Genomic DNA, 72,089 nt, shown 5'->3' with positions numbered 1-72,089 from the left:
ATGAGGAGTTAGGAAGGCACAGGCCAGCTCTAAGTAGGAAGAGGTCAAGAGCTGTAGCTGGACTAAGTGGTAGATCAGTAACAAGTCGTACTAGCGAGTCAGTAGCTAATACAGAAAAGAGGCCACTGTGTCCGAACTATGGTAAGCGCCATACAGGGATATGTTATGGAGACTGAAATGTTTGTTACCAGTGCAGACAGGCGAGGCACTTCAAGAAAGATTGTCCCCAGCTAGTTCGTGAAGCACAAGGTGAACAGAGAGTAGTTTCCCAGGTTGTAGACCAACTTAGAGCGACCAAAGCCGGAGATGAGGGATTCGGTGCAGCTAAGCAGAAAAGGGTAGCAGGACGATCCCAATGGCAACAGGGTAGAGTATAATCTGTGACCCACTACGAAGCGGAAGAGTCTCTAGATGTCGTAACTGGTATGATAACTTTATGTAACTGGTCCGCTTATGTGTTATTTGATCCTTGTGCTATGCACTTATTCATATCTAGCATGTTTGTATTGCATATAGATAGAGTGCTTGAGCGTATGAATGGGTATTTGTTTATTTCTACACCTGTAGGAGATACTCTAATTGTACATGAGTATTATAGGAATTGTGAAATAGTTATTAGGAATCACAACTTATAGTTTGACCTGATTCCACTAGAGTTGTTAGAATTTGATGTTATCTTAGGCATGGATTTCCTGAGTAAACATTATGTCACTGTGGATTGTTTTAAGAAAGAGATAGTATTTAGAAAGCCAGGTGAACAAGAGATAACACTTGTAGGAGGTAAAAGAATACTTCTAGGAAGTTTAATATCGGCAGTGAAGGCTAGGAAGCAACTGAGTAAGGGATATGAAGCTTATTTAGCCTATGTGGCTGTTTCATAAAATAGGAAGCTAAAACCTGAACATGTACCTGTGGTACAGGAATTCTTAGATGTTTTCCCTGAAGAGTTACCAGGTTTACCACCTGATAGGGAAGTTGAGTTTACTATTGATTTAGTTCCAGGCACAGCACTTATTTCCCAGGCCCAGTGTGTCGCCTTAGGGAACACCGGTCTTGTTTGTCAAGAAGAAAGACGGTACTCTCAGATTATGTATAGACTATAGACAATTGAATCAGGTGACAATTAAAAATAAGTTCCCATTGCCTTTAGTAAAGGTATTATGGAGGAATCATAGCATTGAGGAATCTACATGGGAAGCTAAGGAGCAAATGAAAAATAAGTATCCGCAGTTGTTTAATTGACGGACTTGTAGCAGAATTTCGATGACGAAATTTTCTTAAGGGGGAGGTAAAATGTAAACCCTGAACCTAATTTCCCTACTTGTGTATGTTCACTACTGAGACCAGTATGGTGAGTAGGTTAATGTGAGAATTAATGTTTAATTGTAGGGAAAATGGTGAAAAGTTAGAAGAAATGTTTAAGTTTGGAAGCATGACTCTTGGGTGAAGCTAGAAATTGGCTAAGTGTTGTTAGTATGTAGCTCATGTGTTGGCTTAGGTGTTAGGCGTTGGAGGTGAGCCATGCGTTGGCCTTACTTATTTGTTGAGGTTAGTTGGCTCTTAAGGAAGCCAAGTGTGGCCGAGTGAAGAAAAGCCATGTGTTGGTTGTGCACGCCAAGAGGAGCCGTGTTAAGAGCAAGCAACCCTATGCATTGGCTATTGGGGATGATGCCCTAAAGTATTGTGTCCTGTAGTTTGTAAACAATTTGTACGAACGCTTGTGATGTATAATATATGATATTTACTTCACTTCTTGACTTTGCACATTTGAATGTTTTATTTGTTTTGCCACAAACCAATAAACATAAAATCCCTAGTTGTCATTATGTAACTTAAGCATGTATATGGTGACATACAAGTGGATCATGTCTTAAGTGATAACCGAAATGGTCTGTAGTAGATGGATATAGGAGAGAAACCTTATCCTGGTAACACTACGAATGCGGCTTGCTTTGTGGAATAGTTACAAGTGTCGTGACTTGTCACAGATAGTCTAATCCTAATCATTCGTGTAGGAGACATGTGAGCAGGGGCGTCCTATACAAAGAGTTTATATAAGACTTAACCACGAAGTGTTAATGTCTTGTTATATAACATCATTCATGACAGAGACTTCACTTCACTAGGATGACCATAAGTAAAGCATGACCTCAATCGTGATTGAGTTGGGAACTCATACCATTGAGGGCGGTACTATGATTTGCATGGGTGTGAGCCAGGTTGCTGACTCAAACCTACCACTTTAGGGATTAGTCTGATTTGGGAGCTGGGAACTCAGCTACACAAGATGGAATTCACTCCTTCCCCGAAGTAGGGGTAAGTAGATAGATAGCTCCCTTAAGGGCTGATCCTAGGGCTTGAACGATATGGCACAACACACCTTCTCATGGCCCGAGAGGTGTTCACACATAGTTGGACTATGTTGTATTGTTCATTAAAGGGATCAGTGGTACTTAAGGAGTGAGATGTAACTACAGGGGCAAAATGGTAAATTAGCCCAACTATACTTACTAGCATCTGTGAAGGGTTATCGTACTCATGATTGGTTATATCAGGTGGACACAGAAATATATCCATGGTAAGAAGAGTTCAACTATCGGTCTTTAATGGAATGCCTGGTAGTTAACGGATGGTAGATCTCTTGGCTAAAGAGTTTAGCCAGCTATTCACGTACTATTGAAGCTTCGAGCCATAGGTCCATAAGGTCCCCTTGGTAGCTTGGGTACAAGTTGAGAATCAGTTTTTGGGTCAATTTGAAATGTTCAAATTGACAAGAGAGAGTTCGATTATATATGATATAATTGAACTGGTTAATTATTTATGATATGATTGACTAAATGTATGAGATACATTAACTTGGAGGAAATTGGATATAAATATGATTTATATCAAGTAGAGAAGAAAACACTATGGTTGATATATGATATCAAACTATAGGTTATGAATATAATATGATTATATTTATTATTTTATTAATTGGACAGTTATCAGATAAGTGTCTGACGTTTTCTCCGCAACCATAAGATAGTGGGAAGTTCAATTCAGTTTTCGTAACTGAAGAATAAAATGAAAATGGTTTTCATTTTGCAAGATACACGCATAATTGCTCACGCAGTGTTTAGCAAACGATCGCTTAGTATTTCGGAGCCTATATAATAGTGCCAACTTACTAAACGACCGCATTCACCCGCCCGTACTTTCCTAAACGATCGCTTAGCGCCTGTGCTTAACTAAACAATCGTATAGACGATCGCCTATCTTTTCCTACACGATCATGTACCTGGCCTAAACGATCAAGCACATGACTATACGATAGTCTTTTACTTCTCCCACTTGTTTGATCTTTTGTACACGATAGCCTTTCCTCCCCACCTCTACCAAATCCGAATAAAGCCTACCCTTTGGATTCTCGCTCCAAGAATACTGAGGGCTCCGAGTGGTGGTGTCATCCCCGTTTCCTGTTGTTCGTGCGAAGCCGTTCATGTAGACAATCGGGGTGTTGCTGGATGATTGCTTGCTAGTCTAGCACGAGCGAGAGGTCATTCGTAGAGAGAGCGAGATTTGCTGAGAAGAAAGTCTTCAACCGGTATGTTCTCTTGGTCTCTTGTTTATTTATCTTTTAAGCATGCCAGTAATTTAGCGTTGTTAATACATATTTGTATATGTGAATGTATATGTGAAAATCCTGTCACAATGAATTGGAAAGATCTACTTTCGCTCATAGGTGCTCTTGTATAAGAGTTCCTTCAAATTGTATTAGAGACAGGTTTCTGATATTCCAAATTCATTGCTACTAAGAATTGCATTTATATTCTAGGTGGGTAAAACATGTCTACTCTTTGTTTTAATTGTTAAATCGTTTATGGATGTGTTGATTAATGGAGTTTTCTGGGATGAAACCTCAGTTTGTTAAATTCTTTTACATTTCCAGTTAATTGTAAGGCCCTTGCGTTTTTGGGCATAATTAATTGCTATCGAGTCTGTAATTTCGAAGTTAGTTTGAGTTTTGAGTTGTTCATGAAGAAGTTCAGAGCAAGGGTTGCTATTCTTCGAGGAAGAAGACGACCAAACGTTGGTCGGGTCGTGTAGACGATGGGGTAGACGATCATTAAGTATCGGATATTCAGGTTTCGTTTAACGCCCGTGCACTAGACGATCGTATAGCTCAGCAAGTCTCATCGCTTAGTTACTGACTATATGATCGCGAAGTAAATAGTGTGGTAAATTGTTTACCTTTCGCGTGTTAAGCGATCGTCTAGATGATTAGGCTTCACAGCCTCGTTGTTGTCTAAGTGGTCCTTTAGAATTCGCGCTATCATCTAGTGTGCGCTACACGATCGTTTACCTAAAGGCGTTTACTAAACGATGGAGCTTCGCCCAAGGTTCAAGACCCGGTTTGTCTATAAATCGGTTTGCTCGATGGAAAAATGTAATAGCTAGAATTTTTCATTCCGGTTTTGAGCTGGTTCATCCCGGTCCATTAATCTGTGGTTTGATACATGTGATGTATGGTTTATTTTTTATGTCATTTGGTATGTACATATAGAAAAATCTCACCTTAGGTTATGCACTGGTCATGCATCATCTCTTTATTATAAATGTTATGATTTAGAGAAGCATGCTTTAAATTACGTAAGAGCATGCTCATACATCATATAATATAAGAGTTATATGCATGCATGCATAAAAGGCATTGATATAAATCATCTTTATATTATAATTGTTATAGTATAAGGGTATATGGAAAGCATGTTTACTTGGTTGTTGCTTGTATATAAAAGTTATGTATAATAATGATCGAACATTGCATGAAGCATGAAACATAGGTTACTTTATAAGCGTTATAAATACCTTGTTGTGTGGCAATGTGTTTTAGTCGTTTATTTTTAAAGGTTAAAGAGAAATTAGAACTAAAAGCAATAAGAAAGACATGCATGCTCACTTGGGTTTAATTCATGGTTTTAAAATGTTTAAAACTTAGATAACATAGACCTAAGATCACGGTTCTAATATGATTAGCAACCTTAGGCTTTAATCTTTTAATCAGTTTAATAGGATTAGATTGACTAATAAAAGGTTAAAGTGTAGCAAATCTATCTATAAGGGACCTTTTGTCTAAGGCGAGTTATGTCTAGGTTGGAGTATTTAAGTTGACGGAAACGTAACACCCCTACTTGGGAACCTACTTAGAAAGGTGAATTAGATAGATTTAATGCATGCATGCAAGTTAATAACAGTCCATTAAATTGTTTAAAGGTATTGTCTTGTTCCTCAAGACTTGTCACGGAGTGTTTAGCAAACGATCGCTTAATATTTTCGAAACCTATACGATAGTGCCAACTTACTAAACGACCGCATTCACTCGCGCACACTTTCCTAAATGATCGTTTACCGCATACTAAACGATCGTAGCACCTGAGCTTAATAAACGATCGCCTATATTTTCTTGCACGATCGTGTACCTCGCCTAAACGATCAAGCACCCAACTATACGATAGTCTTTTACTTCTCCCACTTACTTGATCTTTTGTACACGATAGCCTTTCCTCCTCACCTCTACCAAATCCGAACAAAGTCCACCTTTTGGATTCTCACTCTGAGAATATTGAGGGCTCCGAATGGTGGTGTCTTTCTCGTTTCCTATTGTTCATGCGAAGCCGTTCATGTAGACGATCAGGGTGTTGCTGGACGATTGCTTGCTGGTCTAGCGAGAGCGAGATGTCGTTCGTGGAGAGAGCAGGTTTGTTGAGAAGAAAGTCTTCAACTGGTATGTTCTCTCGGTCTCTTGTTTATTTATCCTTTAAGCATGCCAGTAATTTAGCGTTGTTAATGTATATCTGTGTGTATGAATGTATATGTAGAAATTTTGTCACAATGAATTGGAAAGATTCGCTTCTGCTCATAAGTACTTTTGTATAAAAGTTCCTTCATGGACAAGGCATGCGACAACCAAGACTTGAGAGGTTAGTATGCATGCGACAGGATTGGGTGTGTGCAAGCATGGGCGCTGGGCGTTGAAGCGTTGTGCGCGGATGATCGCATAGTTGTTTGCAGGGTTGCTGATAACTTGTAGAAATACAAGTTATTTATGCTGCCTTATTCAGATATTACGGCTAAAAGAGAAGGAATGTGTGTCGATTGTATGAAAAATAGCTCAGAAATACAATAAATATAAATTAACGCAATTACATCCACTAACATCATTAATATGGTAGAAGAGGATATTTCTACTCTATTTCGCAGGAAATCAAGTCACCGCTTGCGATCAAGGCTCAACGAGAAACTGAACAACACATCTCTGTCACATTGCACCCGTCAATCAACAATGGAGAGACGATTAATGCAATGACGGTTCAATGCGACAGTCGATCCCGAGCTGAATTTTAACCGCATGCGTTAATAAAAATAACACCGAATGCAAGCAACCGATCGAAAGATGCAGCTGAGCAACGCAAATGCGAAGGATTGTGACACATGTACAATTAACCATTATGCAGATTTGATGGTCTGATTGCATAACAGAAGGAATATTTATTCTTCCATCTTTGGAATTTCCATAACAAGAAGTGGGGTCCACAAGCCAAGAGTCAAAGCTTTTCACCTATAAATACCCCCATAGAATTCAGAGAAGATATACTGGATACGAGGGCTAATTGATGCTAGATTATTGAGAGAAAGGCTGAGCTGAGTACTAATCGGAAGAAATCCAGGAAGAAAAGACACAAGGCCGAGAGGTGAGTCTCAGTGCGATACTGCCAAATCCCCATCGTGAAGCTCTATGTTTAGATCCCTGGTACCAGTTGAGCAAGCCTGAGAGGCAAAGCTCATCCTTCCGCACGATCCATCCACACCGGCAAGCAAATCTCCATCCAGATCGGCGCCAAGACGTTGGCGCTTATTTGTATTTGTTTCTAACTCTATTTCATCAATTGTATTTCATTCTCTTAATCTCTTCATTCAAAAATCATGTATCAGACGCTAAATAGTTTTATTGAATGTCTCGATCATTTCCATTTCCACTTCTCTGTCTATTTTCGTTCCTTCATTAATCGTTTTCTCCATGAAGTTTTCTTAATCTCTTGGTAATTAATATGAATTAAACGAGTAACTTAATCTGTGATAAAGAGATAAATGCGTTTAGCTAAGGCATGCTAGACGGCATCTTCACCTGTGAGAGCAGAAGTGAAGATGTCATTCTGATCTGTCGAGAGAAGGTTAGAAGAATACATTAACTAAAGCGAGTAGTACTTCCAGAGATGGAAGCAACCTTGCATTCATTACATTCGTCCCTGTTTCACCACAGAAATGTGGGAACGTGGCCGATCACCAAAAGGTGTACGCCAAGGGAAAAGCGGAACAGTACTTATATCTTTAACGCAATTAAGGAACTTGCGCTATTTGTATTAATTATCTTTTCTCTTTCTGCTTCGCACATAAGACTTGTCACCGCATTACATGATCTTTGTATAATCTTCACAGCCAGTCTTGACCTCAGTATCTTGTATCATGAAACCTGTATCTTGTATCATCTTAGCTTAGATTTACTTTATCGCAATTTATTTTATTACCGCATCTTTACCACTTTACTTTACTTTATCGCAAGTTTAATTACTTGTACACAAAACTCTTTAATAAATTGAAAAACCCCTGGTCGCATATAGCACAAACATAACGCAATAACCTCAAACAGTCCCTGTGTTCGACCTCTGATCACACCGAGAAACTTGCGGTGAAATTATACTTGGTTTCAACACAAGGAAACTTGTGACAACGCACAACATACTACAAAAACATTCATTAATAACGCATATCTAGAAGTAGTATCACATATCATCGCATAAAATCTATGTTATCAAGTATATGGCATGAACTTACATCATACAAAAATTCGCGTTACAGTTGCACAATGCACTAGACGATAAGCGTAAGTGCTAGACGATGGGCGTGAGTGCTAGATGATGAGTGACAACGAAAGCTATGCGATGGGCGCAAAACTAGACGATTGAGGCTTTGCGTGCGTGCAAAACAGTCTAGCCGTTGAGCACAAGGCGCTGGCTAATTAGTGTACGTTGGAGCTATGCGCTCGAGTAAGGCTAGTTGTGCATTGGTCAAGCTTGGCATGCGATGAGTAGAGCTTGCGTTGGTAAGGCTTTGCAAAGCTGAAAGGGCTGGAGTTGTGATGATTGAAGCCAAGAGGAGGCTAAGGAACAAAGCACATGCGTTGGAATAGTTTTGTGTGAGAACTATGGTGTGCGTTGAACCTAGTTGAAAGCATCCGTTGATAGTAGGTGAAGTAATCAGTTCAACTACCGATTAAAGTCACCAGTTTTCCTAATCTCTGGAATTAAGTAGAGGATCTCATACTGAGAGTTCCTTGAGCATGTTCGGATCACTCCGATCTCACAATGACCGAAATATAACATTATACATTCAACACATACAGTTTTATAATCAAAACTTAATTAACGACATGCTATGAACAACAAAAACATAAGGGAAAGAGTTCCATACCAATTGAAGACTATCTTCAAACTTCAGAACCCCAATGCAGCGGAACCCTCCAACAGATCTACCAACGCCCAGCGGGAACGTCGACTGCAATAGCACAATCAACGCGAACACGAACACCACAACAAGGACGAGACCACCACTAATGAGCCCCCAGGTATTTTCGGAGTGAAAACCCAAAGGACCACCCTTAATGGCAGGAGTTCCCAACTCTCTCAGGATTGAGGTCATGTTACCTATGGTCATCCTAGTGAAGTGAAGTCTCTGTCATGAACGGTGTTATATTAACGAGACGTTAACACTTCGTGGTCAGGTCTTATACAAACTCGTTGTATAGGACGCCCCCACTCGCATGTCCCCAACACGAATGATCAGGATCAGATCATCTGTGATAAGTCACAACACTTGTGACCATTCCACAAAGTGGGTCGCATCCGTAGCGTTACCAGGATAAGGTTTCCCCCCCTTTATCCATATACTACAAACCATTTTGGTTATCACTCAAGACATGATCCACTTGTATGTCATCACATACATGCTTGAGTCACATACAGATAACCAATTGGTTTGTGGTAAAGTAAATAAACAATTAACCAAGCAAAATGTAAGATGTAAAGTAAATATCATATATTAACAACACAAGTGTTCGTACATACTGTTACAAAAACTACATTAACCCAACAATCTCCCACTTGTCCTAAAGCAGAGTGGGTGTGTACAATAAAACTAGTACAAAACAATAAACTAGGGCATAAAAGCCCAGTACAAGAAAATCTCCTACTTGCCTATTCCAGCCGCGGGCAATCCTGTAGACCCATGCTCCATAGGTGACCCTCAAAACACTGTAGCCGTGAGAGCCTTTCGTAAATGGGTCAGCACCATTGTGCTCCGAAGCGATCTATGTGACGATTCACGTCCCTTCGATGCACTATCTCGCGAATTAGATGATACTTCCGCTCTCTTGTGTTTGCCGCACCTGTGACCAACTTGCTTCTTAGAGTTTGTCACTACCCACTATTATCACAAATAGAGGGTAATGGGCCTAGACATATCTAGAACAACTTCCAGGTCTATCAAGAACTTCCTAAGCGAAACGGACTCCTTAGCAACTTTGCGAGCCGCTACGTACTCCGCCTCTATAGTGGAGTCAGCGATGCACCCTGCTTAGTGCTTAGCCACACTATAGCTTCTCCGTTAAGAGTAAAGACTGACCCTGATGTAGACTTGCGAGAGTCCTTATCAGTCTGAAAGTCAGAATTCGTGTATCTTGTAAGGATCAAATCCCTCAAACCATACACGAGCATGTAGTCCCTCGTTCTCCGAAGATACTTGAGGATGTTCTTCACTGCAGTCCAGTGACCCTGGCCGGGGTTAGACTGATACCTCTGACTATGCCCACAGCGTAGCAGATGTCTAGACGAGTACAAAGCATCTAGTACATCAAACTTTCAATGGCAGACGCATATGTGACCCGTCTCATCTATTCAGCCTCTTGAGGCGTCTTAGGACACATGTCCTTAGACAAAGTGACTCCATGCCTGAACAACAATAGGCCCCGCTTGGAGTCCTGCATCAAGTACTTGAGCAACATCTTGTCAATGTACGATGCCTGAGATAGTGCTAGCACTTTGTTCTTACGATCCCGAAAGATCTGTATGCCTAGAATAAACTGAGCCTCTTCTAAATCTTTCATTTGGAATTGGGTCACTAGCCAGTTTTTAACTGCAGCCAGTAGACCTACATCATTCCCAATAATAGGATATCATCTACATACAACACTAAGAACGCTACTGAAGCATTGATGATCTTCTTGTAGACACAAGGTTCATCAACGTTTTGGTCAGAGCCATACGACTTGATCGCAGTAACAAACCATATGTTCCAAGATCGAGACGCCCGTTTCAATCCATAAATGGACCAATTTAATTTGTAAACCTTTTGCTCTTGACCTTGGGCTATGAATCCCTCGGGCTGCACTATATAAATGGTCTCCTCAAGATTGCCATTCAGAAAGGCCATCTTGACATCCATTTTTCAGATCTCATAATTATAATAAGCTGCAATGGACAGGAAGATGCGGATCGACTTTAACAGGGCAATAGACGAGAAAGTCATCTCATAGTCGACTCCCTCTACCTGGGTATAATCCTTTGCCACAAGTCGAGCCTTAAAGGTTTGTACCTTAACATTAGCACCCCGTTTGCGCTTGTAGATCCATTTACAACCTATAGGGCGAACCCCATCAGTCTGATCTACAAGATCCCATACTGAGTTGAAGTACATCGACTCCATCTCGAGATCCATGGTCTTGACCCATTCATCCCGATCAACATCCTCCATTGCCTTCTTAACATCACCATCTGCTACCATAGCAAGGATTTCCGTGAAACTCAGATAGCAAACGGGTGGGTTCACAACCCTCCCACTACGTCGAGGTTTCCTCAACTCTTGAGGTGGAACCGACCTACTAGATGAACTCTCATCAACAACTCTTGTAAATGTAGTAGGCTCTTCAACAACTCTTGTTGAAGTTTCAATAGTTTCATTGGAAAGCTCACGCAACTCAACTTTGCTTTGTGGACTGTGCTCTCTTATATGATCCTCTTCCAGGAAAGTAGCATTTATTGAAATAAACACCCTATTTTCCGTCGGATCATAAAAATAACCCCCTCGTGTACCTTTGAGGTAGCCTACAAAGAGGCATAACCTCGACCGTGGTTCCAACTTCTTGGAATTAGCCTCAAGCACATGTGCAGAGCAATCCCAAATGCGGAAGTGACGTAAACTAGCTTTACGCCCGTTCCACAACTCCAGAGGTGTTCTGACAACACTCTTGGAGGGAACACAGTTGAGTATGTATACCGCCACTGCAAAACCCCAAAACGAGTCTGGTAAGGAAGCGTAACTCATCTCGAGCGAACCATTCTAAAAAGGTTCTATTTCTCCTCTTTCTACACCATTCTGCTGAGGTGTACCCGGCACTGAGAGTTGGGAAACGATTTCATGTTCTATCAAATAGTCTTGGAATACCGAGTCCAAAAACTCTCCACCTCGATCCGATCGAAGTGTTTTAATCCATCTATCTAATGCGTTTTCAACTTTAACCTTGAACTTTTGAACTTTTCAAAGGATTCAGACTTCCGTTGCATAAGATAAACATACTCGTACCTTGAGTAATCATCAGTAAAACTGATAAAATACTCATAGCCACCTCGGGCTCGCATATTCATAGGACCACAAAGGTCAGAATGTACTAACTCAAGAAGCTCCTTGGCTCTATAACCTTTTCCAGTAAAAGGTCGTTTAGTCATCTTACCCTAAAGGCAAGATTCACACACTGGCAAAGTTTCTTCTAACTCATTTAGAAGTCCATTCTTCACCAATCTCTCAATCCTATTGAGATTGATGTGTCCTAAATGTAAATGCCAAAGTTGGGCATTTTCTTTTGGAGAAATTCGTCGACGTTTTGATTAAGTTACGATAGTTCTGAATATTTCAATATTACGGAGGGAATTAATGGCTAATGGCCTTGGCACATATAAATCCGATTCCATATTTGATGTGCAAATAAAAACACCATCTTTATGAATAAACGCTTTATTCACATCAAAAGAGACAGTATATTTACATTGCAATAAACACTTTATAGAAATAAGGTTCCTTTTTAGTTCAGGAACAATATATACATCATTTAAAATAAGAAACCTAATCTGTAAAGCTAACTGGAGTCCTCCTACTGCCACAGCTGAGACGAGTGCCTGGTGCCTACTCGTATTGTCATCTCACCAACCTCCAGGTGTCGCCAAGATCTAATCCCCTGAAAAGAAGAACAAACATGGTTAGTGGCGCCTGAATCAATTATCCAGGCAGAATCATCATTCTCCACTAAACAAGTTTCAAGCACAAGTAAATCACATTTATCTTTATCGACCTTGGCCCTAGCCTTGGCTGCTTTCTTCTCTTTCAAATATCGAGGATAGTTCCTCTTTCAGTGTCTATCTTGGTTGCAATGGAAATACTTTCCTTTAGCAACTTGTGGACGCCTCCTTGGGGCGACAGGTGGTGGGTTAGCAGGTGCCTTCCCTTTACCCTCACCATCCTTCTTCTTCTTCTCCTTTGTAGAGTTAGAAGAAGAAGGTGCAAACTTCATTCCTGAGGTTAAACCTCTATGGAACGTCCTAGAGGATGAAGCAACATTTGCCTCACCCTTCTGCCTCTCCTTACTTTTCAGTAAAGATTGGTATGTCTGCAACTCGTTGAGGAGAGTTGTAAGGTTGTATTTCACTTTGTTAAGAATCACATTGCCAACAAAATGCATGAAGCTCTCCGACAAAGAATGCAGGATTATGCTAACCTGGCTACCTTCATCGATGGTAGACCCATTCAACTCTGCCACATTAAAGTGCACATCATGTTTAGCACATGTTCACGAACAGAGGTGCCTTCTTGCATTTTGGAGTTGAATATATATTTAAAAGCCACATACATAAGCTATTCAAACGGTTGTTCAAACATCCCCCGCAGGGACTCCATGATCTCACACGCTGAGACCATAGACTCATGTTTCTTGGCCAAGACTTCAGAAAGACTTGCCAAGATGTAGGCTCAGGCCTTCTCATTCGCCCTTGTCCATCGCTCGTATGCCTCCCGAACATTTCGAGCGGCAATTGAAGCTAGAATAGAAGGACAAGCCTCCGTGAGAAAGAACATGAGATCCTTGATGATTAGGATCATCGTGATCATGTGTTTCCATGTTGCGAAATTATCGCCAGTAAGTTTTTCGACGCTTAACAACGATAACGTGGTTGTTGCCATTTGAAAATGTTGCTGAAAATATGAAAAAAAAAACTTTATTAGATTTTACTAAACCACTTTTAAACCAATCAGTTTTGCAAAACCGTTGCAAGTACCCTAAGTTATAGACTTCTATTTTGCAATGATGCCCCAGTGAGGCAGGACAATCGCCACCGGTGGGTTGATCAGTTGCCCCTTCACTGGGATAAGACATTCTCAACCATTAGGCAGAACAACCTCTTGGAACTGAACCTAACAGCCACCATTTTTTGGTCCAGAATCGTTAACTTTTAACTATTCCACATGTGTAATCCCTTGCTTTCGGTGCCAGAGTCCTGCCCTAATGCACTTACCGTAGGGAAAAGACAGATTAGGACAAGAGACTAAGTTACCTTATCCTCTTACAGAAGATCAAATAAAGAAACGCGCAAAACTGCCATCCTTTAGGGGGACATTCCCAGGGTGCCTTAAGGCGATGCACAGTAACTTTATTCAACCTAACGAGAAAGACCGGGGGATATGCTGTCGCACTTTCCGCTCCCACTTACAATGAACACTCTCTCCATCCACCTTGATATTGACCTACCCAAACAACCATCCGTTGGGGGGATACGCCAAAGGTGTCACGAGGCCGAGGATAGATCTCACAGTGTGGACTATTTAGGAGAAACATGAAAGATTTAAGTGAAACATCTTATGCCCAAGTACCTCCCACTGAATGTTCTACCTAGGGGTTCATTAACCTAAACAATCCGGCTACTGATTTTAGTCTAAGTCGTCTTTTTAAACTCTGCTCATAAACAAAATTTGTCTATGAAATATGAACAAGTTCAAGTAGTCACATTTAAACACTTTAATGGACTGTCCTTAACTTTCATGCATGCATTAAATCTATCTAATTCACCTTTCCAGGTAGGTTCCTAGGTAGGGGTGTTACATTTCCTTCAACTTAAATACCCCAGCCTAGACAAAACCTGCCTTAGACAAAAGGTCCCTTATAGATAGATTTGCTACACTTTAACCTTTTATTAGCCAATTTAATCCTATTAAACTGATTAAAAGATTAAAGCCTTAGGGTTGCTAATCATATTAGAACCGTGATCTTAGGTCTATGGATCCAAGTTTTAAACATTCAAAAACATGAATTAAACCTAAATGAGCATGCATCTTCTTTCTTATTTTTTAGTTCTAATTTTCTCTTTAACTTTTAAAAAAGAAACAACTAAAACCATTGCGCACAATGAGGCGTTATATAACATTTATTAAATAACCTATTGTGTCATGCTTCATGCAATATCCAGTCTTACTATTATATATAATTTTATATAACGGTTAATAACCAAGCAAACATGTTATCATTCACCCTTATACACAAACATTATAATATAAAGATGATGCATGTCAATCTTTTATGTATGCATAAATATAACTATTATATTATTATTGATGCATGAGCATGCTCTACATAATTAAAATCATGCTTCTTCTAAAATTATAACAAATTACACAATAAAGAGAATGATGCATGACCATTGCATAACCTAAGGTGGGATTTACTATAGGTGCATAACCATAAATGAACATATAAAAAAAACATTACATTTGATATAATAAATAAAGGATTGAATGGACCGGGATGAGCCTTTTACAAGAACTGAATGAAAAACCCTATCTATTACATTTTTCAGTTGAGCAAACTGGGTTCACAGGAACCGGGTCTTGAACGCCAGGAGGTCTTTCATCATGTAGCAAACTCTACAGGTAGAACGATCGTTTCAACGCGCACTAGATGATAGAACATAAGTAAATGATCACATAGACGACGACTAGGCTACGAAGGCCTGACGTCTATTACGATCGTGTAGCGCGACGATAGGTAAACGATTTACCTTGGAGTTACTAAGCGATCGTTTAGAGTTACTAAGCGGATGAAACTTGCTGACCTAAACCGATCGTCTAGCGCACGCGCTTTTAACGATACGCGAGTGTCTCAATCATCTACACGATGCCGTGTGCAACATGTAAACGATTTTACCTTGCGATACTAAAACGATCGTTTTAGTCAGTTACTAAAATCAATGAAGCTTTCTGACCTAAAACGATCATTGCTAGCACACCCCAGCGGATTAAGCGATCCGCGAATATCTCATCATCTACACGACGTTGCGATACTCAGCGATCGCATACTTGATCGTCAACGACCAATGTGACCCAACTCTTGATTGCATTTCCCCATCTTTAACCGATGCATTCATCACGATAGCGTATCCTTCATCTTTTATTGATGCAATGGACAGCGATCTGTAATGCGGCAAGAAAATGCACGTTATTAATTGCTAAGTTATTAAAACATGAGGGTTTACTATTGATAAAAATATGTTAGATTGCGTCCAAAAGCATTTAAGCTTTAAACATTGTGGTCGCATGCAATTTCCATCACATAAGAAACAGTTGATTTTTGTATTTTTATCAGAATATTCGTTAACGCAGGCAAAAAAGAGCAATCCACAAGAAATCAAACAGACGAACGCAACATTAACCGCAAGCTTTGCGGTGATTTGTTGTTCGTAAACATCTGCTAAAAAGGATTGCCGCATAGAGCCGGTGCAACTTGGTGGGCGCCTTGGTAAAAGCATAATTAATCACGATGGACAGAAGCTGATGACGGTCGAATCTGAATAAGTTGACAGCCCGCTAACTGATAAACAGTACATTCAGTTTTTTTATGACAAAATAATTCAGCACATCAATCAGGGAATTAAAGCCTCCCATCTGTGCAATCATAAGAGAGGAGCCACCTTTACCTCGAAACTCTATAAAATACCAAGGCGTTCTTCAGAAAAAGGGTTAAACCAGTTCACCTATTTACCGATTTAAGAGCTTTGAGCCTTTGTCCATAGTTTTCTTTTATTTTTAAGGCGGAGCAAAGAAAGAGTAGAGATGTCGGAAGATCGCTCAGGGCAACTCGAGAGAGAACCGGAGGCGTAGAAGCAGAGAGCGGGTCGGACCCTCGCGAGAGCGAGATTATCTTTTGAACACGAGTAGAAAAGACGGTGTAAAAGCCTGGGAAGCAAGAGATTGCTACCAGGCTCTTTATTTTATTCTTGCATTGTTATTTTGTACTTCATCTTTATATTTACACAATGGAAGTTCTTATTCTACATCTGTTCAGTCTCTTAGCACGCATGAATAGCTAAACTTGTCGAATGAGTTGAGAAGAACTAAGCTAACATGACCTAGGATGTTCATTGCTTGCGATTATCTTGTGTTATGCTGTGCCAAACATCCCTTTAGAGCTACTCAAGAGAGAGTCTAAAGAAAGAACCTAAGACTTGAGAGAGCTAGCTTAGAATCTAGACTCGAGAGAGCAAGATTAGAACTGCATAAACAAGAGATAGGGACTTAGAGATAAGCTCTGTTTGCCAACCTGCATCGCCTGCATCCTAGATATAGGTATAATATTATGTGGTTGCCTTATTTGTGTGTATGTCATTTTTTCATCGCATAAATAAGAATAGAGGCTTATGTGTAGGTCCTATAGACTTATCGCATATATCGCATGCGTTCTAGCATTAGAAGCTCTAGCTTCGCATCGAGAGATGGTTTACTATTGTATGTGTGTTGCATGATCGCAAAGCATGAACCATACTCATCGTATCTTTCGTTTTATCAACTCTTTTCGAACTCCGTCGCATTTATTTATTTCATTACCGCAACAAACAACACCAACTTCTATTTGAGTTAACGGTTATCGCAAAGTTTTCCTAAAAATTACCACCGTAACCTGTTTTCCCAAGTCCCTGAGTTCGACCCTAGACTTACCAGGAAACTCAGTGGGGTTTACACTTGGATTCCACTGAGAAAACTTGAGTGCTCAAAGAAATTTACATCATCGCATTTCATCCATAATTCCACATCATAAAATAATGCATCACGATCGCGTAGAACTTCTTCTGCACGATACGATCAATCCTAGATCGCCTCCTTCCTCGAAAAGTCGCAACGCTTGCCCAGAACTAATGACTCAAAACTTCAAACAAACTTTGAATACATACTCAATAACGATTATTAATGCCCTAAAACACAGGAACCTTTACAAATAACCGCAAATGTAAAAGGATCTAAATCAAACCGAGGCTAAACATCCCAAAAACATCCATTAATCTGGCACATCCACAACAGATTTAACAATTAAACAGCGTAGAAATGCACCCACCTTGAATGTAAAAGTCATTTCGTTGCAACAGATGAAATCAGAGTATCAGAACCTGGCTCTGATACCAATTGAAGGATCTCATACCGAGAGTTCCTTGAGCATGTTCGGATCGCTCCGATCTCACCGTGACCAAAATATAACATTATACATTCAACACATACAGTTATGCAATCAAAACTTAATTAACGGCATGCTATGAACAACAAAAACATAAGGGAAAGAGTTCCATACCAGTTGAAGACTATCTTCAAACTTCAGATCTCCAATACAGCGGAACCCTCCAACAGATCTACCAACACCCGACGAAAATGTCAACTGCAGCAGCACGATCAATGCGAACACGAATGCCACAACGGGGCCGACACTACAACTAATGAGCCCCGGGTATTCTCGGAGTGAAAACCCAAAGGGTAGGCTTTGATGAATTTGGTAGAGAACGGAGAAAAAACGAGTCATGTAGTCGATAAGCAAGTGGAAGGGTGAAGGTTGCTATCGCATAGCAAAAATGCTTATCGTCTAAAGGAGCTACACGATTGTGTAGGATTTGCTGAACGATCATTTAGGAAAATATATACGCTCGTTTAGGAAAAGATATACGATCGTTTAGTTAAATCGACACACTATATGATCGTTTAGAGAAGCTACCCGATCGTGTAAGCGAGAGTGTGCAATCGTTTAGCGTGAGGTGGACGATCGTTTAGGCAGAGAAGCGACTATCGTATAGACTCTCGAGCGATCGTTTTCTTTCACTAATGCACGCTTCACGAAATATTTTGGCGATTGATGGATAACCAAAAATGAAAACTATTTTTATTTTAATTCACCGGTTACAATAACCAACGCTACCCACTAACCCACGTCCATACGCGATCTTTTGGCATAATTATCTTATAATTAACCAATTTAATTAATTAATTAATATAATAATATTATATTTATATCCTATAGTTTGATATCACATATCTACTATAGTATTTTCACCTCTACTTGATATAAATCATATTTATATCTAATTTCCTCCATTATAATGTATCTTATACATTTAACCAATTATATCATATATAATTAACCAGTCCAATTATATCGTATATAATCGAACTTTCTCTTGTCAATTTGAACATTTCAAATTAACCCAAATACTGGTTCTCAACTTTAACCAAGCTACCCAGGGGACCTAATGTACCTGTGGCTCGAAGCTCCAACGGTATGTGAATAGCTGACTAAACTCTTTAGCCACGAGATCCACCATCCGTTAACTATCAGGCATTCCACTAAAGACTAACAGCTGAACTCTTCTTACCACAGATATATTTTTGTGTCCCTCAGATATAACCATCATGAGTACGATGACCCTTCACAGATGCTCGTAAGTACAGCTGAGCTAATTTACCATTTGCTCCTGTATTACATCTCACTCCTTAACTACCACCGATTCCTCTAAATGAACAATACAACATAGTCCAACTATGTGTGAACACCTCTCGAACCAAGAGAAGGTGTGTGGCGCCAGCATTGTTCAAATGCCACGCAAGTCAGCTCTTAAGGGAGCCATCCTATCTACTGCCTCGCGGAAGGAGTGAATTCCATCTTGTGTAGCTGAGTTCCCAGCTCCCAAATCAAAGAAATCCCCAAAATGGTAAGTTTGAATCGGCGACCTGGCCACTCGCACCCATACAAATCAAAGGACCGCCCTCAATGGCAGGAGTTCCCAACTCACTCAGGATTGAGGTCATGTTACTTATGGTCATCCTAGTGAAGTGAAGTCGTCTCTGTCATGAACGGTGTTATATAACGAGACGTTAACACTTCGTGGTCAGGTCTTATACAAACTCTTTGTATAGGACACCCCCACTCACATGTCCCCAACACGAATGATTAGGATCAGATCATCTGTGATAAGTCACAACATTTGTGACCATTCCTCAAAGCGGGTCGCATCCGTAGCATTACCAGGATAAGGTTTCCCTCCTTTATCCATATACTACAGACCATTTTAGTTATCACTCAAGACATGATCCACTTGTATGTCATCACATACATGCTTGAGTCACATACAGTTTACCAGGGATTTATGTTTATTGGTTTGTGGTAAAGCAAATAAAACAATTAACCGAGCAAAATGTAAGATGTAAAGTAAATATCATATATTAACAATACAAGTGTTCGTACATACTGTTTACAAACTACAAGACACGAGACTTTAGAGCATCAACCCCAACATTAAGTCTACTTGAACTAGAGGTGTCATGCTATGAATTTATGATAAACGGTGGGAGGTAATATAAAAGGAATGATGAATTTCAAATGCTCATTTTGGATAATTGCTCCGTGCAAATTGAGAGTTCTTGGTCTCTTCGGAAAGCCCTGAGAGTCTAGTTTCAGAGGTGGTACTGCCGGAAGAAGATCTCACCAGAATCAGGTCAGAAAAGAAAGAAAGAAACAAGAGGTTCAGTTCACGGGTGAATCCAGGCCGTCAATAAAGAATTGAGGCTCTAGGACGAACCACAAAGATTTTGAAACTGAAATTTTAAGGTAACTTCCTAAGACAACTCTAAAAACGTTTGTAGAAGTAAATGTCTTGAGATGAGCTTTACAATTTGAGTTATTAATGAAATAATTTGAATCTGAAATTCTATGAACAAGCAGGCAGCTACTTGGGTTAAGTAAGTTGGCAGCTCACAGTAGGTGCTCGAGTAGATTTAGGGTTAAGCACTCCTATGTGTTTAACCTGCTGCTTAGGCTGAGGAGGCTTGCGTTGAAGTCTTGGACACATAGAGGCCCTTGTGAATGACCATGTGCGGCTGAAGGAACACTTAGAGAAAATGTTGGTTGCATAGTGGGAATGCATTGGTGAGGTGTGTCACTCGCATAGCAAGAGCCAAAATCTCAAGGAAATTTCTAAGTACTTGACCTAACGGGGTATGCGTTTGAGTGAAGGTCTTCTAAAGGAAGGCTAAACGCAAGTTTAATTAAGAGTTAGTCTTAAAAGGGAGACCATTGCTAGTAGCTAAATATATGTTGTTGTGTCCACAGGATTAACACCATTGCTAGATGCATATCAACCTTTAAGGAGTACCAGGGTTACTCTCAACTAAGGATCAGTTTAACGTTTTATGATGAAAACAACTTTACATGTTTAATGCTTGGAAAGTTTATATTTCAGTACAAAGTTACTGTAAAGACTTATGTTTCAGTATGATCTCTTTATTAAGACTTATGCATGAGAACCTATTTTCTTTCTTAAGTCACTCACTAAGCTAGTAGCTCACTCCATTTTTCAAATGTTTTCTTTCCCTAGGTAGCGCTCAAATCCTCCGAAGATAGCTCTGTATTTGCTTTGCCACTTAAAGTCAAGAGTTCTAGTAACCTGTCAGCTAGGTGGAATATTTGTACACATGTTGTAGTTTTTTCATGTAAGGATTAAGTTTGGGAGTTGGGACTTATGAGAATTGTGTTGTAAACACTGTAAATGTTTTGTGTTTGATGGTTAATGTTTGTTTGAGCATAGTGGCAGTCGTTGTGTTTGAGATTGTATGTTGTTATCAGATTGTTTAAAAAGAGTTAGTATGCAGTAAGTGTCAACAAAAGGGTTGATAACTGCTGCAGTCATGTCTCTTTCTTTGCTAAGAGAATCGTCTGGGAGGGGGTGTGACATTGCACTTTCCCATCACCACCCCGTTTCTTCTTGTAGATCCATCCACAACCTATAGATTTAACCCCATCAGGTTGATCTACAAGATTCCATACTGAATTGAAATACATAGACTCCATTTTGAGATCCATGGCTTTGATCCATTTATCTCTGTCAACATCCTCTATTTCCTTCTTATAAGACAATGGATCCTCAACCTCACTATCAACTACCATAGCTAGGATTTTAGTTAAACCTATATAACGAATAGGTGGGTTCACAACCCTCCTACTACGTTGAGGTTCCCTCAACACTTGAGGTGGATTTGACCTACTAGATGAATCTACTTCAACAACTCTTATTGAGGTACCAGGCTCTTCAAAACCTCTTGTTGAAGATTCAATAGTTTTTTTGGAAAGCTCATTCAACACGATTTTGCTTCTAGGTCTATGCTCCCTTATGTGGTCCCCCTCAAGAAAAGTAGCATTTGTCGATACAAATACTCTATTTTCTTTAGGATCATAGAAATAACCACCTCTCGTTCCCTTGGAGTAGCCTACAAATAGACATAACCTTGAACGTGGTTCCAGTTTCTTAGGATTAGCCTCAAGCACATGTGTTGGGCAACCCCAGATTCTGAAATGACATAAACTAGCTTTACAATCATTCCATAACTCAAAGGGTATTTTAGCAACACTCTTAGAGGGAACGTAGTTTAGGATATAAGCTTCAGTCTCCACTGCATAACCCCAAAATGAGTCAAGTAAGGAAGCATAACTCATCATAGACTGAACCATGTCCAACAAGGTTCGATTTCTCCTTTATGATACACTATTCTGCTGAGATGTACCAGGTGCTGAGAGTTGGGATACTATTCCATAATCAAATAGTTTTGGAAAGTCAGATCCAAAAACTCTCCACCTCGATCAGATCGAAGTGTTTTAATCATTCTATTTAGTGCATTTTCAATTTCAGCCTTGAATTCTTTAAAATTTTCAAAAGACTCAGACTTATGTTGCATTAAATAAACGAACCCATACCTAGAATAATCATCAATGAAAGTGATGAAATATTCTTAACCTCCCCTAGCTCTTACATTCAATGAACCACAAAGGTCTGAATGCACTAGCTCTAGAGGTTTTTTGGCCCTAGGATCTTTTCCAGTAAAAGGTCTTTTTGTCATTTTACCTTCAAGACATGATTCACACACAGGTAAAGAATTTTCTTCTAACTCGCTTAGAAGTCCGTTCTTCACCAACCTTTCGATTCTATTGAGATTAACGTGTCCTAATCTTAGGTGCCAAAGTTAGGCATTTTCCTTAGGAGAAATTCTAAGTCGTTTATATGGAGGGCATTTGTTGCTAACGGCCTTAACACATACAAATTATTTTCCAGTTGAGCAGAACATATATCAACACCATTCTTAGTAATAAACACTTTATTATAAGAAAAATTCAGCTGATAATTACATTCCAAAAGACACTTTACAGACACTAAGTTCCTTTTGAAATCAGGAACAACAAACACTCATTCAAAATGAGAAATTTGTTCTGTAAAGTTAACCAGAGACCTCCCACTGCCACAGTTGAGACGATGTGCCCAGTTTCAACCCGCATCGTCATCTCACCAGCATCAAGTTTCCGCAGGAACTAATTCCCTGAAATGAAGAAAAAACATGGTTAGTGGCCCCAAAGTTAATAATCCAGGCAGAATCATCATTCTCCACTAAACAAGTCTCCAAAACAAGCAAATCACATTTACCTTGTTTAGCCTTCTTCTTCTCTACCAAATATTTGGGGCAGTTCCTCTTTCAATGTCCGTTCTGGTTGCAATGAAAACATTTTTCCTTGTCAACCCTCACTAATTGTCTACCCCTTGGAGCAGCAGCTTGTAGGATAGCAGGAGTCTTCCCCTTATCACCCTTCTTCTTCTTCCACTTTTTAGTGTCGGAAAAAGAAGGTGCAGGCTTAGTTCCAAAGGTCGAACCTCTGTGGAACTCTTTAGAAGATGAAGCAACATTTGCTTCACCCTTCTTTTCCTTGCTTTTCAATAAGGATTGTTGCAACTCGTTGAGTAGACTAGTAAGGTTATAGTCAATCCTATTCAAAACAGCATTGCTACGAAAATGTAAGAAGCTATCTGGTAAAGATTCCAGAATTATGCTAACTTGGCTGGCCTCATCAATGCTTGACCTATTCATCTCGGCTACGTTAAAGTGGATCGTCATATTGAAAACATGTTCCCGAATAGATGACTCCTCTTGTATACGTGAGTTGAAGATGTTCTTAAGAGTGTCATGCCTGAGTTGTGTGGACAGTTGTCCAAACATTCCCCGTAGGGACTCTATGATCTCACGTGCAATGACCATGAGCTCATGCTTCTTGGCCAAGACTTCGTTAAGGTTGGCCAAGATATATGCTCGAGCCTTCTCGTTCGTCCTTGTCTATAACTCATATGCTTCTCAAACATTTTGAGGACCAGAAGAAGTTGGTATGACAATCCTCCATCAGGATGAAACGGAGATCATCGATGATCAAAATTGTGTTTATTGTATTTTTCTAACTAGCGTAGTTTTTGCCAGTTAGTTTGTCCGCAGCAAGTAAACTTAGAGTCGCAGTAGCCATAAAAAAATTGTTGAAACAGAACAAACTTAATTGAGTTTACTTGCATTAAACCACTTTTAGAAAACCAATCATGTTTTAGCAAAATAGTCTAGTGTACCATAAGTTACATCTATTTTGCAATTATGCTTCAGTGAGGCAGGACAAAAGTCAATGTAGGGTGATCAAGTATCCCTTCAATGAAATGAGACATTCTCAACCATTAGACAAAACCAACTCCTTGTAACTAGATCTAATAGTCACCATTATTCGATCTAGAATTTGTTAACATCCCAATTCTGTGTAAGTGTAACCCCTCATTTTAGGTTCTAGAGTCCCGCCCTAATGAGCCAACCTTAGGGAAAAGCCGATTAGAACAAGAGACTAAACCAACTCTATCCATTTCTATAGATCAAATAAAGAGTTATGCAAAACTATCATCCTTTAGGGGGACACCCATGATGCCACGAGGTGATGCACGAAACTTTATCCAGCCTAATAAGAGAGACCGGGGGATATGTTGTCACACGTCCCACTCCCACTTACTATGAAAACTCTCTCCATTCACCTTGGTATTGACCTACCCAAATGCTACCCGTAGGGGGATACTCATGGTGCCTCGAGGCAAGGATAGATCTCACGATGTGAACTTTTAGGGAGAAACATGTAGAGGTTAAAATGAAGTATCATATACCTCATTTTTCTCCCACTGGGTGTTCTACCCAAGGTTCATTAACTTAGAAAATCTGGCTACTAATTTTATCTAAGTGATTTGTTTAATTTGCTAAAAATAATACTTACTTTTGATGATTAAACAACTTTGATTCAAGTCTTATTAAACTATTTAACAGACTTTCATCAAATTTACATGCATGTAACAAATCTATCTAATTCACCTTTTCAGGTAGGTTCCCAGGTAAGGGTGTGGTGTTTCTATCGACTTAAGTACTTCAGCCTAGATAGAACCCACCTTAGACAAAAGGTCCCTTATAGATAGATTTAATACAAATTTAATCTTTTATAGAAATCAATTTAATCCTATTAAATCGATTTAAAAGATTAAACTTAGGTTTCTAATCTTATTAGAAACGTGATCTTAGGTCTATCTCGATCAAATTTTAAAACACTTTTAAAAAATTATTAAAGCCTCAGGTTTGCATACAACTCTTTATTATCGATTTTAATTCTAATTTCATTTATTATAACACTTATAAGAAATGAAACAATTAAAACCAACCAACATTGCAAGCTAGACATACATAAGTTATTTATAACAATTATAAATTAACCTAAGGTGGTGTCATGCTTCATGCAATGTTCATTCATTACTAATATATAACTTTTATATAACTAAGTAATGAACTAAGCTATAGCATACACTCCATACAAGCATTCAACCTTATATTATAACATTTATAATATAAATGATGCATGGATATGCTATAATGTATGCACACATATATTATAACTCTTATACTATATGATGCATTAGCATGCTTTATGTAATTTAAATCATGCATACTAATATATTATAACGCTTATAATATAAAATGATGCATGAAAATAAATGCATAACCTATGATGGGTTTTAAAACTATATGATATACATTATAACATATAATAAAAACATACATCACATGTATATGTAACTAAAATTGATGGACCGAGATAAATAATCTCAAAAAACCGGAAATAAATGGCTAAACTATTACAAAATTTGAGTCCACCGATTCGGAACAAGTGAATTGGGTCTTGAACCACTCCACCAAGAACCCTTGCAACTTGATTGTGTAGCAAACTCCTGATCGTCGAGTATAAATGATCGTGTATGTGTGATCACGTAGTTTTTGACTATGCGATGAGCATGAAAGTCTACGCGATCGTGCAGCGTGCATCAAGTATCGCATACCATGCGATCGTGTAGCTACTGACTATGCAATGAGCATGATAGTCTACACGATCGTGTAGTGAGCGTCGAGTATCGTATACTATGTGATCGTGTAGCTACTGACTATGCGATGAACATGATAGTCTACACGATCGTTTAGCACGCAAGCTTTGCATCAAGTATCATATAACGCGCGATCGTTTACCCATCGAGGGCCTATGCGATCATGCAGCCAACGCAACACAATCGTGTAGCAAACTCTACATGATTGCATAGCATTAGCTATGCGATCATTTAACAAATGCTACACCTACCAAGTTTTTAAGGAGATGTCATACTTCCAAATTGAATTTCAAATGTGAATTTAAGAACCAATAAAGGTTAAACCACCAAAGCTAACTTGGGAGTGGAGACCACTAATATGATTACAATTATAACCAATAAAATACGCTAAACCATGCGTATAAACATATTAAAAGTTGTATAGGGAATCAAAATAAACATAACTCAGTCAACATAAAATTTTGTACTCCTTAACTTCATCTACCATCTCACATATGATATAAAAAAATAAAAATAAAGAAATAATAAAAAGGTCTACTTTGCGAATTACTATAGTTGTGCTCTTTTTACATTTAAAACCTCAAAGTTGGAAGAATTAAAATCAAATCTTTAAACTTACCGAATATTTAAGAGAAATTGAGTACTTGTGCTGAATCTTATCCATATGAAGAGAGCGAAGAGAAGACCCCACTCAATTTGTGAACGATATACCAAACACGATCAAAAATCTTATCTCCATCTTCTTCTTCCCCTATCCTTTCTCTATCCCTTCCATTTCATACTCTCCTTCATGTTATTTGGGTGTTGGAATTTCGATTCTCACTGTTTAAGCTAACTCTAATGGCGGCCATTGTCTCCTGCAAGTTCTGTTCCTCTCTTACTACCTCCAACTCCTCAATACCCACCTCCCAATTTCGCTCCTCCAAGCTCTGGAATGGCGCTTGGTCCAACCCATTTGGCCCCAGATGCTCCTCATACAATCGAATCAAATGTGGGCTTCAGAATGTGAAGGTAAGATTTGGAACTTCAATTGCAATGTTGAAATTTTTAATGGCATCAAATTTTGCTCGTTCCAATGTTGAAGCCTGTGGAGCCCTATGTGATTATGACATGGAAAGCTTACATTCGTATTGATGTTTTTGCCTGATAGGGATTTGTGTTTTTATGATATTTTGTTACAAAATTGAAGAAGTTCTTTGGGAAGAATTCAGCTTCAAGTCATATGAATTTGGTTGAATTATGAATTTAGTTGCTCAACTTTGATGATTGTGTATTTTAGTCTCCAAACTTTTGAAAATTTCAAGTACATTCTCAAACTTTAAATTTTGATTCTATAAAGCCCTTGCTCCTGACTAGTTGGATGAAATAAAGTGGTAATGGTCAAGGCATGGAGGTACCACTTTATTTTATCTGACTGGTCTACTTCTCAATCGATTTAGTCCTCATACGGTGCCAAATTAGCCTGCATTTTTCTGAAAAGCAGGTCACATCATCGTTTAGTGAACGGCCATAATGATGAGAACTACACTCTGCATAGGATTACATAATTTAAACATTTTAAAGTTTAGAAACTAAATAGACACCTATAATCATTAAGTTCGATGACTAAATTTGGAATTTTGCTTGTGAATTAAGAAACGACAAATGGGTTGAATGAGTTTATGTTTTGTTTATCAGAAAGCCAGGCCATTTTGCTTGAAGGAGTTTGCAATTTCCTCAGCTTTGGCGTTTAGTTTAATCACAGGGGTTTCTACTTTAGGCTCATCTGCAGATGCATATGCAGTTGCTGGTCCAGTGATTCCGGAGCTGTCAGTATTGATATCCGGTCCACCAATAAAGGATCCTGGAGCTTTGTTGAGATATGCTTTGCCTATTGATAATAAAGCCATTAGGGAAGTTCAAAAACCACTAGAAGACATTTCTGAAAGTCTTAAAATTTCTGGAGTCAAGGCACTTGATTCTGTGGAGAGGGTAAGTTATATGATTTTGATTTTCTCCTCCCAACTCTCTTCTAGTAGTTTTTTTTAAAAAAATATTTTTTTTTTTTTATGAAGGAACTTTAAGGTGATAAGTAGTTTTCTTTAGTTCATTGGACCATGATTTTGTTTCTGGTTTTCGGTCTTACAAACAAAAATGTTATCATTTAGCTTAGATATGTTCTTTCTTGCTCTACAGAATGTGAGGCAGGCATCTCGGACGCTCAAGCAGGGGAAGAATTTGATTATATCTGGGTTGGCAGAATCAAAGAAGGAACGCGGAGTCGAAGTTCTCGGTAAACTGGAAGTTGGATTAGATGAGCTCCAAAAGATTGTGGAAGACAGAGATAGAGATGCAGTAGCACCAAAACAAAAGGAGCTTCTTAATTATGTTGGCAGGTGAGTGTTATGGTGATTAGGACATGGAAAATATATGATCGCATCTTATCATTTTTCTAGAGAACATATGAAATGAATGACCAATTTTGATTGAAAGAAAACAATACCGGATTACATGAAGTAGGATATTGTGTTTTTTTGTTTTTTTATAATGGGAGGTTCGGAAATATGTTGGACACTGCAACGCAGTCCGAGGTTGTATTGGTGTCATGAACGAATGTTGCACAAAACTGATCGCTGAAACTAGTGTAAACTTATAGATTTGACTTAAATGAAAGGAAAAATAGTGAGTTTAACCTTCAAAGTAGCTAATGTTTTCTTCATATAATCAACTGTTACTCTTCAACTTAATTTTGTAGCTCCACGCTACATGAGAAATTATTGCATTTGACCTAAGAAAAAAAAAAAAGGAATGCCAATTTGGAGTCCAATCTAAATCCGAGGCTTAAAAGATTACAAAAAAGCCCGTCCAACTAGTTAGGTTAAAGAAATGAGGGAGAGATGTGTTAGTAAACCTTTTGAGAACTATTTCTTGTTTCTCAACAATATCCATCTCTGGTTATCCATCTCAACTCTTTCTCTTTGAGTTTAATGACATGTGGGGTTAGGAGCATTCAGACCTTTTACCTCTTGGTCGAGGATATATGCCTAAACCAATTAAGTTATGCTCAAGTTGGCAGGTTCCATCTCATTTCGGAGTGTTTTTTGAGAAAGTCTCTTGGTCCCTTCTGTATCTCCATCTCCTCTAGAAAAATCCATATGTATGTTTATCCTATCCTTTTTCTGAAGTCTAACAATTGAGAGAAACACACCAGTTTTATGTGTGGAAATTAGGTTAGAAGGACTAATGAAAGATAGTCGTCGTTAAATTATGATCTCATACATACCCTTGTCATTGACTGCAGCTGAGATCTTCCTGGGGCATTCGGTTTCTGCAGTGTTGAAGAGGATATGGTTGATGGCTTTCCATACGAAGTGCCCGAGGAATACAAAAATATGCCCCTACTGAAAGGGAGAGCAGCTGTAGATATGAAGGTCAAAGTGAAGGACAATCCAAACATAGATGAGTGTGTTTTCCATATAGTCTTAGATGGCTATAACGCTCCAGTAAGTGCTGGGAATTTCGTTGACTTGGTCGAAAGGCACTTCTACGATGGCATGGAAATCCAAAGAGGTATATATGAATGCTAATTTTGCTTGAATATGATTATTCTGATGAGATTTCTTTGTTGTAATACTCGATGAGTTTCTACAAAAATTGATTCTATATTCTACTGAACATGTTCAACTCGGCAGAGTTTTGATTGTTGCAGCTGCCATCTTAATATCTTGATATCATAAAATGTCTCTCTCAACAAGGTTAAGATTATTTTCTCGTTCTTGCAGCGGATGGCTTTGTCGTTCAGACTGGTGATCCAGAAGGTCCTGCAGAGGGTTTCATCGATCCTAGTACCGAGAAAACCCGGACCATACCATTAGAAATCATGGTTGAAGGGGAGAAAGCACCCTTCTATGGAGAAACTTTGGAAGTGAGGCCTCTTTTTCTATCAACAAACTTGCACACTGACTAATATATTCATGCATGTGAACAATTAGCCTATATTTATTAGGTATCGACTATCGCCAAATATCTTTCACACAATTTGCACTGAAACCCATACTCGGTCTGCACAAGGCCCAAACGATAACTTCATTGTAGTGAAGTTTGATTCTGTACTCCAGTTTTACATATCAGTTCTATCATGTGTTCCACACAGGAGCTTGGTCTGTACAAGGCTCAAACAAAACTCCCCTTCAATGCATTTGGAACAATGGCCATGGCTAGAGAGGTAATAATGCTCTCTTTCTCTCACACTTGCTCCTTGACATGGGCTGCCAATTTCATGTTCATTACTTTTCATGCAGGAATTTGATAACAATTCAGCATCTAGTCAGGTGTTTTGGCTGCTGAAGGAAAGTGAACTTACTCCTAGTAATGCTAATATATTAGATGGTCGATATGCCGTGTTCGGTTACATCACTGAAAATGAGGACATTTTGGCTGATCTCAAGGTCGGTGACGTTATAGAGTCGATGCAAGTAGTCTCTGGCCTGGATAACTTGGTGAATCCAAGCTATAAGATTGCTGGTTGAGGAAGTTTTCTAAATCTAGTAATAGCAATATTGAATTGCCTTGTGAATCAATTCATTGATGAGGAATTAAGCCTTATGTGGTTCTTAGTCTGTCTTCATTTCTTCTCTCTTCTTTCTTTTTTGAGTTTATGGATTATTTGATGTTTAACCCATTTAAGTGTTTTCATTGTCTTAAGGCCCACAATCTTAGCTTTTTAAGTTACTTTTTATCCCAAAATCAGTCCATTTCATTTATGTATCAATCTTGCTTCTCTTTGTGCAAGTGGCTTTAACTTTTCCATGACTGTTTTTTTCTACATTATGTGAAATTCTATAATTTTATCATTTTATTTAAATAACATTTAGTTATTGGTCTTTCAAGTTTGTATTTATGTTGATTAGATGACAATATTAAATTCACCTTCACTGTTCATCTTAAATTTTTGGGTTGATCGATGATTTAAAATAGTATCAAAATAGGCTTTAATAGTGTCTAATAAGTCTTTAAATTTCATAAATTGTCCATTAGGTTCCTAAACTTTCAATTTATGTTTAAAAGTCTTTAAACTTTGAAAGTGTGTAATAGGTCTCAATTTTTAATTTTGTGATTTTAATTTTGTGTTGAATCAGTCAGTAAACAAATTTGACATTTTTTTAAATTAATGAATCCGTTGGACTTAAGATTGAATTTTGTACCTAATAAAATCTAAAGTTAGGTATGTGAATTCTTAAATAGGCTAAAGACCAATCAAAAGAAAAATTAAAGTTCAAGGACCTACATTCAAAATTTATGAACCAATTAAAATAAACTCCTTTTTAAGTTACATCCAAAAAGTTGTAACTCCATGATTGGGATTAGATCATTGTTAACTAGTCTATAATATTGTAATTAGATATGTTTTTCTTAAACAGTAGATATGGTTGATTTAACCCAAACATGTTAGGTATGCAAAATTATTGTTATGAAATTTAATTTTAAAAATTAGCAAATTTGTTTTGATTATTTTGGTCAATTTTTGTCCATTCAATCAATTTGATTGAGATATATCAACCAACCAATTGAACTTTTTAATTCATTTTGATAGCCATTTAGATGATTTTGTCAAATTTCAAAGAGATAATATCATCATATTTGATTTGATATAAGACCATGAATGAAATTGTGAGTTTTCCTTTTGTAGGCATTAAATAACTATGCAAATGTTAAACAAAAGAGAGTATGAATTGATTCCAAGACTTCCCCTTTGAAGGAAAGCCACAGCATTGCCCAAATATTATTCATGAAGCTTTGTAAATGTTCAATCCAAGTTAACAGAAGAACATTAAAGCTACAAAGAAATTTACTCAAAGAGAGGGAAGGGATTGCTACAAAGAAAGAAAGAAAAGCTTTACAAAATCCACACTACAAACACAGATATTGCTTAGCTCCTCTTAAGCCTATATAACCTTCACTCTACTTATTCCCTTGACTCTCAAGTTCCAATTCCTTTTCATTTGGACAAATTACAATTTGAATATCTTCGATATTGCATTGTCGCTGCTGCCATCATTTTTGCTCAATGAAGAAGCAAAACACGTTCAAGGCCCCCGATACCTGCGGAAGCAAATACAGCCTTGCGACTGATCGAGGGGGATCATACCTCCACCCTTCGATGTGTCAATTGCTTCCAACATGGTTACAACCTCATCCATCTCTGGACGTTTGTCAGGGTTAGCATCCCAGCATCGCTTCATTACATTTGCAAGCGAGCTCGGGCAACATCGAGGAATCTCTGGCCTCAGATTCTGCAGTTAGAGAAATTGAGCTTTAATCTTTTGCTTGTATTAAAGTTAGGTGCATTGTCTATTCAAGAATTAGATATTATTGGTATGACTATGAACTGGACAAAGTTCATTCACAATATCAGATCACTAAAGAAATGTGATGTATCCCTTCAACCTACCTGTCGGACAACAGCTGATGTCACTTCTGAGAAGCTAAGGTCGGGATAGGGCATATCGCAGCAGTATATTTCCCATAAACAGATGCCAAAGCTGTAGACATCACATTTCCTATTATATGGATTGCCATTGAGAACCTATCAAGTTTGAAGTCATCCCGAAGTCAGATCTGAAGTCTCACAGAAGCAAAAGGCTGATGGCTTAATAATAGCCAAGTAAGTAAACAAACTGAACCGCAGCCATAATGAAGGAAGACTAAAGTTTTACCAACCATGCCAAAATTGAAAATCAATCAATGCTCATATTTAATTCCTTGTTATCTTCCAGTAGGTTTTTCATCTAACTTTCAAGAAACAGGAAAATATTGAAATAATAGGAGCTTGTATGAGGTGTAATGAGTTTCAGGGCTATGGCCATTGCCCGGTGAATTTCATGCACATCAGAAGGTGACTTAACCATCTCAAATCTTACAATGGTGAGTGTCTTGATTTTTACATTGAAATCAAACTTCAGCACCTACTGTAAGAAGTAAGCAGTCATCGCAGAACTGGTTGCTGCTAGTTAAAGTTAGTCTTTAATTTTCACCAATAGCATATATTTTAGAGTATGAATAAGATATGATAACCCCATCATAAGCCTTGCTTATAAATCTCCCAAGATTTAAGACATTGAGTACGGGAGGCTGAGGAGAGCAACAAAATTCAATAAAGCTAATACATGCAAGGGAAGAAGAAAAATTGGAGTTCATTGCATGACTTAATTCAAGGCTATTCAAGCATATACCTCTGGAGCCATATATCCAAGTGTTCCAGTCTCGCCAGTCATATCATTGGGATTTGAGGCTTCAACACGAGCAACACCAAAGTCTGCAATTTTTACCGTTCTCGTTTTGTCCAGAAGCATATTTTCTGTTTTGACATCTCTATGAACAATCTTCTGTGAATGAAGATAGCTCAACCTACAAATTGTAGCTCCCCTTGAGTTTAAAAGTACCAGTCTAATGTACAAAAAGATTGCAAATTTCCAAGAAGTTCTAGAATTCAGAATTCTGTGGGGAAATGGAAAAAAAATACTAGAGATTCAGTGTTTGAATTAACCCTCTTGCAAGGTCTAATGCTAGCTGGACGACTACTTTGAAAGCCAGCTTTTTCCTCCTGTTCTTTATGAGGTAGGATTTCAGAGCACCTCCAGGACAATACTCAACAACAACACAACAAATATTGCTGGGCATACCAATTTGGCCATTTTCTGTTTGTATGTGTAGATCTGAGGAGCCTATTGTTGCTCCTATAAACTGCAGAAGTTAATGGAAAACCATAAGTACAAAAAAACACCAATACAATGCTATATTTGAATATGATACATGGAAAACCATAAAACTACAAAACAAAAAAAAAAAAAAAAAACAGGGCCCTCAATATGATACATTTGAATGTCAAACACCAATAGTATAATTGCTTCATATCAGCAATTAAGCCGGTAGCTTATCTCATTGCAAATTTTAGGCACCTTGCTTAAGAACTTAATGCTAGATATATGCTCTCTCATACACATTAATATTAAGTTTACAAGGGAAGCATTCATAATTACGAGCTTCTTAAGCTAGATTAGTATATTCATTAGTAACCAAAAAAAAAAAAATAGGTAATGTAAACTTCAAGCATATAAAATTATAAATAAACTTTGGAGTAGGTCATGTTGAAAGACGAGTCAGGAAAGCACACCATAAAATTTTACCTTTGTAACGTTGGGATGGTCAAGCTTGTGCCAAACAGCAACTTCTTGTGTAAAAGCCGCTCTAAGCGATGCGATTTCTGCCTCTGACCTATGACCCTCTTCTCCCCAGTCAAGAAGTTTAACTGGGGAAAATTAATTAACATTTAATCTCTTAGAGAAAGGTAGTCAAATAGACTTTAATGCATTTTAAACAAATACACCAGAAGTTCATTAAGCACAAGGCAAAATGTCCCAGTAAAAACAAAGCTTAAACTATTTATTTTGGCAACTAATAGATTTAGATGACTAGCCAGTGTGTAACAAAAAGAAAAATCCCCATTTTTAGTTAACTTGATTCCTTTTGGTTTCTTCAATTTTCAATTTCATGTACAACTGTGTCTTTAAAAGGGGTGCATATCAACAATTAATGGAGACACACAAAAGTTCCAAAAAAAGAACAGTGCGACAGTTAATGCAAGTAACTGTCTGCTCAAGCCAATCTCGTGAATCACGGTTTTGTTGAGGATAATATCTACAAAGTGGCCATAGCTCTAAAAAAGGAAAAAGAAAAATGAAAGAATCAAAGAAAGAAAGAAAGAAAGCTAAAACAGAACTCTGCTACTTCTATTCAATTCCAAACAATATCATTTTCCATCTACTCTCTCTCTCTCTCTCTAGTTGGGCAAAAAAATTAATGTAGCAGAAAAGAGTTTATTCTCATTTAGTCATAATCTCAAACAGGTTTAAGGCAAATCTTTTCTCAGAAGTCATCAAATTATCAGCTATTAAAGTACAACTCAGTAAAAACTCAAAACCCCATTTCATTTATGAACAAACTTCCACAGAAATTGAAAAAAAAAAAAATACTAATGAGCTTATCTAATGTTCCGCCATTAAGAAGGAACACCCAAATTCAAAATCTGGGTGTTCCACAGAATTAAGAACCCTCCATGATCAATGCAATAACAAAAAACCCAAAGAAAACAGAACCGATTGAGTGTTCTTTAACCATGCACTAATAATAAACAGACTTTCTCAGAATTAACAACTAGCCATTTGGAGAAATGGGGGCATTCCATTACTTCAACAACAAATTAGAGGGAAAAAGCTCGTACCAGCAACATCTTGACCATCATAAATCCCACGATGAACAGTTCCAAAAGTGCCACGAGCTATGACGGATTTGATGATGAGTTTAGAAGGGTCAATCTCCCACTCCTGTCTAGTGATTCCCGGTCTCCCTCCGCCGACGCCTCCTCCACCGCCGCCGACGCCGACGTCTTCCTCATCTTCCCTCTTCTTGTTCTTCTCCATAGTCCATGCTTTGCTCAAATGTCTCTGTAACTGCTCGTCTAAGCTCTTCAGATCTATCTGATCTGCTCTCACATACCCACCTCCACTTTCAGTCTTTCCTTTCATATTTTCTCACCAATTTCGACAAAATCAATGACAGAATTCAAAGACAGAGAGGCTATGGTTCCTGTTTTGGGTTACTGGAATGATGGGTTTGTTCGTTGTGTCTGTGGATTATTACTGGGTTCGATGAGAGAGAGAGAGAGTGAGAGAGAGAGGGGGGGAGGGAGAAGGAAAAAAGAAAGAGAAAATTAATAATAGTGTGCACAAGAAAAGTACAAGTAGAGAGAGAGGAGTGTGATTGGTTTCTACTCTGTTTTCCTCTCTCCATCATCCATGTGGGCACATGGATTTTGCCTGAAGAAGACGTGTGTTTTTTCAATCCCACATCTATGTCTCTCTTTGCCTTCAGAAACGCTTATATACACACTCGATTCTTTCTCCTCCTCCTCTTCTTCTTCTTCTTCTGGGGAAACAGTCAAATATTATAGCTTTTTTCTGTCTTCTTCTATGGTTCCCTTTTTCTTTTCTTTTTAGCTCTGTTTTCTAGAAGCGCACCTGCACCTGCAAAAACAGTTAAAATGGAAGTTATGGAATTGATGATTTTTTTTAATTTGGTTGTGTAGATTTACGAGGGAAGGAGAAAAAAATAATAATAATTAAGGATGTGTTTGACTTGTTTTAATTTTGGGTTTGTGTACGAGAATGAACCGTAAAAATCTTCATTTTTTTAATTCATATTCGTTTTGATCTCTTATCAGTCTTTGTTACGTTGGTTAGAAATTATAGATTAAATTATAAATGCACTTTTAAATTTAAAAAATTATTTCAAATGATAAAACTGTTGAAAATATTTACAAGATATAATAAAATTTTAGAACTATTAATGATAAATATCAACGTCTATCATTGATAGTTCTAAAATTTTACTATAATTTTATAAATATTTTGATTTATTTTTTATATTTAAAAACAGTCCATTAAATTTTGTCATTTCACCCAAAAATATCCTTTCAAAATAAGAATAATATTGTAACTTTTGAAAGTTTATATTATAATAATTTTTTAGAGAAAAGTCAAGTTTAGATTATAATATCTTTTAAGAGAGTTAAAGTTATGACTTTAGTTTCTATTCCTATACTTTCGATTAGAGTGTCTATTAAACTAATTAATATCACAAATAACCTTTATAGTATTAAAGTGATACAAACAAAATAGCTAGACCCTTTTATTACAAGTTAAAATATAATTTTTGGTTGTTTTATTTTAATTCACATACTTTTAAATATCCAAATTTAGTTTAATAAATCCCAAAAGTTAGTTCCTATGTTACTCTATTATTAAATTTTCCAAAAAGAAAAACACACATGCACACAATCTCCTTCCTATTTTTTTGGTAAAAGTTAGTATAAAGAGTTGGGTATAGGAATTTTAACCTACAACTATATCTAAAGAGAAGGATTACAAAACAATTCCCGTTAGTTATAAATTTTGAAAACATGTTTTTGAATAAAAAAAATATTATTATTATTTTAACGAATTTGATAGAAATTAACATCAAACAATAAATAATTATTTTAACGAATTTGATAGAAATTAACATCAAACAATAAATAAGAACTAATTTTAATATGTACTGGAATTACATTGACTAAATTTAAACTAGACATTTTAAAACATATAGACTAAACCAAAGTAAAAAGATAAAAAGGGCTTTTTAACATATATTCTAATAACGAAAAGATAACCAATATATTAATATAATTACATTGTTGATTTTTTTTTTTTAGTACAATTGTTGATTTATGTAAGAATAAATCTTCTGTCAGTTTCTGGTGTCCCCTTTAAATTCCATTTATAAAACTTTAGTTAGGTGGCCAAACAATCAATGCATATTATACTATCAATTTCCTATTAATGATTTAAGAATCTATAGCTTCCAATGTTTGTGGTGAGACACAGTCCCACTGGCTCTAAGCCTCCAATAATAATGAAAAGGAGAAATGTTATAACATATCTTCAAACGAAAATTAGTATTTTGTCTAGTACCTTTTTGAGAAAAGGAACAAAAGAATGTTATTGTAATGACTTGAGTGACCTATGAATTTTCATTCAAAGAATAACAGGACATTGAAATCGAAATTTAAAACAATGAATAAGAAAGATGCTGTTCCAGTGGGGAGCAATATGATGCTCTTCAATTAATATATACACACACAAACTTAGAATCTGCACCCTTCAATATACTCTCTATTCAACTTCCCAGTTCCCACTTCCTCTCCACCGTACAGAAGTTCTAAGTATCTTTCTATCATTTATTCCAAATACAAAAACTTGTAGTTTTGTATTTATTTAATTCTTAAACTTTCAAAATTATTAAGGTATAAATGTAGTTTCTAAATTCTCATATTTTTTTTAATAAATCCACAAATTTATTAACACAATTGAAAGTAGTTTCATTAGACAAAATTTAAATTTATACCTAATTGATATTTTGAATTTGTTAGAAACCTATTAAAAACTTTTGAGTCCAAGGACAAAAACAAAACAAACCTTGAAGTTCAAAAACCAATCTTGTAATTTAACCTTGATTCCAAAACATTTTTGCTACTTTAAAAGGATAAACAAATGGAATAGTGATATTCAATCTTTGAACCTTGAATTTTTTTTTTTTCCATCTAATCTTCTATTTTGATTCAGTAAATAACTGCAGTTAATACCATCAATTTACACTAATTGGACTAATAATCAATTATTAAATACAATGTGGCATATAGAAAGGGTAGGCAGACCAAAAAGAAGTTCAATTTAAAATGCAGTCAAAATTTTATTTATTTATTTTACTTCATTTCATCCGATAGATCTCCTCCCTTGTACTTCATCATCACATCAATTAATAATCCAATTAGCATGTCATGTCAATATTGAATGGTAAATAGATTAAAACTTATTTGGAATGACTTTTCAAATACTTAAAAATATGTTTTCGAGTGAAAAAAAATGTGTTCTTATTGAAAATCCTTCCAAACAAGCCTAAGTAAATACCAGTAAAGTTCTCGTCAACTAAATTTGTAACTCAACCTTCTCTAAACTTAGAAAAAAAAGTATTTAGTTGCCTTTCACCTAATCAATTAGGATATATTCACATCATAATCTTTTAATTTCAAACCACCTAAATCCTGTCACCACAACTGAGGGGTCTGGACACTGAACAGTAATAAAAAGAAATTAGCAATCACTGCACAAAAATTACCAGAAGCCCCAGTTTGGAATGATTTTTCAAGTGCTTAAAAAAGTATTTTTAAGAAATTTTAAGCATTAAAGTCATTCCACCCAGCCCTAAGTCATGTTTAAATGAAGCTAAGGAAGGAAAAAGACCCGTGAAGCCTAACCTTTTTTGACTTCAAGAGGGCACTGAAAGAGAAGAAAATTAAAGGGGATGGGGAGAGTCACGGGGCTTACCTGTTTTCTGTGGGTTGGACTTTGATGGATGGTTGAGATTTTAGGTGCCTCATGAATTTCCCAAGCATCCAGATTCAGATTCACCCTTTTCCACAAACCTGCAAGTTCTTCAAACTCCAAATACCTTAGTCTTTACATTACATTACAACAGTACAAAATGGAAGCAAAGTCAGATTTTATATCGATAGCTTTTCTATGGGGAAACTATACAATTTGACAATCTAATAACAAAAGTAACTGATCAAACTCAGCGCTACACGATTATCTAAGATGCATTTTCTATTCTATTACTTCTTTCACACTTTCCCATTAAATATTAAAACAAAGTCTGAGAATCTAGAATATAAAACAAATTCAAGTGGTGTCACAAAGCCCAAGTACTAAAACTGTTCAAACTTTAAGGCTCACAATTCCGAACCATTGTGTAGAATGCTAATATGGATCTGTATTGACATGACGTTATAGAACTGTATTTGACAATAGAAACAGGTCAAAGTATGATAAGATGTACAATACTGAATTCAGAAAGACAGATATGCAAATAAAACCTTGTCAAAGGTAAAACGAATCATCACAAACTAAAAGCTGCCGGGCAACATTAGGAATTACGCAGGCTCAAAATCTTCAGCATTTGTCGCAAAAGGTTTAACAAAACTTGCTGACCAAAAATCTTTTTGTGGCGGGATCCTCCAGCTAAACCAGCTCGAAATCAGTAAGGCATGTCATGTACAAAAATTCCTCATGAATCTAGCTTCCAGGAGAAGTCAAAATCATAAATCTATAATGGTACGTCTGTGTGATGTTATATTGAAACATTGTCCCATTCTGTGAAAGAATATAAGTAATATCAACAACAGGAACATCAAATGCGCCGTTTCTTCTTATCTGGAGTTGCATGTACTTGTGTTTTAATCCCATACGTCTTCAACTGAAAGTTTTCAAATGCTTCTGAGATGGCTTCTACCTGTAAAATTACATGGAAAAGTATTGCAGTTTGGAAACAGAAGCAAAAACATGATCGCAATAATCTTGCATCGAAGTATACAGACCAGCTCAGGTTTCTTGGAATACACCCTCACAATCATATCTTCATATGATGTTGGCAGTAAATGGCTTATGCGATCATCCGAAATCTTGAATTTATCATTGCTTTCATAATCCTGAAAAACAGAACTGAACCTAACATAATACTGCAAATAGATAGATGACAAAACAAAAGACCATGGCAAATAGATTTTTCTTATGAGAAAACATGTTTTTCTGTGAAGATGCAATTTCAACTAAATAAAATTTCTTGAACAATATTACGCACGAAATAATGTATGATTTGTATAGTGGGATTAAGAAAATCTCATGCCTCAACTAAATAGCTACTGCACATACTTATTTCTAACTCCTCTCTATTTTACAAATTTTCTTTGGTTTCTCCCCTCTGCTATGTTCACATTCCGCTAACCAATACGAATAACTAATTGGGTGTCGAAGTTGCTTTCATGATGTTGAGGTTGACAGGAGTTGAGATGTGAATTGGATATATGAATGTTGTTTGAATTTTTTTAAGTTACAAAGAGTCAAACAGCAAAACTTTGTAAGAATTACTTGAATTCAGTAATATAATTGGGGCACGCGCTTAAAAAGGGCAACATTTACAGATTAATTTGAGTTTAAAACACAAAAGAACAAGGACAAGTCCAGTTGCATGTAATATGGCATGACAAAGATTTCGAAGCAAGAAATTTTGCTACTAGTGAACAATAATCCTCCCCAATCAATGTTCATCATCGACTATATTTGGTGTAATTAGAAGCTTTATCTTTGAAGGATAGTTAATTTAATAGTTGTTTGTTGTGAATTGATTGTTGTTTTAAATTTGCTAGTTTTGTTTGCAATTCTGTTACGTAAACAAAACCTATACTCTATTATGTAAACCCTAAACCATATCCTTTGTCTTCCTATAAATAAAGTTTCTCTCCCACAATGGGGGAAAAGATTCATTTTGATACAAAAAAATCAGATTCAAAAGTGGTATCAAAGCACTCCAAGAATCCAGACTGATGATGGGAAAAGGGGCTGCTTACCCAAGAGAAGGAGACATTCAAGCACAAGACCAAGAGGTGGAAGAAACCCCCACCCTCTCTCCAAGAAAGACAACAGTACGCTTGCTGTCTGTTGAAGATTCGTTAGAGGGAATTTACGAATCATTGAATATCTTCAAGAAACGGTGGCCACGATTGTGAGAAAGTTGGATGCTTTGACGGCACCAAATTAACATGAGGAAGATACCCTGACATTCAATCAAGTGTGGGAGAGAAGGGGTAGATGTGGTGCTGGACAGCCAAGAAATATTCAATTTCAGCAAGAAATTCATCAAGAAGAGCCTCCAAGATTGAATAGTCAGCTCCAAGAAAATCTAAAAAGACGTTTGAATAGGCAAGAAAGGCAGCAAAAATTCCAAGATTGGGATTCTTCGCGTGAGAGTGACCAAAGAGAAGAGTTTTATGCTCCAAGAAGAGAGAGACGGAAGATATGAAGCTAGAGGTGAACAGCATGATTACAAAATGAAGATTGACTTATCCTTTTATAATGGTAAGCGTGCATCGAAACGTTTCTTGATTAGATCAAGAACATCGAGAATTTTTTCGATTACATGGGCACACCGAATCACAAGAAGGCACAACTAATAGCATTCAAGTTGAAAGGGGGAGCTTCCGCTTGGTGGGATCAATTGAAAGTCAATCAGCAAAGACAAGGCAAGAGGCCTATCAGAACGTGGGAAAAAATGAAGAGACTGATGAAAGAAAGGTTCCTTCCTCCTAATTACGAGCAAACATTGTATGATCAATATCAAAATTGCAAACAAGGCCCATGGACAGTAGTAGATTTTGTAGAAGAGTTTCATCACTACGGAGCGAGAACTAATATGGTCGAGAACGAGCAACACCTAATTGCACGGTTCATTGGAGGGTTGAGAATGGACATCAAAGATAAAGTAAAGCTTCAACAATTCCATTTATTAGCTGATGTGATTTCTTTCGCTGAAACGGTGGAGGAACTCAATAAAATTCACTCCAAGAAAGCTTCAAGAAATACCTTGTGGGATGCATCCACAAGTAGGAGAGTGAATTCTTCAAATAAAATCATGAACCAACCAGCATTAGCACCACCCTAAAGAAAAGGAAAAAGAAAACCCTGAAGGAACCATGGAGAAGAACATCGAAGCAGCAAACAAAAAGAAGTCCCAAACCCTTACAACCGGCCTTCACTGGGCAAATGCTTTCAATGTGGCCAAGCTGACCATTTGTCCAATGAGTGCCCTCAAAGGAAGAGGGTAGCTTACATGGAAGATGAAGAAGAAATCCTAACTAAAAATAGTGACGAAGTTGAAGAAGCTGAATTCATTGAACCTGATGATGGTGAGAGGGTATTTTGTGTTCTCCAAAGGGTGCTAATTGCTCCTAAAGGAAACCCCAACCCTCAACGACATTGTTTTTTCAAAACAAGATGTACAATCAATGGGAAGGTGTGCAACGTAATTATAGACCAGGAAATAGTAAGAACTTCGTCTCCAAGAAACTAGTGACAGCCTTGAACCTCAAGGTAGAAGTTCATCCAAGCCCTTACAAGATCGGTTGGGTGAAGAAAAGTGGCGAGGCACTAGTGAAATTTGCACCATTCCTTTGTCAATTGGCAGCAGTTATAAAGACCAATACCAAATAATATGCGATGTGTTAGAAATGAATGTATGTCACATATTGCTAGGAAGACCATGGCAATATAAAATACTTACAAATTCCATTGGATGGGGGCAGTAGTTATAAAGACCAATACCAAATAGTATGTGATGTGTTAGAAATGAATGTATGTCACATTTTGCTGGGAAGACCATGGCAATATAAAATACTTACAAATTCCATTGGATGGGCAAGCAAGTGGTGTTACTCAAGAATAAGGAAGAGTAAATTCAAAGAAAAAAGACAGCAGCCATTTGTTTACTACAGTCAATGGTCAGATTTTGATGGAGGAAAGGGAGGCTGATATTCTAGGACTTCTTGGCGAGAAGTCCAAAGAAACTCAAGAAAATGAAGTTCCTCCAGAAGTGCAAAGATTGTTTGAGGAATTCCCTCAACTTAGAGAGGAGCCTAAGGGACTACATCCATCACGAGACATCTAACATCATATTGATCTAATTCCAGGAGCTATACTACTAAATTTACCTCATTATAGGATGAGTCCTAAGGAGTATGAAATCCTTCATCAACACATTGAGGAGTTACTCAAAAAAGGGCATATTCAACCAAGCTTGAGCCCTTGTGCAGTGCCAACCCTACTTACACCAAAAAAGAATGGTAGTTGGAGGATGTACATGAATAGTAGAGCTATCAATTGAATCATAGTGAAATATCGCTTCCCGATGCCTCGAATAAGTGATTTGCTTGACCAACTTCGAGGAGCCTTAATATTCTCAAAAGTGGACATGAAGAGTGAATACCACCAGATTCGAATAAGGCCGAGGGATTAATGGAATAATGCATTTAAGCCCTACTTCTCATTCACAGACCGACGGCCAAACCAAGTTACCGCATTGAGTTTCTTTGTGACCTACATATTAATCCAATATTCAACGTTGGTGATCTCAAACCTTATTTTGCTCCTGATGACTTCCAATTGGCATCCTAATTGTCATCCTCAAGGATGAGTCTGATTTTAGAGGAGTGAAATATGGTATAATTAGAAGCTTTATCTTTGAAGGATAGTTAGTTTAATAATTGTTTGTTATGAATTGATTGTTGTGTTAAATTTGTTAGTTTTGTTTGTAATTATGTTATGTAAATAGAACCTATACTCTGTTTTCCTATAAATAAAGGTTTCCCTCCCCTCAATGGAGGAAGAGATTCATTTTAATAAAAAATTTAGATTTGGTTTGACACCAATATTAAAGGTCCAAGGTATAGATATCATGTTATCTCACCTATAATATTAATATTTGAATATTGAGTAACAAGGATTCACATAAAAAGCCTATAATAATAAGCTCTGAAAATATCTAATTTGACAGGTAAGAAGGTTCAAAGGGTTAATGAGTGAGTAGTGTACCTTGAAGAAATGAATCCTGGAAATTAAACATGCACAAGAAGAGAGAACAGATTAGCAACAACCAATGTATCACAATTACCACGTGAGAATGATTCCAACCCCCCGAAAAAAAAAATTATTCTTTCTCAACCTTTCAAGAGGATTATTTCTACCACGCGTCAAGTCAATCCTAACATTGCTGACAGCAACGTCCTCCTCTTGTAGCAGCACTCCACCATTTTTCTAAACAACGATATCATAAACAAGCTATAATTCAGACTCTACTTTGTTAACCCAACAAACGTGTGTACACTAAAAACATGTATGAGAAAAAACCTGAGAACAAACAATATCTTTAGCTGTTACATCCTTGAAGTATTCCAGTTTGTCTTTCGGGACAGCATATTCATTACAGAACTGGAAAAGCGGCAAAATTCAACAGTGTTAGCTTCAATTTGAACACATTTGCACAAATCTACAGTGTTTTGCATTTATCAACATTGAAGCACTGAAGAAATGGTGAAAAAGAAATGATTGGAACCTGGTAGAGATTTCTTCTGCGGATTCGCAAAATCAGATCTCTAGATTCCTTTAGTTCTTCGTTGGAGGCTGTCTCAATTGTTTTAACAACAGAATCATCTAACTGCATTTTAGAGAATAAGGGACACGGTAAACAATGAACACAGAAAAACTATCGTGCGCATGAGAACTCTGATAAGTAGTATTCAAAACCTTCCAATACTGGGATGGATCATGTATGTAAGATGAAAGCTCAAGATAATCATTTGCCTTCAACAGAGCATCAATTACCATAAGCTCAATAGCCTGCATATGCAGAAGAAATATATATATATATATTACTAGTTTTTCAGAATTTAATTCTACTGTTAATTCTTATCCTATATAAACTAGTTCTTACAAGTTTATCAAAAATAGTATTTCAAAAAAAAAGTTTATCAAAAATAGAAATTAGAGGCAGGAAGTAGAGGATAAATATTGGAAACAGAGAGAGGAATTAGCATAAAGACGAATAATTAATTTGATTGAAGTATTATTCTCAATTGAACTCGCGGAAGGAAAAGAAAGGGCATATTCTTACATTCCTACCTTAACTTTCGGGTGCACATAAACTGTTCGATACAAATCAGCCCGAGTAGTAAACAATTTGTGAATGGTAAGATCTGGAAAATCACAACTCATAAGCTCAAACTTTAAAGTATGACTATAATTGAAATAAACAGATATAAGCTGATGATACTGACAGTCCGTAGCTTTATAGCAAATTTCATCATCTATAACTCGCATAGTCTCCATTAACCTGCATGGCAAGCACAGACTACACATAACAGCCACCTAACAGCAAACTCCACAACCCCCATCCCAAAATAACGAAAATTTAAAAATTAAATGTAAAGATAAGACAGCCATACCTCTCAAACAGAAAGTTGCATCCTAAACCACAAGCCCGGCAATCACGCACGATATAATCAAACCTAAAGTAGATGTAATGTTTAAACTGGAAGACTCAAAAATTGGAAATTAAATTTGAAAAACAAACAACCAATTACTTGTCCACATCAATTCCATTTCGTCCATTTGCAACAATGTCGTACAAGAAACGCTTCTCCCTCGAACCCTATTTATCACACATCACACATAAAATGTACGTGCAGACCATAATATTCATTACCCCAAATTCATCTGAACTTTATCCCAGAAAAGAATTCGCCGAATATAAAAACAAAATTCCTACCTTCGGCCGAGTAAACTCAGAGCTAGATAGTATCATCTCCTGACAAGGTCCATAAGTACAAGTATTAAACTTTAAATCATAAACTTCCGAGTTTCCAAAATATTAAGCATCATAAAGGTAGGCCGGAATTTTTTTTCCTTCTTCTTTTCTTTTTTAATTTAAGCATCTTAGTAACCGATGTAAGAATGATATCCACTGAATAAGAGAAAGAACTATATAATAGTTGGTAAAAACATAACTACATAAGTATACCTTGATTCTTTTTATCATTCCAGAATCAATATCTATGTGGTGTTCATCAACAATATGGTCAACCATCTTAACTGACATAAGTTCATGAGACCTATAATGAAATAATAAATAAAAAAAAAAAAAACAATCAATTACATAACAAGCAAATATAATTACCACAAAACTATGTAGATAAAATAAAATGCCACTCAAGGAATGTATTTTTCCCAAAAAAAATAACAACAACAATAATAACAACAAAAAACAGATTCATAACCAAAGGCGATACATTATGAAGATGTCAATTACCAGTCATAGTCACTCAAAACCTTGGGGAGGAACTCACGCTCAAACAGGTGACTGAAAGGCCCATGGCCCACATCATGCAGAAGGCCTACAAATTAACAAATAAGTAATAAATAAACCAACAGACATCACAAATGACAAATAAATTAGAAGTAGAAATCAATAGATAAGTGAAAACAAACCAACAGATATCACATATGAGAAGTTAGATAACTCAGAAGTAGAAACTAACAAAGAAGTGAAAACAAACCAACAAATATTCCAGATGAGAAGTTAAATAAATTTGAAAAGGTAAGACAAATAACTACCAGCAAGTTTCACCGTTTGGATATCATTGCGATCAATATCAAGCTCTGCTCCCTATAAGATTAAAGGCATAAGCCATCAATAAGAGATGATCGCCTTTGAAACTGCTCCATAAATAAACTACTGAACAAGTAACACAATATCAAATAATTGATTCATACTTGGTAATTTTTAAGCTTTTGAACAGCTTCTCCAGCTAGCCAATACACTCCTAACGAGTGTTCAAATCTAGAATGAACAGCTCCCGGATAGACCATATGTGTCACACCTGAACGTGTACAAACTTGATTGTAAGCACATGAAATGAAATTAATAGTATACATTGAATAGCACTAAAATTTATCCCTAAAATACTTGAGCAGGAGCTTGTGGTGAAACAGTCAAGAAAAATCTTAAAAACAAACTCTTCATTCCTCACCATGTCACAGAGACACGAAGTCAAAGTTTCTCGGTGATTCAGTGGTAGCAATCAACAAGTATAAAAGTTCCATGATATAATTATCGTAGACATGTCAATATATAGTCCAAACCAGAAAACGAGCGAAGCACGTGCTCTCATCAGCAATATTTGACTAAACGCCAAATGTGTTCAAATTTCTGATCTGAAACAGCTAGCCACACTTAATTGGCCGACAATACCATATGCAAACCTCTTAAATACACATTCACGCTCGCGAATATAACGACCTCAAATTCCAGGATTAACAAATACGAAACATCATTCACGAAAATGAATAAACGAGGAAGAGTACTCACCAAGCTGCTTCAATTCACGAAGCCTGCAATACAAGAATAAGTCAAATAATCAGACTACAGCTTATAGAGTTTATCTTCAGAACTATCAAACAAGCCATGTCTGAACGGTTTTTTTCATATTCCTTTAGAAAAGAATACACACATTCAATTAAAGAATAAAATAACGAATCATAATACACACAAGCCACTCGATATCCTCCTCCATAGCTAAAGAAACATCTCCATTCCATCGTCTCACAACAACAACAACAACAAAAAACATGAACTCACCTCTGAAACTGCTCGGTATCAATAAATTTCAAAGAGAGCTGCAAAAACAGAACGAAGCTCCGCAAATCAAATTCAAAATCCGAGAACCGCAACATTTTCACAAGAAAACAAAAACACTAGAATTTTTTTTTTTTTCCAGATTACGTATGAAATCCAAAAATACGCTACCGGATCAAGATAAATGTTGCCGTGAACGTTGTCATGGACGTGTTTAGAGCAGCGGATATCCTGAGAGGAATTAAAGTTGCGAACCGGAGCGAGCAACAGTTCGTCGTTGAAAGAGGCACCCATACCGCCGGCAAAAAGGAATTCCTCGAACTTCAACCGACGAAAGAGATTGAGAAAACGAAGCGAGATAGAAATATATACGACGAAAATTGGAGAGAGAGAGATGGAAGATGAAATGAATGGCGTTCTTGTTCGTTACGAAGAAGAGGAAGAAGAAGAGGAAGAGGGAGACATTTGATTTTTGGGTGTTAGCAGAGAAATGAAGTCCAGAAAGGGAGTAGTGGAGAGAAAGTGCCGCCAAAAGACGTGGCGATTAAATGGTGTAATTTACAATCAAAGCCAAAGGGAGAGCATTTTTTTGTTTTTTGTTTTTTTTTTATTTTTTAAAAAATAATAATTAAAAGACCCACACGCTACACGCATTTCAGGCGCTTTTTCGTTGAGGGATGTTGTTTAATTTCCAATGGTTTTAAAGTTGATAATAAGTATTATGCCAGTTGAGTTATTTTTATTTTGACGGATTTAATATTTTTTTAAGTAGTCTCTAGATTTCTTTAGGTCCCTAAATTTCAACGTGATATACTTTTATCCATAAATCTAATATAAATCCTAAGATCTAAAATGCATTTTTCCTATTTAAATTTAATGTTATTTTTTAACTTATATTTTGGTGTATTTGACTTTAAAAGGGAATATTTAAATTTAAACTTTTAGGAATCTATACTTTTAGATAATTATTTAAATTTTATATGAATAAGGAATATTATTTTGTTTTCAAGTTTAATTTTATATTTGTCGCATCTCCTAATTTGTAGTATTAAGCTTACTTTGACAACATGTTGGTATGATATAAAAGAATCTAACCTAATTTAAATAAAATATTAATCGGATAAGTCGAAAGAAAAAAAAACAAAAAATGAATTAGATTACCTCCAATTATGTCAAAGTAAGTTTAGCTCAAAAATAATTGAAGTCGAAAACTCAATCTCACATCCTACAATTTGCATTAAAAAAGTTAAATCAAACTCAATGAAAAAAAAAACATGTCCAATTAATTAGATTGAACAATAATTTATTAAGATAATTGACTAAAACACATAGGTCACTTTCTTTCTTTTCTATCCTCTAACAAATGGGTCGCTTTTATTATTAAGTTAGTGAATGTCATAGATTCCTCTAAATAAAGTCATCATATCTTACCAGTAATTGTTATTTACCTTTTACTTTGAGATCAAAGGTATTGATGCATGCCATAAAAGGCACGTTTTTAGGCTTTTTTTTATACTTTTACTCAGAAAAATAGACTCTTAGTATTTTCCCCTAAATTTAGTCTTATTTAGTTAAAATAAGGTTAAAAGTTGTTATTTACTAATTTTGGGGTGATTTTGTGAACTTTGACAAGTGATTTTAACGAGATTGGAGATTTTTGTTTAATGTGGCCGCATTGCCAAACTTCACATGGGCTGCATCACTAAACCCTAATTTTCTATAATTCAACCCAATTAGGGGTGATTGCAATTTTCTCGAAACCCCACGGAGCTTGGATTTCAACTCTCCTCAATCGATTTAGGGCCTATAGAAGGAGTGGAGGCTCTTCATTTCGAACAACTCTTCAACGACGACTCCACCACGTTTTTTTCCATAATTCTGCCATTTTAGTCAGCCCCTTTGGGTGTTTTCTCAACTTCTCAAGTAGTGGTCTTAAAAACAATAGTTCCTCTGAGGTGTAATCACTCTAGGTCATCTCATCCCATGAAACCGTGCGGTGAGAGAAGGTTCATCCTTGAGAAAGGAGAACCAACCTAGGGAAAGACTAGGAATTTGAGGATTTATCCCAAGGCATATTAGAATTGTATTTACCACCATTATTCTTTCACTTATTGCTTGTAATCTTCTTTATTTTCTTCACCTATCAAACACTATCGTGCAGTTATGGTTTTTTATTTGATAAAGTTTATTATTTTATCATTAGTCATGAGCTAAATCCTCCTAAGGGTTCAAAAATATGGAAGCCCTACGATGACTTAAGTAATATTGTACTTTATATCACTTTGTTTAATGCATTCTCTTTGTTGATTTTAAAGATAAAATTGGTAAGTTAAACTGATCATTTAATTTAGCAATCTAGTGAAACTTTAATTCTGAGAAGGTTAGAGTGTAAAAGAATGTCACAAAAGGATATAGGACTACGAGTCTAGAAATAGAATTGTCACCCCCCTTTAGAAATAAGGGGCACCATAGGATAAAGAAACTGAACTTGAATTAATCTAAGACCCAGCTAACCATGGAAACATTAGGCATTAGTTGCTTAGATCTCCTAAAGGAATTTGGCACAAGATCGAATAGGAGTCAATTTTTATCCATGCGTAACTCGCTGCTCTAGTATGATCCGACTACATCACTTAAGGCATAACATTCAAAAGGCTGAATCATTGTTTGCCCCCATTCATCCATCATTGTTTATTTTTATTACATTACTCCCTTACTTATTACAATATAAACTTTTCATTAGTTACCTTAGTCTAGGCTTTCCGACTTAAAGAATGTCACAACAAAGAAAACCCTAGATCTTAATGCAAATTGGGATAAATCATGAAAATTGTTGTTAAAGAAGTGATTTTGAATAATTTAGGACTAATAAATATCGTAATTTTTGTTAGCTAATTGGGCTATTTGGTCTTTAGCCTAATAGGTTATAGAATTATGTAATTTTCATAATCTTTTTTAATTCAATGATAAATTTACCCTAATGAACCCATTTCCCAAGAACTTTTACATAGAGAATTTCAAATTTAATCTTGTGCTCAATTGTGCCCGTCTCACATTAATCAAATCTTGCATGTTTCTTTCTTTTAATTTCTTAACAAACCAACAACCTCTCTCCTTTATTCAAGGAATTCTTAAATTGAGATAATTAGTCATTAGGTTCCCTAAGGTTCGACCCCGGATTTATCGCTTATGCTACTAGTTAGTATGAGAAGTAAGTTTGATGAATTACAAATTTTATTTGCTTAGGTTAGGGATTTAAGAGTGACATTAGATTCCACCTAACACTAGGATAAACATTTATCATACATCATATTTAATATAATTGTTATATTATAAGGTGCACGATATTATAAGCATACACATGCATCATATTGAATGTTAGTGTTATATTATATGATTGCATACATCATTAACATATCCATGCATCATACTATAGTATAAAAGTTATATTATATGGTTGAATGATGGATGTGTTTTATTTCCATTATCTTATAATAGAAGTATCATATTATGTATGAAAATGAAATTACAATGAGCAGGACATTACTTAGTAAATATAAATGTTATATTTAATTAATGTCGTTAGGTACATGATTATAGGTTTTATTTATTTCATTAATTTTTAAGTGTTACAAGTTTGATGATTAGAATTAAAATTTATAATCAAGAGTTGCATGCAAACATAGGTTTCAATTAATTTTAAATAGTTTAAAATTAATTCCCATAGACTTATGTTAAAATATTTCTAATATGATTAGAAATAGGTTAATCTTTTATTTTCTTTTTAATAGGATTAAATTAGAAATAATAACATATTAAATTTATAAAATAATTGTTTATAGACCTTTGTCTAAGGAAGATTCTATCTAAGGTTGGGGTATTTAAGCTAACGGGAACGGAAGACCCCTACATGGGAATCAACCTAGAAGGTGAATTAGACAAGTATTTTATAAGCATGCAATAAATGATTTAGTTTATTAAAGTGTGTAATGAACAAAATTATATACTGTTAAACTATCTAATATAAAAGTTATATTGGGCCAAATTAACAATACACTTAGATAAATTATTAGCCGGATTTACCTAAGTAACGAACCCTAGATTTAAAACACTTAGTGGGAGGAAAATGATGTATATAATAAGTCAATTTTCTTTCACATTCTCCCTAAAAGTTCACACCGTGAGATCTATGCCCGTTTTCATGACGTTGTTTGCTTGTGTCCCCCTAAGGAAGGTGTTTGCATAGGTCAATTATTGGTGTTTGTACCCTAAAGTTTTGTGTCCTGTAGTTTGTAAACAACTTTGTACGAACATTTGTGATGTATAATATAAATGATATTTACTTCACTACTTGACTTTGCACATTTAAATGTTTTTTATTTTACCACAAACCAATAAACTTAATATCTCTGGTTGTCTTTATGTAACTTAAGCATGTATGTAGTGACATACAAGTGGATCATGTCTTAAGTGACAACAAAAATAGTCTGTAGTATATGGATATAGGAGGAAAACCTTATCCTGATAACACTACGGACGTGGTCTGTTTTGTGGAATTGTTGCAAATGTTGTGACTTGTCACAGATGGTCTGATCCTGATCATTCGTGTGGTGGACATGCGAGCAGGGGCGTCCTATACAAAGAGTTTGTATAAGACTTGACCTCGAAGTGTTAATGTATTGTCATATAACTCCGTTCATGACTGAGACTTCACTTCACTAGGATGACCATAGGTAACATGACCTCAATCCTGAGTGAGTTGGGAACTCCTGCCATTGAGGGCGGTTCTTTGATTTGTATAAGTGCGAGTTGGGAGCTGGGAACTCAGCTTCACAAGATAGAGTTCACTCCTTCCCTAAAGTAAGGGTAAGTAGATAGATTGCTCTCTTAAGGGCTAATCCTGGAGCTTGAACGATGTGGCGCCTGTCTCTTATACACATCTAGATGTGTATAAGAGACAGGATAGATTGCTCTCTTAAGGGCTAATCCTGGAGCTTGAACGATGTGGCGCCACACACCTTCTCATGGCCCGAGAGGTGTTCACACATAGTAGGAGTATGTTGTATTGTTCATTAGAGAGATCAGTGGTACTTAAGAAGGAAGATGTAATTACAGGGAAAAAATGGTAAATTGGCCTGTTATAATTACAAGCATCTGTGAAGGGTCATCGTACTGATGATTGGTTATATCCAATGGACATAGAAATATATCTATAGCAAGAAAAGCTCAACTGTCGGTTTTTAGTAGAATGCCTGGTAGTTAACGGATGGTAGATATCGTGACTAAAGAGTTTAGTCAGTTATTCACGTACCATTGGAGCTTCGAGCCATAGGTCCATAAGGTCACATTGGTAGCTTGGATACAAGTTGAGAGTCAGTTTTTGGATCAGTTTGAAATGTTTAAATTGACAAGAGGGAGTTCGATTATATATGATATAATTGAACGAGTTAATTAAATATGATATAATTAACTTTATGTATGAGATATATTAATTTGGAGGAAATTGAATATAAATATGATTTATATCTAGTAGAGGAAAATATTGTAATTAATGTATGATATTAATTTATATGTTATGAATATGATGAGATCACATTCATTCGACGGTTATAAAGGAAATGAGACGACGTCTCTTCTGTTTTAAATAACGGATGAGTGTATTGAAAGATCACATTGAGATGCATAAATAGTTGATGATGTATTGAGCATGGAGGCGCGGACATGTATTAAAGTGAGTGTCATCGTTTAGAAAATCAGTGTCTATACAATAGTGTCTGCACGATCGCTTACATATACGATATTGCTAAGCGATCGCTTACCGATTACACTTTCGTGCACTATTAACTAAACAATTGTCTACCTTTTCCTAAGCGATCGTTTAGCTCCCAATATTTACTAAACAATTGTATAGACGATTGCTTAGTTTTTCCTACGCAGTCGTTTAGACAATCGCTTACTTTTTCCTACACGATCGTATACTTCACCTAAACGATCAAGCATCTTGTCTATACGATAAACGACCTTATCTCCCACCTGCTTGATCGTTGTGTGCGGTCTCTCTTCCTCTTTCCTTCTACCAAATCCGAACAAAGCCCACACTTTGGATTCTCACTCCAAGAATACTGAGGGTTCTAAGTGGTGGTGTCTTCTCTGTTTCCTTCTGTTCGAGTGGTGATTGTTCGAGGTAGACGGTTAGGTTTTAGACTCGCTGTGAAGAAGAAATCTTCATCTGGTATGATCTCTTGATCTCTTTAGCATTATGAATGCATATTAGTATGTTTTGAATGTATATGTGGTAATTCTTTCATAAGGAATTTGAAAGATCCGCTTCCACTCGTAGGTACTCTTGAATAAGAGTTTCTTCAATATCAATGTGAATGAAGAAAGTGTTTACAGTAAGTGAGAGAGGGACGTGTGTCAACACATGCCATTAGGGTTGGCAACGGGGTCGGGCCAAGGCGGGGGAAAGTCCCCTGGCCTCGGCCTCGTGGGGAAAAATTCCCCCATCCCTGCCACCGTCTCCACCATTTGAAGACAGGGACGGGGGCGGGGATTCCTTATTGGGGAAATGGGGTCCCCGCGGGGATTCCCCTACTAATTCCCCATGGAGAATCCCATATTAGATCCCCGTAGGGATTCCCCATTTTTTTTCTTTTAATTTTTTAAGTTTGGGCTTGACTTTTGGGCTTAAATTTAAAATTTATATATTCAATATTGGGCTCACAACACTTTAAGTCTATAGTATACCTTATAAACATATATATAAATAAGTTATTTTATATATTATAAATATATATTTTTAAAATATTAAAAATATAACTATATAAAATCGGGGTCGGGGTCAGGGCGAGGATACCATCCCCGTCCCTGCCCCATCCCCAGAAGGAGTCCCAAAAAAATTCCCCGATTTGACCCCATCCCTAGTCAAACCGAGGATTCCCTGCCCCGATCGGGGCAGGGCCCCACGGGAAATTTTGCCAACCCTATATCCCATGGTATCCTTCATTAGTTTGTAGTACAATTTCATGTTTGGCCTCGTGGCACCATTTGCTTGTGTCCCCTTAAAGAAAGTATTTGCATGAAATTTTACTCAAACTCCAGTAATGGATAGGATTGCTTTAGCTCTTGTCCTGATTAGTTTTTTCCTATGGTTGGCTCATTGGGCGAAACTCTAGAATCTAAAATGAAAGGTTATACTTTCAAGAAATTATTAAGCAAGTTAATGATTTCTTGACCGAACAATGATGACTACTCATTATAGGAATAAGAGTTATTTTAGTATAATGATTGGTTGAGAATGTCTCAATTCAGTGAAGGGGTGTCTATCCACCTTACGGTGACTTTTATCTTAACTCACTGAAACATCATTGCAAAATTAGATGTCAGATAGGTTACATTAAAATTTTGTTGAATTTGATTGGTTTTTAATGGGTAATACGTATAACTAATATAAATAATTTGTATTATTTTCAACAAACTTCATTATGGCTAGCGCTACAATTAACCTTTTAAGTGCTGATAAGTTAACTGATGATAACTACATGATTTGAAAAAAACACGATCAATACTGTGCTACCATCGATGACCTAAGAGTTCTTCTACTTGGGGAGTGTCCTTAGGCCCCATCTCAAAATGCAGATCGAAATATTCTTGATGCATACGAAATATGGGTAAAGGCAAATGAGAAGGCCGAAGTGTACATTCTTGCCTACTTGTCTAAATTTTTGGCAAATAATCATGAATCCATGGTTACTGCATGCGAGATTATGGATTCACTGCAAGTGATGTTTGGACAACCATCCTCACAGTTCAAACATGATGCTTTGAAGTTCATCTTCAATGCTCATATGAAAGAGGAGACATCTGTTAGAGGACACGTTTTCAACATGATGGTCCATTTTAACATAGGTGGAATGAACAGGGCCGTCATCGATAAGGCCAGTCAGGTTAGCTTTATTTTGGAGATTCTGCCAGAGAGTTTCCTCTAATTCCATAGTAACACTGTTATGATCATGCTACTACAACCTGACCACCCTCCTCAATGAACTACAAACTTATCAATCTTTGATGAAAGTTAAGAAATAGAAGGGGTGGACAAATGTTGCCACTTCCTCCAAGAAATTCCATAGAGGACCTCTGGAACAAAGCACACTGCTTCATTTGTGTTGTATTTCTGTCACTCCATCACCATTCCCATAACTCAACGCATCACCTTCACACACTCACATTCAATGCATCATATCCCCACTATCACTTTCACCATTCACCTTCATTCACTCTTACCATCTCTTGTAATTAATGAAGGAACTTTTATACAGGAGTCCCTATGAGCGAAAGCGGATCTTTCCAATTCATTATGACAGAATTTCCACATATTCATTCAAGCATATAGATATGTATTCACAATGCTGAATTATTGACATGCTTAAATGATCAATAAATAAGAGACCGAGAGATCATACCAGTTGAAGACTTTTCTTCATAACAAATCTCGCTTTTGCTGGAACGCCAAGCTATCGTTTAGCAACACCCAATCGTCTACCACGAACAATCTTCGCACGAACAGAAGGAAACAAGGATGACACCACCACTCGAAACCCTCAGTATTCTCGGAGTGAGAATCTAAATGATGGGCTTTGTTCGGATTTGGTAGAGGGGATAAGGTAAAGAGATCGTATACAACGATCAAGCAAGTGGGAGAAAGACTTCGTCTATCATATAGACAAAATGTTTGATCGTTTAGGTGCAGTATACGATCGTGTAGGAAAAGGTAAACGATCATGTAGAAAAAACTAAGTGATCATCTATACGATCGTTTAGTAAAGTTTGGGCGCTAAACGGTCGTTTAGTAAAAGATAAGTGATCGTTTAGTACAAGGCACGCGCGGGTGTAAATGTTAAGCGATCATTTTGCACTATCGTATAGACTCTGATTTTAGCAAGCAATGACACACATAAAACGCTATCTCATCCAATGCTTAACACACCTTCAGCTATTTAAGCGTCTCAAAGCATTCTTCATCTTACTCATCCGTTACGAAAACAGAAAAGATGCCGACCAATTATCCTATAACTGTCCAATTAATAAATAATAAATATAATCACATTATATTCATAACCTATGTTTTAATATCATATATTAACCATAGTATTTTTTCTCCACTAGATATAAATCATATTTATATCTAATTTCCTTCAAATTAATGTATCTCATACATAAAGTCAATTATTTCATATATAATTAACTAGTTTAATTATATCATATATAATCGAACTCACTCTTATCAATTTGAACATTTCAAATGGACCCAAAAACTGATTCTCAACTTGTATCCAAGCTACCAAGGGGACATTATGGACCTATGGCTCAAAGCTCCAAGAGTACGTGAGTAACTGACCAAACTCTTTAACCACGATATCCACCATTCGTTAACTGCCAGACATTCCACTAAAGACTGACAACTGAATTCTTCTTACCATAGATATATTTCTATGTCCATGGGATATAACCAATCATCAGTACGATGACCTAAGAAGCATAGACACAACTATGGATACATGATACGGATACGATACGATACGACGATACGTTAATTTCTAAAAAACTAATATACGGATACGTTGAAGATACGTATTATATATACATATAATGTCTAATTAATTGCTATAATACATATTTTAAGTTAGATTAGAATAGATTCAAGAAAAGAGTGAAAACTTAATAAAAAAAAATCTAGTAACATCGAGTGATTGTTGAGTGATTAAAGTAGACGGTAGGAAAGAAGTAGAAGATGAAGATTGAATAATGAAGTTGAGAATGAAGGAGGTGTGAACCATGATTTAAATAGTGAGAGAAAAGGGAAAAATGAAGATTTAATTACATTTTGGATTTTTTTTTTAATTTGCTATGTTTTATCATTTTTAATTTATTTTGTTTTGAACTTCTTAATTTAAGTGGACTTTTATGTTTGAAAGTAATTTTAAAATGGTTGAAATCACTTTTGTCATTTTCAAAATCATCGTGAAACATGTTTAATTCTTCAAAACTAATTTTGATAATATGAAAATTGCATTTAAAAGTGTAAAATTGAAAATTAAGTTAATTTTGAGTAATTAAAATTGTGTTTTCAAGTGATTTTAAATATGAAAAAAGTGATTTTTGATGATTTTAAAATCATTCCTAAATATGCACTAAAATAAAATGGGTGGTAGGTTGGGCTTTTTAAATGGTTTGGCTTAAATTTGAAACAAAAAATTGATCCATGTATCCCCTTCACGTATCTAGAAGCAGGTACGCATATCTAAAAATTAAAATTAAAAATAAAAATAAAAAGATAAGATACTTCAAATCACGTATCTGCCACGTATCTAGATGTATCCGTACCTGATACCAATTCTCTACAAAATTAGAAGTATCTATGCTCCCTAGACGATGACCCTTCACAGATGCTCGTAAGTACAGTTGGGCCAATTTACCATTTTATCCCTGTAGTTACATCTTACTCCTAAATTACCACTGGTCCCTTTAATAAACAATACAACATAGTCCTACTATGTGTGAACACCTCTCGGGCCATGAGAAGGTGGGTGGCGCCACATAGTTCAAGCCCCAGGATCAACCTTTAAAGGAGCAATCTATCTACTTACCTCTGCTTCGGGGAAGGAGTGAACTCCATCTTGTGAAGTTGAGTTCCCAGCTCTCAAATCAGACGAATCCCCAAAGTAGTAGGTTTGAGTCGGTGCTCTGGCCACTCGCACCCTGCAAATCAAAGGACCACCCTCAATGGCAGGAGTTCCTAACTCACTCAGGATTGAGGTCATGTTACCTATGGTCATCCCAGTGAAGTGAAGTCTCTGTCATGAACGGAGTTATATGACGAGACGTTAACACTTCGTGATCAGGTCTTATACAAATTCTTTGTATAGGACGTCCCTGCTCGCATATCTCCTACACGAATGATCAAGATCAGACCACCTGTGACAAGTCACAACACTTGTAACTATTCCATAAAGCGGGCCGCGTCCGTAGTGTTACCAAAATAAGGTTTCCCTCCCATATCCATATATTACAGACCATTTTGGTTATCACTTAAGACATGATCCACTTGTATGTCACTACATACATGCTTACATAAAGACAATTAGAGATATTAGATTTATTGGTTCGTGGTAAAGCAAATAAAACATCTAAATGTGCAAAGTTAAGAAGTGAAGTAAATATCATTTATTATATATCACAAGCGTTCCTATAAAAAAATGTTTACAAACTACAGGACACAAGATTTTAGGGCATCAACCCCAACAATTAATTCATTAATTTAATTGTACATATACTTACTACATGCATTCAATTGATCAACCTATGTCTACGCCCATTTCAATCTTTTAGTACAACATTTATTTTCAGTACAAAGTCCCTGTGTTCGACCTTGGTTCTCACCAAGATACCTTTATTAAGTTTATACTTGGGCTTAATTTAGGAAAACTTCTAGGAAGTAGAGCACATTATTCTTTATCAAATATTCAATGCCACAATAACTAAATATATTTTCAAACACATTTTGAAAAAATCGTTTAAATTAGAATTTAATTTCCGAATCTACTACCAAACCCAAATATGAAAACATGAAATACAACTATGTTTTCTTTGAATCCGTTATTTTCAAAATTTTGTTTTCAGATTACCTACCAAACAACCCCTAAAATATCCAAATCACAAATGGATATTTTAAATCTCAAACAACAAAAATCAAATTATTTAAAGGGTAATTATTTTAAATGACAAAACTATTGGAAATTTCTTTAAAAAATCTGCTGAAAATATTTTAAAACATAGAAAAATATTATTGTCTATCACTGATAGACAGTGGTGAACACTAATGAACATCTATCAATGATATTTTGCTATATTTGTAAATAAGTTGGCTCATTTTCCTATATTTAAAAATAACCATTATTAAAATCTCAAATTTAATTTAATTTTTAAAACAATAGAAAATCATTAATTTAAATCTCAATTGTTCTTGTTTTGTTCTTTTAAATAAATAAATTAGGTCCCATTTGATAACCATTTGGTTTTTGGTTTTGAAAATTAAGCATATATCATCCACATTTCTTACAATGATTTGCATCTTTCTTAAGTACAATGATTGAATTCCTAGCCAAATTCCAAATTCCAAAAACAATTTTTTGAAAGCTATTTTTTTAGTTCTCAAAATTTGGCTTAGTTTTTCAAAAAAAATTAGTGAAAAGTAGATGATAAAAAAAGAAATTTGGTGGTGAAAGTAGTGTCCATAGGCTTAATTTTTAAAAATAAAACCAAAAACAAAAAATAAAATAATAACCTAACGGACCTTAAATTTTAATTACAGAGTTAAATTTATAACTAATTTTTTATATGATTAATCCTACTAGGCCATATGAATTGAAAAAGAAATTACACATAGTTTCCAACAAAATGAAATAATCAATCCATCAAAATTATATAAATTTAAATGTTCAATTCAAGCATATCCATTATCTTGATTATTAAAAAATAAATTTTGAAATTTAAATATAATCATAACATAATAACTATTATTATAATAAATTAAAAAAGAGCCGGAGGACGGGGAACCCTGTCCTCATTTGGCTTAGAGGGAAAAAAAAAATTTCCTCTCCTCCCTCCCATTGTTCTTTGTCTAAATAGGAAATCTCCACATGAGATGATCATCTCTAATTTAACCTGTGTTTGATAAATTAATTTTTTGGACAAATTGCAAAAATCACACCTAAAGTATAGTAATAATTGCAATTATATCCTTAAACTTTCAATTTTAAAAATTGAACCCTCTAAGTTATACTAGTGTTAAAATTGAACCCTTAAACATATGTAATTGTATAATTGTATAAGTTTAAGAGTTCAATTTTTACATTTGTGGGTCTAATTTCTACAAATATTGTAAGCTCATGCTCAAGAGTCCAATCTTAACACTTCTAGAAGTTTGGAGACTCAATTTTTATAATTGAAAGTATGGGAGTGTAAATGTAATTACCATCATACTTTATGTGTGGTTTTTTTACAATTTCCCCTTAATTTTCTTTAAAAAAATTTACATAAAATTAGTTTTGAATTTTTTGATTTGCAAAATCTATTTTATCATAGCTTTCGAAACTAATTGCTCCAAACATTAAATGTCTATTTAAACACTTCTAAATTGTTTAAACATATATATAATTTAAATGCTTTATATCTTTTATTTTCACAACTCAATGTCCAACTTAATCTTATAAATAGTTGTATGGAACAATTTTAAATTTATCTCGATAAATAATATATTTATTTTTAATTCTCCTATTTTTTAGAAAATTATTTTAAACGATAAAACTATTCAAAATATTTATAAATAAGAATAAAATATTATAGTTTATTTGTTCTTTTTTAATATTTGAAAAGAATTTTTTTTCCCTTCTCCGTCGTTTTTTAACAATACAGAAATTTTTGTATCTGTTAATTTTCCAGCCAAATGGCCTATCCAGGTCCAATAAAAATTCACTATTCAGATTTTTACAAAAACTCATTTTTTTTTTAAAAAAAAAATCCAGAAATAAAATCCCAAATCGGATAACATATATAAACGAGAGGGTGAGAATAATTGTTGAGAATCCCAACTCGCAGCCATGTCCGTGACCTCAACTTCCAGTACTTCATCTTCTCTCCACTCCAATCTCAAATCCTTCTTCCTCTCTAAGCCCATTTCGCCTTCTCGGCTCTTTCTCCGGCAAATCTATGGCCGCCGCCGGCAGTCGAATTCGGCCGGCGTGTTGTCCGTTAAAGCTTACATGGAGAATCCGAACTCTCTGTCCGGATTTGCGAATAAGGTGATCGGATCTCTGCCGGTGGTCGGACTGATCGCGAGGATTCTGAGTGACGAAGGCGGCGTCGGCAGCGACATTATTGATTTTGCGGAGTTCCGGAGACGAGTTGGGAAGAAATGTACGATTATGGAATCTAAAGCCTTTTATGAATTTCAAGAAAGAAAAGGCAAGGTAATGCGTCTCTTGATTGCATCGATGGTAAATTTTCAATTTTATGACTAAATTTAAACAAGTGCTGTAATCTTTACCCAGTTAATTTCCACTCATTTTCAATAGAAAATTGTGTGAAATCTTCATTAATTTCGTTAAAATAAAGTTGAGCTTAAACGTAAATTAATTTGCCTAAAAAGAGTTTAGCTCAACTAACATCAATGTATGCTATTTTTTTATTTTCTTTTTTTTTCTTTTTTTTTTTATGAAAGTGAAAGTTTATGATAAAAATTGATACAACTCAATAATTTTAGGAAAAAACGCAAATCATAATGTTTTGTTTAAAGTAGAATATTTGGTTGTGGTAGGCAGGAGAACCTTTGTATGTTCTATTATGTTGTTGGCTGGCAGCTGTTGGAGCTGGTTTGCTTAAATCGGAGGAAATTTTGGAAGGAGTAGCAAGGCTTCGTATTTCAAATGATATTGAATTTGAAGAGGAGACTTTCCTTGCTATGATGAATGAGGCTAGAGAGGTTTGTAGATTATATATTTTCGGTTTAAATATCATTTTAGCCTCTTAACTTTTCGGTTCATTCGTTTTTTGTTCTTAATACAATTGTTACTCTATGGATTTGACGTTCACCTATTTAGAAACGAGAGAAACTAAAAGTTGCTGTTCCGAACATACCAATGGAGGTTCGAGTTGAGAAAGCACTTGATGCCATTTATGTTTGTTCCTTTGGGAGAGATCCAATAGAGGAAGATGATGAGAAACTTCTGGTTATCATGTTGAGTGCTGTTTTTGCATCTGTTAGGGAAACTGAGATTCAAAGGATTGTGAAAGAGAAGGCAATTAGAATTGCTGAAGGCAAGGACATTGCCATTGTTCCTGAGCCACAGCCTTTGTCAAAAGAAGCTATTTTAGCTCAAATGAAGGACCTTCAATTCCTCCAAGAGAAGACTGAGACTTAGCCATAGTTTAGTTTGTTTGTAACTTTGAACTCTTAAAGTTTGTAAGATTTGAATCTTCTGCTCCACAATTCTCTTAATTTAGAAAAATATTGGCGGTTAATTATGATATTAATATTTTAGATTAGAGTAATGTGTTTGATTAAAGTCCAATTAATATAATTTGTTCATGTTGACTTGAACTATACTTACTAACCTTTCAGCTCAATGTTGTAACAACAGAAGTACTCGAATGAAAATAAAAGAAGAAGAGGAGAAAGAACAAACAACACATAAATTATAGTAGTTCAACCTCAAGGTGAGATTTACATCTACTGTGAAAGGTCTCTCAATCTTCTTTACTGATATTCATAATAGGAAACAAATGAATTCTTTTCATAAGAGGTATTACAAAGTCCATCATGATAGCAACAAGAAGAAAACACTTAAATAACTAGTGCTTCAAAGTTTGCATACTCATACTCATCCTCACTAGCATCTTACTCGACGTTCGATTGCTTGCTTACTCGCTGCTCATTGCTCACCTAAAAGCTTACTCGTTTACAAGCTTACTTGCTTACTCGATGGCTCGATGCATGTTTACTCGCTTCCTCGATGCTCCCCTGAATGCTTGCTCAACCAGTCATTTAATGACATCAGGGGAAACACTTCAGTTGGGACCACTTTACGCATGAAAAAATCCATGGGAGGAGAAACGAATCCAAGTGACATAACTCAACCAATCAACGATTTGTGGAGGAATATTCCTTCTTCTAGCTCATTCATAAATAACTTTAAGATGGGCTCAAAAGAAACAATAACAATACTATTTCCTTGCAGACTACAAAGAGTATATCAAACTCAATAAGAAGCCAAATTAATGTGTTAAAAGAAGACGGGTCCACTGAATTTAATGAAGGGTCCAAATGTATTAAGCTAGCAAAAACTACAAGAGTTCATAATTCTAAAACATTCTTCAATTAATCTATGTATTTGAGATAAATTTTATGCAGTGAATCTAAGGACTAATGAGAAATAGTTTTGTTCTAATTGTAGTTTTTGGGAGAAAAATAATTCTTAAGAATTAGTTACAAGAATATATGGTACAAACAATGAATCAAAAATGTAAATACGAAGATTCCTTAATTAAGAAGATCACAAGTATGAAAAGAAAGAATGGGAATCATTCAAATCAAGTATAACATAAAGATGTTAAATGATACAAACCTAAGTCAATATTTATAGTTTGAATTTTTGCTTCAAGTAGGGGTGCAAATTGAAAACTAAGAATACTAGCAAAACCTAAAAACAACACATTTGGTTGAATTCATCCATCTAAACATAATTTAGTAAATAAAATACTAATTATATCATCTCAAGTGATCAAACCAACGTAATTTAGTAGATAAAATACTAATTATCATCCCAAATGATCAAACCAACCTAATTTAGTAGATAAAATACTAATTATCATCTCAAAGGTCAACAATTTGATCCTTCATCCTACTAGCCAATATTGCTACCATTACAATTACGATTACTATTATTGTTACTGTCACATCATGATAATTATGAATCTGTCACATTTACTGTTATCATTATCGTTTGTTACCGTTATCATTACCATTTGGACCTAAACCTTAACGGTAACGAAAAGTAAATGTGACAAATTCATAATTCTAAGTAAACATGATCAAAACCAATCTAGTTACGTTTGCGATTGTGACTCATTACAATTGATTTCTCAATGGAATCCTATTATAATTACAACAATTTTTACTACGGATCGGTAAACGTAGCTTCAGTTCGATTTTGTTCAATTTTGTTGGTTTCAATATGTTTAGTTGAGCAACTAGTTCAATCAATTCAACTTCTTTTTGGCAGGAAAAAAGAAAAAGGAAAAGAAGAAGGAAGAAAACATCCATCCTGATACATGTCCATTTTAGATGGAATTACATTATGATGAGATACATAGTGAAAAAAGACTCACAAAGACACTTAATTTAAAGCCAATTTATTTTGGGAATTTACTAATAGTTGACTAAGCGGGAGAGAGAGGGGAAATCAAAGCCCTCTAAAGAGGACAACAAGCTCAACGGTACTGCAATGTATTGATTTATTGATATATGCTACCGCACTGATAAAGAATTATATGCTGCAATTACCACCAATGTGTCCACTGTTACAAGTGTCAACAACCACTTGAGTATCCATAATTGCTCCTCGACCATGGTTAACAATCAGTACTCCTTTCTTGCACTTGGCAATCCTCTCTTTGTTAAATAGTCCCCCGCAGAGAAGTAGTATCAAAATTTAAGTTATTTTTGAACACGAGTGTCAAAGCTTCCAATTTAAAGTATTATTCACGATTTTCTTTGTGGTTCATCATCTAGCTTTACACTCCAAATTAATAAAATCAATACCTCGTCTTTTCTACAAGCACATCACATTTTGGTAGCATTGCATCTAGATTCTCCTCAGATTGTCCTCCAATCTAATTTTCAAGTTCAGGATTGATCTCGAGTTGGTCGTGGTAGAGGAGGTTGCAACTGAAAGGTGTTGGAACCGGCTACCCTCCTATGGTCAAATTTGACAGCACTGAACAGTCATGAATGTCAGTCATCAGAAATATGGAACCTATCAAAACAAAAATTTGTTACAGACTGAGTCGCAGATCTTACTCTCTTTAAGACGTTTTGCGGTTCTGCCCAAGTGTGCAAGCAGTTCTACTGAATTGCCAAGTCGTCCCAAGGATAAATCAGTCCAGAATGTATAGAACTGTCTCGATCGGAGATGCACAGTACTCGACCCACCCGACCGAAAAACTCACACCCTTTGATACGATATGCTCGGAAAATGTAAACAATAACGAAAAATGAGGAAGAAATCGAGAGGGATTGGAGTTGCGAGAGAAAAATGAGTTATTTGGAATGATAGAAGGTTAACGCCTTTCTGTTGGAAGTCGACGTGAGCGACACACGCAGAATGAGACTAAATCTGTTATTAGTTTTATAAATAAATAATTAAATAATAAAAAAAATAAATACACTTTTTATTGAAAAATAATCACATACATGCTTGCCTGACAGATCGGATGGACGATGGCAGCAACCCACATTTGTCTATCTCCTCACTCCCTCTAAAATATGGGTACCCCTTGGGGCCCAAACCCAAAGTCCAAGATGGGAGTATAAGGATGAGACTTCTCTTTAAAAAATAATCAAAAAGTTTCTTTTCCTTTTCTTTTAAAAACTTAAATTATCACCCAACAATCCCCCACTTGAAAATTTAAAACATAAGAAAAACATTTTTTTATCGAGCAATATCAGTCTATACAATACTGTGCATAAGCAAATGTGTCTTATGACTTGAACCTTTACGTAGTGTAGATGATTCAGAATATACTAGACTAACCCTTGGTTTTGAACTCTATCTCTAACAATATCTCACACACAGTATCATTAGGGTGTAGTTCGAAAATCTGTGCTCTAAGGCCTAGCACATGTATCTCGGTTTAGTGAACGCTCAACAGAGTTTGCCAAAACTACTTCATAAGAAGTGGCCCGCACTTCTACATTCACATAGATGAGTCTATCAAGAGTACTCATGTAACTAGTACCCCATTTGACATAAAGTATACATCTCATTAAGAACTAAGTTCAGCCTTTCTTACGCTTCAGGATATCATGCTCAAACTCTAGGTCATAGGAAGGGAACCCTGTATTCATTTTAGCATGATTCACTATATATCACTTGTGATCAGTTATTACTCGTTGAACCTATTTCTTGGGATCTCTAGTCTACAAATTGGATTTTCCTTACAGCGATTCATCTATCTATAGGCATGAGTTCCATCCTTTCTGAGGTTTTGAAAACCTTCTCTCTGGCCAGTCCTTTCATCAAAGGATTTGCCAAGTTTTCATCAGTCCGTATATGATCCACTCTAACTGCACCAGTAGTGAGGAACTTTCTAATGGTACTGTGCTTACAATGTATTTTTTATCTTTTTCCATTGTAGTAACGGTTTTGAACTTTTGCGATTGCTACAATACTATTGCAATGGATCAATGTGACTGGTACTAACTTTTTCCATAGGGGAATATTTGATAGCAGACTTTTAAGCCAACCAACTTATTCAATAGTTGTTGCTAGTGCTATCATTTCTGACTTCATTGTAGATTGGGCTAAAGTAGTATGTTTCTTGGACTCCCAAGAGACAACTCTGCTTACTATATTAAATATATAGTCATTTGTAACCTTCGAATCATCCGAGAGGGAGTTCCAGTTAGTATCGCTGAATCCTTCCAAGATAGCGGGAAAATTTTGATAATGTAACCCTAGGTTTTGGGTTTTCTTCAAGTACCTCATAACCCTTTCTATAGCATTCCAATGCTCTATACTAGGTGCTTGTAAACCTATAAAGTAATCCTACAACATAAGCTATATCAGGCCCAATGCAATCAGTAACATATCTAAGACCGCTTATGATGCTCGTATGCTCAGATTGATTAACACTAACACTAGTGTTCTTAAGCAACTTAACACTAGGGTCATAAGGAGTACATGTTGGTTTACATTCAAAGTAATTATATTTCTTTAAAATCTTTTCTACATAGTGAGATTGATCCAAAGAAATTCCCTTTTTAGACCTAATCACTTTTATGTCTAAGATTGCAATCGCTTCTCCTACGTCTTTCATGTCGAAGTTTGCAATCAATATAGATTTCACATCATTTATGACGTGCAAGTTCGACCTAAAGATTGACAAAGCATCTATATACAGATACGGGATAGTTCAAAGATTATTTTCAAACTTATAGTAGATACATTTGTCACATTCATTAACCTTGAAACCTTTAGATAGGATTAGGTTATCAAACTTTTCATGTCATTACTCAGGAGCTTGTTTCAGGCATATAGAGATTTATCTAGCTTATAAACCTTATTTTCTTAACCATGGACTATAAAGCCCTCGGGTTGTTCTATAAAAATCTCTTCTTCAAGTTCATCATTTAGGAAAGCAGTCTTTACATTCATCTGATGTACTACGAGGTTATAAAGGATAGCAAGAGAAAACTAAACACGAATTGAGATAATTTTAGTGACAGAGGATAAAATGTCAAAGAAGTCAACGTTTTCTCTTTGTCTAAAGCATTTTGCCACCAACCTGGCTTTAAACTTGTCAACTGTTCTGTCAGGTATAAGCTTCTTCCTTAGGACCCATTTGCGCCCTATTACCGTACAACCTGGGGGTAGGTCTACTAAGTGCCAAGTCCTATTTGACTCAAGAGAGTCGATCTCATCATTTATGGCTTCTTGTCATAAGTTGGCATCTACAGAGGACAGGGCAGCTTTAAGGTCTTTAAATCTTCTTGTACATTATAGGTCTGGAAGTCATCCCCAAAATCCTTGATGATTCTAGTTCTCTTGCTTCTTCTAGGTTTTGGGTCAGCTTTCTCTTTGGAGGTAGGATTTCTAACTAGGGTTAGACTACTGTACCCTGAGCCCTCACTATTTTTAAATTTAAAGGGAAATTTATCCTCAAAGAAGTCATCGTTTGACTCAATAATCACTAGGTTTACTAGTTCATAGAACCTATAGGCTTTATTATTTATGGCATAACCTATAAATACACACTCATAGGCTCTACTAGTTAGCTTTCTTCTTTTAGAGTCTAGAATCCTTACAAAGGCCAGACATCCCCATGTTCTAAATTATGACAAGTTTGTTTTCTTATTCTTGCAGACTTTGTAAGGTGAAGTTGTGCTTTTAGACTTTTGTATTCTATTTAGGATATAACACACTGTGATAGTTCCCAAAAAGAGCTATATTTTTTGGCTTAACTGGGTTTATTATTGGATTTTATGTGTTTATTATGTTATTTTGTAGATACCGAGCAATCATGAGGTAGAATTGGCGATTTGGAGCTAAACATGGTTAATTTGAAACAAATTGGGGTTGATTTGAGCATCTGGGCTTCAAAGAAACAAAAAGACTAAAATGTCCCTACTTCAGATCGCAATGCTCATCCCTTGCCTAAGTCCAACGCTTGCCTGACGCCAAAAGATTTAATATTGGTGTGTAGGGCAGTGTTGCAATGCTTCGATTGTTTTCCGCGTGCGCGTTTCTTCTTTAGCCAAACACAGGGCAGCATTGCAATGTTACCCCTGTTGCGGTTGATGTCCTAAATCTCGTAGGGTCCTATAGTTTGTAAACATTGTATGAACAAACTCTTTATGTGATTAATAAAATATATGATATTTTATTCACTTTGTCTATAAAATATGTGATATTTTAGTTCCATTAACCATAAACCAATAAACCAGCATCCAAAATTATCATTGTAACTTAAACATGTATGTGGTGACATATGGGTGGATATGTTGGGGATGATGGTCTAAACTCTCATTGGGTCGTTTGTAAACATTGTATTGAACAAACGTTTGTGATATAATAATATATGATATTTTCTTTACTATTATCTACGGAACATTGGATGTTTTAATTGCTTTACCACAAAACCAATAAAATAAGATCCCTGGTTGTCGTTGTAACTTAACATGTATGTGGAGACATACAGGTGGATCATGCCTTAAGTGATAACCAAATTGGTCTGTAGTATATGGATATATGAGGGATACCTTATCCTGGTAATACTATGGATGCGGCTCACTTTGTAGAATAGTTACAAGTGTTATGATTTGATACAAATGGTCTGATCCTGATCATTCATGTAGAGACAGGCGAGCGGGGGTGTCCTATACAAAGGAGTTTGTATAGACCGGACTACGAAGTGTTATAGTCTCGCTATATAACGCCGTTCATGATAGAGACTTCACTTCATTAGGATGACCATAAGTAACATGAGCATAAGTAACATGAACATCAAGCATCTGTCTATACGATAGACCTCAGATTTCTCCCACTTGCATGGTCGTGGTAAATGATCGTTCCTTCCTCCTTCCCTCTACCAAATCCAACAGAGCCCACACCTCCTAGATTCTCACTCGGAGAATACCGAGGGTTCCGATTGGTGGTGTCTTCCCTGTTGCCTTGCTCATGAGGAGTTCGTTTGTAGGTAGAAGAGAGCAAGATTTGGTGGACGATAGCTTGGACGATCTCAGCGACATCAAGATTTGCTTCTTTTGACGAGAGCAAGTTTTCTAGGCGAAGAAGGGTTCTTCAACTGATACATATCTTGTTCTCTTTGTTGTTTAAAGTTCAAAGCATGCCGTAATTTATTGTTAAATGCATAACTAGTCTATTTGATTATGAATGTGGTAATTCTGTCACAATGAGTTTGAAATGATCTTGCTTCCACTAAGAGGTACTTTTTTATAAGAGTTCCTTCAGGATCACGTTTAAGTGATAACCTAAATGGTATGTAATAGATGGATAAGATTGGGTACCTTATCCTGGTGACACTACGAGTACGACCCGTTTTGTAGGTGTTAAAATTGTTTTAAAGTGCTACAAATGATTTGATCCTGATCATTCATGTATTAGACATGCGAGCGGGGATATTCTATACAAAGGAGTTTGTATAAGACCGGACCACGAAATATTTAGTCTTCTTATATAACACCATTCATAAAAATGACTTACAGCATGATAATACAAAAGATCAAGTACAAAAGCTACACGCTTTTGTAGACTCATCACTAAGCTCCTTGATCACGAATCTCAATCACAGCAACACAGCAACCACGAACATTCATCCAACACGACCACTACACTGCACGAACATCACACACTTGAACTCAGCAATCGCCTAGGTCACGAACACCCCGAACACATATGAACGCCTCCATAGAACCTCGACGGTGTTGAGTTAAGTATGACACCATCAAGAAGGCTACCTTGATATTCTCGGTGTGGGAATTCAGAAGGTGGGCTCTATATTGACTTGGTTTGAGGCAAAAAATGGAGGAAACACAATCGTGTAAACAATTGAGCAAGTGGGAGATGGTTGAACCTATCGTATAGGTCGATGCCCATTCGTTTAGGAAAAGCTAAGCGATCGTCTAGCAAAAGCTATGCGATCGTTTAGCTCATCACTTAGCTAAGTGTCTGTTGCCTACAAACACTACACGATCGTTTACCTTCATCCAAGCTATCACTTAGTAAATCCAATTTACTTGACAACTTTTGTGAGAATATTTCAAAGAGAGGAAATCTCTAATTACAAAATTCAACATTACAAAATCTTTCTAAAATTAGGAAAACATTTCCTTTTATCTCACGGTTATCATGAAACCACAATAACCTCTCACTCAATTGGTTATTAGAGAAAAAGAGTTAATTATCCAACAATTAATATTTATTATAAATATAAACGATAACTAACTTATCATACTATATTTATAACTTATAGTTTTAATATTTCATCTCATGAAACATAAACCATAACTCTTTCTCTATTCCATGGTGCTTAATGTAAATTTCATTTACATTAATCGTCCATGAGATGTATCTCATACATCATACCGATCATATCATATATAATCCAATTACCTCTTGTCAATTTGAACATTTCAAATCAACACCAAGAACTGATCCTCGACTGAATCCATTGAGCTACCAAGGGGATCTTATGGACCTGTAGCTCGAAGCTCCAACGGTACGTGAATAACTGACTAAACTCTTTAGTCACAGGATCCATCATCTTTTAACTACCAGGCACTCCACTAAAGACCGACAGTTGAACTCTCCTTACTAGAGATATATTATGTGTACATCTTAACCAATCAACAGTGCGACAATCCTTTACAGATCGCTCGTAAGTACAGCTCGGCCAAAAACTGTTATGTCCCTGTAGTTACATCTAACTCCTTAAGTACCACTGATCCCTCTAATGAACATAAGTCATAGTCCTATTATGACTGAGTCCTCTCTTCCAAAGAGAAGCTGTGTCCACTATGTGCAAGCCTCAGAATCAGCCCTTAAGGGAGTAATCTCTCTACTTATCCCTGCTTCGGGAAAGGAGTGAATTCCATCTTGTGTATTGAGTTCCCAGCTCCCAGATCAGACAAGTCCTAAAAATGGTAGGCATGTTGAGTTGACAATCTGGCCACTCTCACCCATACTAATCAAATGGCAACCCTCAAAGGCAGGAGTTCCCAAAACACTCAGGATTGAGGTCGTGTCACCTATGGTCGTTTAGGTGAGATGTAAGTCTCTAGTATCAATGGCGTTATATATAGAGTCTAGTCATCTCGTGGTTCGATCTTATACAAACTCTTTGTGTAGGACACCCCTGCTTGCACGTCTCCACATGAAAGGTCAAGATCTACCATCTGTAGTAGTTTACAACACTTGCAAACCTCTACAAAGCAGGTCATATTTGTAGTGTCACCAGGATCAGGCATCCCACCTTAATCCTTACTACAGACCTATTTAGATTATCACTTAAGGTAAGATCCACTTGTATATCAGATATACATGCTTAAGTTTACATAAGATAACCATGGAGCTTTGTTTATTGGATATGAGTAAATGCTAGAATGAAATAACAGTTAGTTTATTCATAAAACAATGTGTATCATTACAAACAACGAGACTCTGGGAGAATTTAGACACCAATCCCAATAGACTCAACAAGCCTACCATTTTGGGTGTTCGTTTGATTGTGGAGCTGGGAACACAACTACACAAGATGGAATTCACTCCTTCCCCAAAGTAGGGATAAGTAGATAAATTGCTCCCTTAAGGGCTGATTCCGGGTCTTGAACAATGTGGCGCCGCACCCTCTCTTGGCCAGAGAGGGGTTTAGTCATAGTAGGAC

At 36.2% G+C, this 72,089-nt stretch overlaps 4 protein-coding genes across 4 annotated transcripts; 2 read left to right on the top strand and 2 right to left on the bottom strand.

Annotated features, from left to right (window-relative positions):
* The first annotated feature begins 26,395 nt into the window (after positions 1 to 26,395).
* On the top strand, positions 26,396 to 30,486 carry LOC120090957 (peptidyl-prolyl cis-trans isomerase CYP38, chloroplastic). Its single transcript, XM_039048685.1, has 7 exons — positions 26,396 to 26,711; positions 27,378 to 27,671; positions 27,876 to 28,075; positions 29,014 to 29,249; positions 29,462 to 29,604; positions 29,833 to 29,904; positions 29,981 to 30,486. Exons 1-7 carry the CDS (start codon positions 26,541 to 26,543, stop codon positions 30,206 to 30,208), a joined length of 1,344 nt encoding a protein of 447 aa, XP_038904613.1. The 5' UTR covers positions 26,396 to 26,540; the 3' UTR covers positions 30,209 to 30,486.
* A 925-nt stretch (positions 30,487 to 31,411) lies between these two features.
* LOC120090958 (serine/threonine-protein kinase STY13) lies at positions 31,412 to 35,299 on the bottom strand. The gene is made up of 6 exons (XM_039048686.1): positions 34,960 to 35,299; positions 33,866 to 33,987; positions 33,226 to 33,422; positions 32,912 to 33,086; positions 32,131 to 32,265; positions 31,412 to 31,972 (listed from the first exon to the last, which is right to left on the bottom strand). Exons 1-6 carry the CDS (start codon positions 35,261 to 35,263, stop codon positions 31,766 to 31,768), a joined length of 1,140 nt encoding a protein of 379 aa, XP_038904614.1. The 5' UTR covers positions 35,264 to 35,299; the 3' UTR covers positions 31,412 to 31,765.
* Positions 35,300 to 35,365: 66 nt separating this feature from the next.
* LOC120090956 (deoxynucleoside triphosphate triphosphohydrolase SAMHD1 homolog) lies at positions 35,366 to 47,914 on the bottom strand. The gene is made up of 20 exons (XM_039048684.1): positions 47,523 to 47,914; positions 47,355 to 47,392; positions 47,085 to 47,107; positions 46,490 to 46,596; positions 46,331 to 46,382; positions 46,026 to 46,110; positions 45,738 to 45,828; positions 45,486 to 45,524; positions 45,301 to 45,368; positions 45,163 to 45,225; positions 44,995 to 45,050; positions 44,840 to 44,913; positions 44,465 to 44,557; positions 44,274 to 44,375; positions 44,069 to 44,149; positions 43,884 to 43,975; positions 43,754 to 43,769; positions 39,709 to 39,819; positions 38,660 to 39,623; positions 35,366 to 35,761 (listed from the first exon to the last, which is right to left on the bottom strand). Exons 1-19 carry the CDS (start codon positions 47,643 to 47,645, stop codon positions 39,522 to 39,524), a joined length of 1,416 nt encoding a protein of 471 aa, XP_038904612.1. The 5' UTR covers positions 47,646 to 47,914; the 3' UTR covers positions 35,366 to 35,761; positions 38,660 to 39,521.
* A 13,069-nt stretch (positions 47,915 to 60,983) lies between these two features.
* On the top strand, positions 60,984 to 62,453 carry LOC120091228 (photosystem I assembly factor PSA3, chloroplastic). The gene is made up of 3 exons (XM_039049153.1): positions 60,984 to 61,378; positions 61,726 to 61,890; positions 62,009 to 62,453. Exons 1-3 carry the CDS (start codon positions 61,010 to 61,012, stop codon positions 62,327 to 62,329), a joined length of 855 nt encoding a protein of 284 aa, XP_038905081.1. The 5' UTR covers positions 60,984 to 61,009; the 3' UTR covers positions 62,330 to 62,453.
* The last annotated feature ends 9,636 nt before the right edge of the window (positions 62,454 to 72,089 follow it).

This window comes from Benincasa hispida, chromosome 11, assembly GCF_009727055.1.
Source record: "Benincasa hispida cultivar B227 chromosome 11, ASM972705v1, whole genome shotgun sequence".
Lineage (NCBI taxonomy): Eukaryota > Viridiplantae > Streptophyta > Magnoliopsida > Cucurbitales > Cucurbitaceae > Benincasa > Benincasa hispida.
The sequence above is the reverse complement of the archived record's forward strand: the minus strand, read 5'-3'. Positions and strand labels throughout refer to the sequence as shown.

Bases quoted from the DNA above. Each gene is read 5' to 3' on its own strand.
- LOC120090957 (XM_039048685.1), top strand. From the start codon at position 26,541: ATGGCGGCCATTGTCTCCTGCAAGTTCTGTTCCTCTCTTACTACCTCC. The intron at 26,712-27,377 runs GTAAGATTTGGA...TTTGTTTATCAG, and splicing joins GTGGGCTTCAGAATGTGAAG to AAAGCCAGGCCATTTTGCTT. The intron at 29,250-29,461 runs GTATATATGAAT...TCGTTCTTGCAG, and splicing joins TGGCATGGAAATCCAAAGAG to CGGATGGCTTTGTCGTTCAG.
- LOC120090958 (XM_039048686.1), bottom strand. From the start codon at position 35,263: ATGAAAGGAAAGACTGAAAGTGGAGGTGGGTATGTGAGAGCAGATCAG. The intron at 33,423-33,865 runs GTAAAATTTTAT...TAACTTCTGCAG, and splicing joins ACCATCCCAACGTTACAAAG to TTTATAGGAGCAACAATAGG. The intron at 33,087-33,225 runs GTTAATTCAAAC...TACAATTTGTAG, and splicing joins GCATTAGACCTTGCAAGAGG to GTTGAGCTATCTTCATTCAC.
- LOC120090956 (XM_039048684.1), bottom strand. From the start codon at position 47,645: ATGGGTGCCTCTTTCAACGACGAACTGTTGCTCGCTCCGGTTCGCAAC. The intron at 45,369-45,485 runs GTAGGAATTTTG...TGTGATAAATAG, and splicing joins CTGAGTTTACTCGGCCGAAG to GGTTCGAGGGAGAAGCGTTT. The intron at 45,226-45,300 runs GTAATTGGTTGT...CATCTACTTTAG, and splicing joins AATGGAATTGATGTGGACAA to GTTTGATTATATCGTGCGTG.
- LOC120091228 (XM_039049153.1), top strand. From the start codon at position 61,010: ATGTCCGTGACCTCAACTTCCAGTACTTCATCTTCTCTCCACTCCAAT. The intron at 61,379-61,725 runs GTAATGCGTCTC...TGGTTGTGGTAG, and splicing joins TTCAAGAAAGAAAAGGCAAG to GCAGGAGAACCTTTGTATGT. The intron at 61,891-62,008 runs GTTTGTAGATTA...TCACCTATTTAG, and splicing joins TGATGAATGAGGCTAGAGAG to AAACGAGAGAAACTAAAAGT.